We start from the raw sequence: 72,089 nt of genomic DNA on the forward strand, positions 1-72,089 counted from the left end.
TTCAACAACAAGTCAGGATGGTATTTTGACTTCTCTTATAAGGATTAATGTCTAGTTCAACCACAAGTCAGGATGGTATTTTGACTTCTCCTCTTATAAGGATTAATGTCTAGTTCAACAAGTCAGGATGGTATTTTGACTTCTCCTCTTATAAGGATTAATGTATAGTTAAACAACAAGTCAGGATGGTATTTTGACTTCTCCTCTTATAAGGATTAATGTCTAGTTCAACAACAAGTCAGGATGGTATTTTGATTTCTCCTCTTATACATTTACATTTACATCATTTAGCAGACGCTCTTATCCAGAGCGACTTACAAATTGGGATTAATGTGTAGTTCAACAAAAAGTCAGGATGGTATTTTGACTTCTCCTCTTATAGGGATTAATGTCTAGTTCAACAACAAGTCAGGATGGTATTTTGACTTCTCCTCTTATAAGGATTCATGTCTAGTTCAACAACAAGTCAGGATGGTATTTTGACTTCTCTTATAAGGATTAATGTCTAGTTCAACAACAAGTCAGGATGGTATTTTGACTTCTCCTCTTATAGGGATTCATGTCTAGTTCAACAACAAGTCAGGATGGTATTTTGACTTCTCTTATAAGGATTAATGTCTAGTTCAACAACAAGTCTGGATGGTATTTTGACTTCTCTTATAAGGATTAATGTCTAGTTCAACAACAAGTCAGGATGGTATTTTGACTTCTCCTCTTATAGGGATTCATGTCTAGTTCAACAACAAGTCAGGATGGTATTTTGACTTCTCTTCTTATAGGGATTCATGTCTAGTTCAACAACAAGTCAGGATGGTATTTTGACTTCTCTTATAAGGATTAATGTCTAGTTCAACAACAAGTCAGGATGGTATTTTGACTTCTCCTCTTATAAGGATTAATGTCTAGTTCAACCACAAGTCAGGATGGTATTTTGACTTCTCCTCTTATAAGGATTAATGTCTAGTTCAACCACAAGTCAGGATGGTATTTTGACTTCTCCTCTTATAAGGATTAATGTCTAGTTCAACCACAAGTCAGGATGGTATTTTGACTTCTCCTCTTATAAGGATTAATGTCTAGTTCAACAACAAGTCAGGATGGTATTTTGACTTCTCTTATAAGGATTAATGTCTAGTTCAACCACAAGTCAGGATGGTATTTTGACTTCTCCTCTTATAAGGATTAATGTCTAGTTCAACAAGTCAGGATGGTATTTTGACTTCTCCTCTTATAAGGATTAATGTATAGTTAAACAACAAGTCAGGATGGTATTTTGACTTCTCCTCTTATAAGGATTAATGTCTAGTTCAACAACAAGTCAGGATGGTATTTTGATTTCTCCTCTTATACATTTACATTTATATCATTTAGCAGACGCTCTTATCCAGAGCGACTTACAAATTGGGATTAATGTGTAGTTCAACAAAAAGTCAGGATGGTATTTTGACTTCTCCTCTTATAGGGATTAATGTCTAGTTCAACAACAAGTCAGGATGGTATTTTGACTTCTCCTCTTATAAGGATTCATGTCTAGTTCAACAACAAGTCAGGATGGTATTTTGACTTCTCTTATTAGGATTAATGTCTAGTTCAACAACAAGTCAGGATGGTATTTTGACTTCTCCTCTTATAAGGATTAATGTCTAGTTCAACCACAAGTCAGGATGGTATTTTGACTTCTCCTCTTATAAGGATTAATGTCTAGTTCAACCACAAGTCAGGATGGTATTTTGACTTCTCCTCTTATAAGGATTAATGTGTAGTTCAACCACAAGTCAGGATGGTATTTTGACTTCTCCTCTTATAAGGATTAATGTCTAGTTCAACAACAAGTCAGGATGGTATTTTGACTTCTCTTATAAGGATTAATGTCTAGTTCAACCACAAGTCAGGATGGTATTTTGACTTCTCCTCTTATAAGGATTAATGTCTAGTTCAACAAGTCAGGATGGTATTTTGACTTCTCCTCTTATAAGGATTAATGTATAGTTAAACAACAAGTCAGGATGGTATTTTGACTTCTCCTCTTATAAGGATTAATGTCTAGTTCAACAACAAGTCAGGATGGTATTTTGATTTCTCCTCTTATACATTTACATTTACATCATTTAGCAGACGCTCTTATCCAGAGCGACTTACAAATTGTGATTAATGTGTAGTTCAACAAAAAGTCAGGATGGTATTTTGACTTCTCCTCTTATAGGGATTAATGTCTAGTTCAACAACAAGTCAGGATGGTATTTTGACTTCTCCTCTTATAAGGATTCATGTCTAGTTCAACAACAAGTCAGGATGGTATTTTGACTTCTCTTATAAGGATTAATGTCTAGTTCAACAACAAGTCAGGATGGTATTTTGACTTCTCCTCTTATAGGGATTCATGTCTAGTTCAACAACAAGTCAGGATGGTATTTTGACTTCTCTTATAAGGATTAATGTCTAGTTCAACAACAAGTCTGGATGGTATTTTGACTTCTCTTATAAGGATTAATGTCTAGTTCAACAACAAGTCAGGATGGTATTTTGACTTCTCCTCTTATAGGGATTCATGTCTAGTTCAACAACAAGTCAGGATGGTATTTTGACTTCTCTTATAAGGATTAATGTCTAGTTCAACAACAAGTCAGGATGGTATTTTGACTTCTCCTCTTATAAGGATTAATGTCTAGTTCAACAACAAGTCAGGATGGTATTTTGACTTCTCCTCTTATAAGGATTAATGTATAGTTCAACCACAAGTCAGGATGGTATTTTGACTTCTCTTATAAGGATTCATGTCTAGTTCAACAACAAGTCAGGATGGTATTTTGACTTCTCCTCTTATAAGGATTAATGTCTAGTTCAACAACAAGTCTGGATGGTATTTTGACTTCTCCTCTTATAAGGATTAATGTGTAGTTCAACAACAAGTCAGGATGGTATTTTGACTTCTCCTCTTATAAGGATTAATGTCTAGTTCAACCACAAGTCAGGATGTTATTTTGACTTCTCTTATAAGGATTAATGTCTAGTTCAACAACAAGTCTGGATGGTATTTTGACTTCTCCTCTTATAGGGATTCATGTCTAGTTCAACAACAAGTCAGGATGGTATTTTGACTTCTCCTCTTATAGGGATTCATGTCTAGTTCAACAACAAGTCAGGATGGTATATTGACTTCTCTTATAAGGATTAATGTCTAGTTCAACAACAAGTCAGGATGGTATTTTGACTTCTCCTCTTATAAGGATTAATGTCTAGTTCAACAACAAGTCAGGATGGTATTTTGACTTCTCCTCTTATAAGGATTAATGTATAGTTCAACCACAAGTCAGGATGGTATTTTGACTTCTCTTATAAGGATTCATGTCTAGTTCAACAACAAGTCAGGATGGTATTTTGACTTCTCTTATAAGGATTAATGTCTAGTTCAACAACAAGTCAGGATGGTATTTTGACTTTTCCTCTTATAAGGATTAATGTCTAGTTCAACAACAAGTCCGGATGGTATTTTGACTTCTCCTCTTATAAGGATTAATGTCTAGTTCAACAACAAGTCAGGATGGTATTTTGACTTCTCCTCTTATAAAGATTAATGTCTAGTTCAACAAGTCAGGATGGTATTTTGACTTCTAACCTCTACAAATCTGAACCCCCATCAAATAATACGGCTATAGACAACTTTTTAGATAACTTGGATATTCCATCCATTGATATGGACATGAGTAAAGTTCTGGATAACCCTCTGCATCTTGATGAGATAACAGGGTCTAAAGTTAATGCAAAGTGGCAAGGCCGATGGCATGGGGCCAGATCAACTCACCCCACTTGCTATTACATATGTTCAACGACTCGTTTTCACAGGGCTCTCTCCCCCCGACGCTAACTCAAGCCTCCATCTCACTTATACTCAAGAAAAATAAAGATCCGGTGGAATGTGGTGGATAAGCTACTTTGTTCTACTTGTTATTTTAATGACACTGACAATGCCTTGTTCAATGTTCTGTGTGCCGTTTCTCAAAATAATCCCCATAATAAAGGGACAGTCCAATTGACCACTAGGGGGCGTTTATGTCTCACTAAAAGGTAACATGGACCAAAACAGAGAACCTATTTCTTCACTTGATAATAATGTCAGAGAATAACATGATTTATGATATTCGATACATATTCATACATGGTGTTACTATTATATTTTCTATATTCATAACATGACATTAGATTAATCAATGATGACGCCATTAAGCTATGAGCACACGTCTGTGTCTGACCAATATTTTATATTGCCAATCTAACAAAACAACAGATTACCTCATCCCTTGACTGTTTGTTATATTATAACATAGCTAGTAAGACAGGACAAGGCTTGGCTGGAGGTCATCTAACTAGGTGGATGGACCAAAATAGGTGCGTTTGAGTGGTAAGGCGAAAGCAACAGACTGTAGACAAATGTCTAGGAGTGAAGTCAGGTGCATCTGCGACAGCCGAAAGTCGGACACTAATGTGGTTTTCCAAAAGCAAGGCTCCGATCAACATGGCAGTGTTGCCGTTGTTTATAAAAGTTTATCTTTATAATATCGAAATAAAGATGGCTGCAACCCCCATATCACACACTAACAAATTGAAATCATATGTATAATCAATCGGTGAGAAAGAGCATCATATTAATGTTTATATATCCATTGTATACATGAATCTCGGCAAAGTTGGATCCTGTTTCAATCATGTCTTTGATCACATTCCTGTGGGTCAAACAAAAACACCCTAATGATTGGTTGGCAATAGAGCCTCCCACAATGCAGGCGATGGATGCAGGATGCGGTCAAAATTTCATGACCCTTGATCACATGGTTTTTGTCAAGTTCATGGAGTCAACATGTAGGCACAAGTCGGACAATTTGTAAATTATGCAATACACTTTGAAGGCGGTGAACAAGGATGGCCAGACTTGACAAAAATGATCCACTCGAACACTTATAATGGCTCAATGTACAACCTATTGAGTCCTATTGCTCATCACTCCGAGATTGGCGATGACGAGAGGTTGACCAAATCGGCAATTTATAGTCGGAACTAGGAAACGCGGAAATTTCGATTTGCTGATTCGTTGAACGCGGCACTTGTATAACTACAACCACTTAGCAACTCGGACATTTCTGAGATTCCTAGTTCCGACTAGCACATGAACGCGGCATTACTACTGCTCAACCTGAAATAAACATTATATCTCTCAGTGATTCCAGTTTAATATTAGCACATTTGTTAAACATTATTGTTGTTTTGTGATGACAGTGGTTTTGATCACTGGTTTTCTTGCGTACAAAGTGACGCAAAAAAGATTACCACCTTGAAACTCCTCCCAACAGTTCCGATGTGAGCTCTCTCACCCACCTTTGAGAGGAACTAAAAAGATATCTGACAGCAGTTACTGCCCTCCATCCACATTCTCCGGGATAGTCACTGGTTTTCAATGTTCAGCCTGCTCTTTGTAAGTAAGAACGCTTGTTCATATCGTTATACATTATCACAAAAAAAACCCAGATATAACTATTTCGCAATAGCGTCGGTCTTATTGGGAAGAAAGTAACGTTAGCTAGCTAAGGCTAGCCTGCTAACGCGGGGATATGGCAGCTAAATAACATTACGCGAAGCTGCAGAGTTGGAGAACGACGTTATCTACAAATAATGTTGGCAAAACACCAAGGTCCAAGTTAAACGAAACATTAATAGCGAACGAGTAGTAGTTTTAATCGAAAAAGCCTTAACATCGATAACAGCTAGCTAGCTAACGTTAGCCAGTCAGCTGTCCGTTTCCTGCGTAACGCCGGTAGCTAGCTATAGTAAGTTAACGTTAGCTTAGTTAGCACGTTAACCACGGTAATGGACGCGAGCTAACTAACGAATCTACAAGGGGGGATTGTGGTTTCAGCCAACCATCTAAGCCAAAGTAGCCATCGATAATAACTAGGTATTTTTTTCTGTTTATCTACCCAGATAGCTTTGTTAGTGCTAGCTAGCTAGCTACTCGTTTGACCCACACTAACAGTTACAGCCCAGTGTGACCCATTTATTTTCTTAACTGCCTTGCTTGTAGCCGGCTAGTTAGCATAACGACGTTAGCAGGGTAGCTAGTTTCATGGCTTGACAGACGGAGAAGGGGCAAGCCAACGTTGTTGGCTAACATTACAGTTACACACACAGCGACCTATTTTACAAGACATGCGGACCCGTTTCTTGTGTCAATGTTATCTTTTGTCCTCGATATTAATTAGCCGACCAAGAAAGCTTACTAGCCAAATATAATTAGCCTGTTTGCTAATTGCTAGGTAGCTAGATGATGCTTCTACTGTACCCAATGATGTATAGTTATACTCCTTGCTTCTAGCTACCTTACTTGCCCTTGTTCCTGTTCACATGTAGCTAACGTTAGCCTAGCTGCGCAGTGTTGAACTGGAAACGCCGCTGTCTGAATTGGATGTACAGAGTTTCGGTCGGTCCTAAGGTTGGCTACGGACAGGTGTAACACGATATAACGTGTCAACTAAATTCAAAAAAAAAAAATACAAATCGGGATGGAAAAACGCATTAACTGTTAACTTATACGACTAAAACCAGATATAAAGTATGTAGAAAAGATAGTGCTCATATATTTATTTATTTATAATATAGTCTAAGTCATCATAATAAAATCTAGACAATCAGGGAGAATTGAAAATTCCCAAAACAATGAATTTAGCAGAATATGTAAGAATCGCATGAAATTACCTTATACTGCAACATTTTCTCCCAGCTGCATGGCAGAATGTGTAGAATTGTAGGAAATTTGCTTTAAAACTGCAAACATGTCTCATGCTCCCTGCTACCCCCACCACCTAAGCCCCCTTTTCATCCAGAAAAAACCCTGATCATAACATCCACTCCTGCTTCAGTGTATTCTTTGTCAGGGTATTTCAAATCAAATTGTATTTGTCACATGCTTACTTACAAGCCCTTAACCAACAATGAAGTTTTAAGAAAAATAAGTGTTAAGTAAAAAATTGATAAATAATTAAAGAGCAGCAGTATAATAACAGTAGTGAGGCTATGTACTGGGAGTACTGGTACGGAGTCAATGTGCGGGGGCAGAGAGTAGCAGCAGCGTAAAAGAGGGGGTGGGGGGAACAATGCAAATAGTCTGGGTAGCCATTTGATCAGGAGTCTTATGGCTTGGGGGTAGAAGCTGTTAAGAAGCCTTTTGGACCTAGGCTTGGCACTCCGGTACCACTTGCCGTGCGGTAGCAGAGAGAACAGTCTATCACTAGGGTGGCTGGAGTCTTTGACAATTTTTAGGGCCTTCCTCTGACACCGCCTGGTATAGAGGTCCTGAACGGCAAGAAGCTTGGCCCCAGTGATGTACTGGGCCGTATGCACTACCCTCTGTAGTGCCTTGCGGTCGGAGGCCGAGCAGTTGCCATACCAGGCGGTGATGCAACCAGTCAAGATGTTCTCGGGTGCAGCTGTATAACTTTTTGAGGATCTGGGGACCCATGCCAAATCCTTTGTCTCCCGAGGGGGACTAGGCTTTGTCCTGATCGCTCCACGACTGGCTTGGTGTGTTTGGACCATGATAGTTTATTGGTGATGTGGACACCAAGGAACTTGAAGCTCTCAACCTACTCCACTACAGCCCCGTCGATGAGAATGGGGGCGTGCTCGGTCCTCTTTTTCCTGTAGTCCACAATCATCTCCTTTGTCTTGATCACGTTGAGGGAGAGGTTGTTATCCTGGCACCACAGGGCCAGGTCTATGACCTCCTCCTTATAGGCTGTCTTGTCGGTGATCAGGCCTACCACTGCTGTGTCGTCGGCAAACTTAATTATGGTGTTGGAGTCGTGTCTGTGCAGTCATGGGTGAACAGGGAGTACAGGAGGGGACTGAGCACGCATCCATGAGGGGCCCCTGTGTTGAGGATCAGCGTGGCAGATGTGTTGTTACCTACGCTTACCACCTGGGGGTGACCCGTCAGGAAGTTAAGGATCCAGTTGCAGAGAGCGGTGTTTATTCCCAGGGTCCTTAGCTTAGTGATGAGCTTTGAGGGCACTATGGTGCTGAGCTGTAGTCAATTATTAGCATTCTCACTTGGGTGTTCCTGTTGTTCAGGGCAGTGTGGAGTGCAATAGAGGTTGCATCATCTGTGGATCTGTTGGGGCGGTTTGAAATTTGGAGTGGGTCTAGGGTTTCTGGGATAATGGTGTTAATGTGAGCCATGACCAGCCTTTCAAAGCACTTCATGGCTACTAACGTGAGTGCTACGGGTCGGTAGTCATTTAGGCAGGTTACGTAAGTGTTCTTGGGCACAGGGACTATGGTGGTCTGCTTGAAACATGTTGGTATTATAGACTCAGACAGGGACAGGTTGAAAATGTCAGCGAAGACACTTGCCAGTTGGTCAACGCATGCTCGGAGTACACGTCCTGGTAATCCATCTGGCCCTGCGGCCTTGTGAATGTTGACCTGTTTAAAGGTCTTACTCACATTTGCTACAGAGAGCGTGATCACACTGTCGTCCGGAACAGCTGATGCTTTCATGCATGCTTCAGTGTTGCTTGCCTCGAAGCGAGCATAGAAGTAATTTAGCTCATCTGGTAGGCTCGTGTCACTGGGCAGCTTGCGGCTGTGCTTCCCTTTGTAGTCTGTAATAGTATGCAAGCCCTGCCACATCCGACGAGCGTCGGAGCCGGCGTAGTACGATTCAGTCTTAGTCCTATATTGACGCTTTGCCAGTTTGATGGTTCGTCGGAGGGCGTTGCGGGTTTTCTTATAAGCGTTCGGGTTAGAGTCCCGCTCCTTGAATGTGGCAGCTCTACCCTTTAGCTCAATGCGGATGTTGCCTGTAATCCATGGCTTCCGGTTGGGGTATGTACGTACGGTCACTGTGGGGACGACGTCATCGATGCACTTATTGATGAAGCCAGTGACTGATGTGTACTCCTCTATGCCATCGGAAGAATCCCGGAACATATTTGATTTTGTGTTCCTGCTGTTGTTTACAAATATACACAGAGACGGTGGCAGAAACATTATGTACAAAATAAGTTACAAATAACGTGAAAAAACACACACAATAGCACAATTGGTTAGGAGCCCGTAAAACGGCAGCCATCTCCTCTGGTGCCATTCTTTTGAAGGTTCTTTTTTTTTGGTCTATTTGACAGTGAGTGACAACTACAATTTATTTTGGGGTGGAAAGGTTGAATGTGCAAAGGATGTCACACTGCTTGCTTAGTGAGTACCACTTCCTCCTGATTCTGCCTATTCCTGTCTGAACTCGGGACCTCTGCCTCACGCACGTGACCGTACTCCCGCAAGCGTCTTGTCCGATCGCGCCACCTCAAAGGCTAGCTAATGAGGTGACACAGGCACGACACTTAAAGCTGAGGAGTTCACACATCCCCATGTTCTACACAGGCAGTTTACACACACCCAGTGTGGGCGGATCAGTCAGAAGGTAAGCTTAGACGTTCCTACTTAGGAGTCATGGCAAGGTGACCTATTTATTCATGCACTTGTAAAGTAGCTGTAGGTGGATATACATCACTCTAAGGTATCACTGGCTACCAGTGCCTGCTCAGTTTTGATTACTGAGCATTGCTTTGACTAATTAACAAAATAGGCCATACAAATCCTATACATTGCATTCGGAAAGTATTCAGACCCCTTCACTTTTTCTACATTTTGTTACGTTACAGCCGTATTTTAAAATTGATAAAGTTGTTTTTTACCCTCATCAATCTACAGACAATACCCCGTAATGACAAAGCAAAAAACAGGTTTTTATACATTTTTTCAAATTTCTAAAAAATAAAACCAGGAATATTACATTTACATATGTATTCAGACCCTTTACTCAGTACTTTGTTGAAGCACCTTTGGCAGCGATTACAGCCTCAAGTCTTCTTGGGTACGACGCTACAAGCTTGGCACACCTGTATTTGGGGAGTTTCTCCCATTCTTCTCTGCAGATCATCTCAAGCTCTGTCAGGTTGGATGGGGAGCATCGCTGCACAGCTATTTTCAGGTCTCTCCATAGATGTTTGATCGGGTTCAAGTCCGGGCTCTGGCTGGGCCACTCAAGGACATTCAGAGACTTGTCCGGAAGCCACTCATGCATTGTCTTGGTTGTGTGCTTAGGGTCGTTGTCCTGTTGGAAGGTGACCCTTTACCCCAGTCTGAGGTCCTGAACCTGCTCCAGAGCGCTTTCATCAAGGATCTCTCTGTACTTTGCTCTGTTCATCTTTCCCTCGATCCTGACTAGTCTCCCAGTCCATGCCGCTGAAAAACATCCCCACAACATGATGCTGCCACCGTCATGCTTCACTGTAGGGATGGTATTGGCCAGGTGATGAGCGGTGCCTGGTTTCCTCCAGACGTGACACTTGGCATTCAGGCCAAAGAGTTCAATCTTGGTTTCATCAGACCAGAGGATCTTGTTTCTCATGGTCAGAGTCCTTTAGGTGCCTTTTGGCAAACTCAAAGCGGGCTGTCGGTCCTTTTACTGAGGAGTGGCTTCGGTCTGGTCACTCTACCAGAAAGGCCTGATTGGTGGAGTGCTGCAGAGATGGTTGTCCTTCTGGAAGGTTCTCCCATCTCCACAGAGGAGATTTTAGATTGAATACATTTGGAAACGTTTCTAAAAACCTGTTTTCGTTTTGTCATTATGGGGTATTGTGTGTAGATTTATAAAAAATAAATATTGAATCCATTTTAGAATAAGGCTGTAACGTAACAATGTGGAAAAGGTCAAGGGGTCTGCACTTTCCGAATGCACTGTGTATCATAATGATCTGTAACAATTGAACTGTAAATCCATTTCCTGTAGGACATTGTTAGCTTATTTTATTGTTTCAAGTACGGTTGTCACAATCCCAGTGTCCATGTCAGAAAGGAAAACACAAAGCAGACAGCTCTTTTTGGACCTTTAAAAACACAACTGCAATATTGTGTGCTATAGCTTGGAAAATAAAAATGTGATTCTGGGTGACATCAGGCTGTTTGTCTCCAACATCAGGACTGTTTTCTACAGGAAATATAGTCCGTTTCATGTTTTGTTTCCTTGTGACGATACCTCTGAGTATGGCAATGCTAGTATAGTAACAACCCTAGTGGGTCACACTGAACTGCTTTATTAGAAAGCTAATTGACGTACAAGGCTGGAGCTGGGAGCTGCTCTGGAAATAGCTCACTTCAGCCAGCCCACATGTATACAGCCTGACGTCAAGGGCAAGCCTTTGACGGCCAGGCAGGGAGGGCCTCATTCCCCAGATTCCATGCTACACATACCGGTATCACACCCCACTTCCTGTCTGTGTTCTTTTGTACACTATGTGCTCTGGATAGAGGTTGGCCTCATCACCCTTGGCAATTTCCTACTCTACTTTTGATCACCTCCTTTTGAGACACAGCCACAGATCTAGGATCGTCTCACCTCCCCAAAATCCTAGCCTTGCTGTTTTTAAGGAGAAACATTACAAAAGGCTGATCAGTTTGGGCTTGGGAAGTGTTGATCCCTCTCCCTGGGGCTTGGATTGGCAGTAAACATGGTGTGAGTCATTGTGAAAACAAATGTTTGCTCACACTGCAACTGAATTGTCTGCTTTGAACACCGATAGTCAAGTCTTCTCAATGCTGGATGGTACTAGACATTGCTGTGGTCCATTGTCATTTTGTCTACATTACTACTTTACGCTTGTAGACAGAATTGCATATTTTATAGTCAAATAGTGAAGGTGTCTTTTTGTACGGGAACTAGATGGGTGGTGTCTGTGTCACAGCCACCACTTCGCTAGATGGTGTGACATTTGGCACACAGAGGAAGGTTCCCCTCTCTGTATTAGCAGCATAAAGAAAGACGAGCGTGACAACAGTGGAAGTCTTCAGCCTTGGTTACCGTAACTGAGACTAGCTGTGGCAGGTACAGTAACATGAGGCTAGGCAAGGGTCACTACAGGGGGGGCAGGGAGCTGTCTGTGTAGCTGGCACCGGGCCTGGTTTGACCACAGGGTGCCTGTGTCTGTTGAATGGTGGTGTTGATGAGCTTGTAATGTGTTCTAGTCTGCCTGGTGTAACGGATTAGCCCATTAAAACATTTCTTTATGCCCCTGGGGCTCTGGCTGGAGTGATGGAGAGAGGGATCACTAACCTCTGGTTTGGTGCATGTGTTGGGGGGAGGAGGGGGTGCTGTGCACTCGCTGCTCCTGACATCCACTCGGCTCTCTCTCTCCACTATGTCCTCCTGTGGACACTCAAGGTAGGCCCACAGGTCTGGGATCAAATTACACCACACTTAATCATAGAGTAGCCAGCCCTCCTGGTTGACATTTTTTTGCAGAAGACCTCTATTTTGGTGGTCTCTGGTACACTCTAATGCCTTGATTCCATCTGAAATACACATCGAAATTATTGAATACTTTATCGAGTTTACCTCACAGATTGGAAAAAAATGGTAGTGTAGAAAGACATGACTTTACAATTTTAAATGACTGAAAATTGATGAATTCCAATATATTGTTGTTTTGGATATTTTCTAGGCCTATATGATCAGGACTGTTTTCTAAGTAGGAGAACATTTAACCTGTCTTCTCTTGAGATGAAGTCTTATTTACTGTTTTACTGCAAGATACGCCACAATGTTTGTTCTTCAAATTATGCATTTTTATTTAAACTGGAAAATGAAGTAAATAGCCCACATTATCTTGACAAATTAATTAAAGTTAAGTTTTTCCAGGTTTCTGTTCCCCACCCACACAATTTTATTTCTTCTGTCAATCACACTTTTTAAATAGGAAAAAACAACAATTAGATGTTCTAAGTCCGCAAACAATGCTTAAACCACATCAGGAGACCACTTTTAAGGTCTGGGGAAAAATCTGAGAGAGAGAGATTTTTGGGTGTAGTGACCCTTTTAATTCATGTTTTTGTAGTGCACGTGAAGGTGCAGTTTGAAAAACGAATACCCGCTGGATTGATGAAAATAATATCATTCTGCCCGGTAAGCATAGGCTACTTTGTAGTTAACATTTTAATTGAGAAGGATTTTGGGAAATCTTTTCCATCTACCAGAAGTCTGTTTTCATTAGCATCATCGTTATGGCTACACAAAGTGGTACATGTGTGCACTGCACACGGGCGTTCTCATTGCCTCTTCAGAAAGCTGCAGGAAATTCGAAATCACTGATGCATTCTGTTCGTCTTATGATAAACTTGGGCTAATTAGTAAATGTTCAGTACATTTAGTTGATTACCTACAAAGGTCAATACTTTTTTGAATATTGTTGAATTCCATTTTAATGCCTGTATTCCGCGAGGGCCCTAATTATCATATTCGGACCAGAATGAGGCTCTCCACTACCTATTGTTCCTGTAGTGATGATTCACCATCTTCATCTAATGTTTTCATAATTTAACTGCAGATAATTGCCAAAAAGCCTAGGCCTGCTACCAGTAGCCTATGCAAATTAGGGAGCCATATGAATGGCTCTCTGCGATTCGGTAGGCTACACTGACCACGACATCATAGCAAAAAACAAAACCAGGCATTTCTTTGGTGTACTTGTTCCGATGCGATACCATCGACATATAACCACATTGCGTGATTTACAGTGCATTTGGAAAGTATTCAGACCCCTTGACTTTTTCCACATTTTGTTACGTTACAGCCTTATTCTAAAATTGATTTAAATTGTTTTTTTAATCATCAATCTACACACAATACCCCATAATGACAAAGCGAAAACAGATTATTAGACTTTTTTGCAAATCTATTAAAAATAAAAAACATACCTTATTTACCTAAGTATTTAGACCCTTTGCTATGAGACTCGAAATTGAGCTCAGGTGCATCCTGTTTCCATTGATCATCCTTGAGATGTTTCTACGACTTGATTGGAGTCCACCTGTGGTAAATTCAATTGATTGGACATGATTTGGCAAGACACACACCTGTCTATAAAAGGTCCCACAGTTGACAGTGCATGTCAGAGCAAAAACCAAGCCATGAGGTTGAAGGAATTGTCCGTAGAGCTCCGATACAGGATTGTGTCAAGGCACAGATCTGGGGAAGGGTACCAAAACATTTCTGCAGCACTGAAGGTCCCCAAGAACACAGTGGCCTCCATCTTTCTTAAATGGAAGAAGTTTGGAACCACCAAGACTCTTCCTAGAGATGGCCGACCGGCCAAACTGAGCAATCGGGGAGAAGGGCCTTGGTCAGGGAGGTGACCAAGAACCTGATGGTCACTCTGACAGAGCTCCAGAGTTCTTCTGTGGAGATGGGAGAACCTTCCAGAAGGACAACCATCTCTGCAGCTCTCCACCAATCAGGCCTTTATGGTAGAGTGGCCAGACGGAAGCCACTCCTCAGTAAAAGGCACATGACTGCCCGCTTGGAGTTTGCCAAAAGGCACCTAAAGGACTCTGACCATGAGAAAGAAGATTATCTGGTCTGATGAAACCAAGATTGAATTCTGGCCTGAATGCCAAGCGTCATGTCTGGAGGAAACCTGGCACCATCCCTACGGTGAAGCATGGTGGTGGCAGCATCATGCTGTGGGGATGTTTTTCAGCGGGCAGCGGGAGACTAGTCAGGATCGAGGGAAAGATGATCAGAGCACAGTACAGAGAGACCCTTGATGAAAACCTGCTCCAGAGCGCTCAGGACCTCAGACTGGGGAGAAGGTTAATCTTCCAAGAGGACAACGACCCTAAGCACACAGCCAAGACAACGCAGGAGTGGCTTCGGGACAAGTCTCTGAATGTCTTTGAGTGGCCCAGTCAGAGCCCGGACTTGAACCTGATCTAATATCTATGGAGAGACCTGAAAATAGCTGTGCAGCAACGCTCCCCATCCAACCTGACAGAGCTTGAGAGGATCTGCAGAGAAGAATGGGAGAAACTCCCCAAATACAGGTGTGCCAAGCTTGTAGCGTCATACCCAAGGAGACTCAAGGTTGTAATCGCAGCCAAAGGTGCTTCAACAACGTACTGAGTAAAGGGTCTGAATACATATGTAAATGTGATATTTCAGGGTTAAAAAAATAGTACATTTGAGATACATTTAGAAAAAACAGTTTTTGCTTTGTCATTTTGGGGTATTGTTTAGATTGATGAAGGGGGGAAAAAAAACAATTACATCAATTTTAGAATAAGGCTGTAATGTAACAAAATGTGGAAAAAGTCAAGGTGTCTGAATACTTTCCGAACGCGATGTATGAATGGCAAAGGGATATAAGAGATCAAATTTATTCAGTCACCTTTTATAAACTAGTTAACAACTAGTTGTCAATCAACGCAGAGCAGCCTACTATGCGCCAAGACTCTGCGTGGCTATGTGAAACACAAAATTATCAAATGGGCCGAAATGAATGTGTGAAACAATGACAAGCTTTGGTCCAAAATAAGCCCATAGAAACGCGTTGGGCTGATTTTGGACAGATTTTTGCGAGTTAAACCTCTCGCTTCCCCTCTGCTGCGTTTTCCTGTCATCATTCGCTTTGTGACTGACCGATTTCTGTCCTCTCAATAGATTGCTAGAAGATGCTTCTAGTTTATAGCGTGCGACAGCTTGATATACAAGTATACCCCCTGGACAGGATGCTAAGTCCTAGATCTGTGCCTAAGACTTTACCCAGGACTACAGTAGCTTCTCTCTTTTCTCTATCCCTCCTGGTGCTGCACCTCCTGCTTGTCAGTGTTAATATTTAAAGAGGCGCACCGCTGCTCCTTTGTGATCTCTCCTGGAGGGACAGGAGCTGTCCCTTCTGGAACTCCTGTCTGTCGCCTCCCCAGAGATACCCGCCCGTCGTTATGGCAACAGGCATTCCCTGTTGCGTCTGTTTTGAGTGGCATCTGGAGTCTTCGATCCACAGGCTGTGATTGAATGGGCTAGGCCAACCGCTAACCCTTTGCCAGGCCATGGATGAATGACTTGATTAGAGATTTGGCTCAAGGCTACTTTCTCAAGGTGGTCTTATCAAAGGATTATGATGCATGATATAGTTGTGGTGAATCTTGGTGTTGGCTGTCAATCAGAGTACACACACACGACTGCCACAGAAAGTGGCTGTCATGAATTTTATGTCTCCCTCCGTGTTAATATTAAATCCCTTGGTTCTGTCTGGTTATATGACAACTTGTTCTAAGTGCGAAGGGCGAACCATAAGGCCTAATTTGTGCGTGTTTGTATATGCATGTGCAGGCGTGCCTTTGTTCTGAAATGTATTCTCAGTAAAATAAATGAGTTACCCATCTTAAATTAAGTGAAAGTTCAAACAAAACCCTCTAGACACGGAACTTCCCTGTCTCTCCACTTAACATTAGGAAACCCCAGTGTTATTAAAGGCCCAACACTGTCTCTTCCAGCCCGTATAGGACAGGACAGCAGACCTGGTTTCAAATTCTATTGAAATAATTATAAATTCTTCATTTGGGCTTGATTTGAGTTTGCCTTATGCAATTGAATCAATGGAAAAGTTCCCAAAGGGCAAACCCCACCCACCTGGCACTCCATGACAGGCTAAAGCAAACACTGTAGTATTTGAACCCAGGTCTGCAGGACAGGTGGTTAGGTGACCTGCCTTACCCTCTCCACCACTATCTGGCCAGGGCTGGTTAGGCGGCCCGGCCCGGGGTGCTAGCCTTATAGAAGGGACCTGATTAGATTGGTGACAGGAGATTATGACTCATTAAAAAGCTCAGGGGCAGCTGCCTGGTGACTGTCCATCCTAGCCCATTTTCCACCATAATGGCACTTTACCTGACACACTTTTCAAATGTCTAGAAATGTACATGTTTTGTGCTCTTGTAGGAAGCAATCACTCCCATATTGCTGACTATAAGTTATCTATAACTGGGCTAATAACTCACTAACTAGCAAAGGATATGAACAAAATGTGCACACGTGGTTACATGCAGCGCTTGCTTTTGATCTCAAAACAAGTGCATCTACTCAGCACCACAGCGTAAACACAGTCCAGTTCAAGGTAAATGGCACAGATCCATATATGGCAATGGTCTATTTGCATATAGGCCTACTGCAGCTCTGATTGTACTCTACACAGAGCTGTGTAGCATAACCAGTCTGAGGTGTGAGCAATAGAATCCTACTCCGATGCGTTCTGCCTACAACAAAATCTCTCACATAGTTTGTTTTGTTTCGGTATGTTGCATTGAAAGTGGCTAATATTGCGTTGATTTTATCAAAATTGCCACAGTAAAGTGAAAAGTTGATAGTGTTAACTAAGAGGGAAAACTCTAGAAAAGTGAGTGAAGTTCAATCCCGTGCTTCTCTCCGTGGGCTGATATTTATTTTGTGCTCTGCAGAAGGGGGTAGTCTACTGGGGGTAGTCTTGGGCTACTGTGGACTCACGCAGCTTAGCGGTAACATTGGTGGACACCCCTTCAAATTAGTGGGTTCGGCTATTTCAGCCACACCCGTTGCTGACAGGTGTATAAAATCGAGCACAAAGCCATGTAATCTCCATAGAGCTCAGTGACTTTCAACTTGGCACCGTCATAGGATGCCACCTTTCCAACAAGTCAGTTTGTCAAATTTCTGCCCTGCTAGAGCTGCCCCGGTCAACTGTATGTGCTGTTATTGTGAAGTGGAAACGTCTAGGAGCAACAACGGCTCAGCCGCGAAGTGGTAGGCCACACAAGCTCACAGAACGGGACCGGCGAGTGCTGAAGCGCGTAGCGTGTAAAAAATCGTCTGTCCTCGGTTGCAACACTTACTACCGAGTTCCAAACTACCTCTGGAAGCAACATGAGCACAAGAACTGTTCATCAGGAGCTTCATGAAATGGATTTCAATGGCCGAGCAGCCGCACACAAGCCTAAGATCACCATGCGCAATGCCAAGCGTCGGCTGGAGTGGTGTAAAGCTCGCCGCAATTGGACTCTGGAGCAGTGGAAAAGCGTTTTCTGGAGTGAAGAATCACACTTCACCGTCTGATGGACGAATATGGGTATGCCAGGAGAACGCTACCTGCCTGAATGCATAATGCAACATTTGGTGGAGGAGGAATAATGGTCTGGGGCTGTTTTTCATGGTTTGGGCTAGGCCCCTTAGTTCCAGTGAAGGGAAATCTTAACGCTACAGCAAACAATGACATTCTAGATGATTTTGTGCTTCGAACTTTGTGGCAAATTTGGGGAAGGCCCTTTCCTGTTTCAGCATGACAATGCCCCCGTGCACAAAGCAAGGTCCATACAGAAATGGTTTCTCGATCGGTGTGGAAGAACTTGACTGGCCTGCATCAGTCCCTGACCTCACCAATGCTCGTGGCTGAATGGAAGCAAGTCTCCGCAGCAATGTTCCAACATCTATTGGAAAGCCTTCCCAGAAGAGTGGAGGCTGTTATAGCAGCAAAGGGGGGACCAACTCTATATTAATGCCCATAATTTTGGAATGAGATTGTCACGAGGTGTCCAAATACTTTTGGTCATGTAGTGTACTTTGACAAGTGTTGCTTGTTCCTCTTTTTCACTTTCACACCCCCTTTCAGTCATTGGGATGGGATGGTTTTCTCTCCCCCTTTCAGTCACTGGGGGTAGGTGGATTTTCACTAGTGGGTTAGTAAAGAACCTGGGATGAAACTGTGGTTGTTCTGCTTAGGATGTAAGACATCAACAGTGACCTGGTGTTCCATTTGAAAAGCTAACAGGAAGTGGCGCTAACTGGACCTTGCCAAGGAGATTTAAATATATTATGCTATTACCTGTCCGGGAGAGCACAGTACCCCACCCTCTCATCCTGCCCAGAAGGGCCTCTGGCTCAGAGCCTTCTTTGGGTAACATTTAGGATATTTATACCTCTAGACTGACTGGGATAGTGCCTGTCCGCTGTGGTAGTCTGAACCACAATAGTCCCTAGTCTACACAAACACACAGAGCTACAGATCCAGACCCAGACTGAATCTGATCACCCAGTGTTTCTTCTGGTAATATGTAGCAGTGGGGGAAAAGGGGGGGGACAATTGCATTGCAGGTCGGAAACATTTAAAATCAAGAGAATAAACTTTTTTTTTTTAAACAGGAGCTTTTTATGTAGAGTTGTGTTGCGAATTCCGTTCTGTGAGCGGCGAGGCAGACATAAGGCTAGCAGCCACACATTGAGTGTGTGGAGCCAGGAACTGTCCCTTTTTTGTGTGGTGCTAAAACGTTGTAATTTGTCCACGCGCAGAGCTTATGTTCCCTCTCCCCACGTGAGAATACGACACGTTGCCAAGTTTACTTTCCCTGGATAGCCTAGCTCACGCGAAAATGGCTAACATAAAAAGAGAGGTTATGATAAGGGCATAGGCTACAACATCACTGCGGAAACAGGTGTTGCGCGAGTGAAATCCCCAGTTTGGAAGGACAATAACGCGGTAGATGGTTACACAGCCTCCACGAAGTACAAGCAGGTAGGCCTGTGTCTGTTAGCCCATATAGCTAAAGCCCATAGGGTTGAGTCCTGAGGTCCCCGTACCGAGCGGTTCGGTACGAATACGTGTACCGTTACACCCCTTTCAGATACAATTTCTATTCTATAGTCCCTACCAGCCCGACAGTGGCTACTTTGTGTTCTAAGAACCAGCCTACCAACCCGGCAGTGGCTGCTTTGTGTTCTAAGAACCGGCCTACCAACCCGGCAGTGGCTGCTTTGTGTTCTAAGAACCAGCCTACCAGCCCGGCAGTGGCTGCTTTGTGTTCTAAGAACCGGCCTACCAACCCGGCAGTGGCTGCTTTGTGTTCTAAGAACCAGCCTACCAGCCCGGCAGTGGCTGCTTTGTGTTCTAAGAACCGGCCTACCAACCCGGCAGTGGCTGCTTTGTGTTCTAAGAACCGGCCTACCAACCCGGCAGTGGCTGCTTTGTGTTCTAAGAACCAGCCTACCAGCCCGGCAGTGGCTGCTTTGTGTTCTAAGAACCGGCCTACCAGCCCGGCAGTGGCTGCTTTGTGTTCTAAGAACCGGCCTACCAGCCCGGCAATGGCTGCTTTGTGTTCTAAGAACCGGCCTACCAACCCGGCAGTGGCTGCTTTGTGTTCTAAGAACCGGCCTACCAGCCCGGCAATGGCTGCTTTGTGTTCTAAGAACCGGCCTACCAACCCGGCAGTGGCTGCTTTGTGTTCTAAGAACTGGCCTACCAGCCCGGCAGTGGCTGCTTTGTGTTCTAAGAACTGGCCTACCAACCCGACAGTGGCTGCTTTGTGTTCTAAGAACCAGCCTACCAGCCCGGCAGTGGCTGCTTTGTGTTCTAAGAACCGGCCTACCAACCCGGCAGTGGCTGCTTTGTGTTCTAAGAACCAGCCTACCAGCCCAGCAGCGGCTACTTTGTGTTCTAAGAACCAGCCTACCAGCCCAGCAGCGGCTACTTTGTGTTCTAAGAACCAGCCAACATTCTCTGAACCCTCCCCATTACCATTTCAGTTCTTTCACACAGGAATTCAGTAAACAAAACGAGGACCCCTCAAAATCAGTCAGTCACACCAGTATCACTTTCAGCCAGAGACACCTGTATGCAAATCCTCTTCGTCCAATCAGTTGACTTCATTTGGAGGCGTTGCTAGATTAGTGCAGTTAGTTTTTCTCTCTCAGCCTGTGTGCTGCTGCTGCAGGTGTGTTGCGGCAGTCCTGTCCTGCTCATGTCCTGACATGTCTCCTTTTTTATTCCCTCACATGTCATGAGCGGAGCGAGGCAGAAAAGAAACAATGGTGGGAGGGAAAGAAACCGGAGGCTCTGTACTGTCCTTGGTTGTAAACTAAGGTGTGTGTGATCCTAAATGCCTCCAGTAAGGCAGGGGGTGGGGCAGTCAATAGTACAACTTCCTGTAACTGTTTGCATTTCCCCGTGGTGACATGTCAACACGCCCACCTGCTAACGTTCTGCCCCGCTCTGCTCCTCTCTGGACTCTCACCCCAGCCCAGCCGGAACAAAAACCTTCTTGTCTTTTGAAGCGTAGTTATTTTTCCTCTCTTGTGACCCAGTAGTGGCTTCCATTTGTCCCGCACTCGTGATGAGGAGTTTTGACTCTAGTTTACTGACCAAAGACATGACTGAAACAGGAACCAATTTTCTGCAATTTATGTGGCTATATACAAATACAGTGGAGAAAAAAAGTATTTAGTCAGCCACCAATTGTGCACGTTCTCCCACTTAAAAAGATGAGAGGCCTGTAATTTTCATCATAGGTACACGTCAACTATGACAGACAATGAGGAAAAAAAATCCAGAAAATCACATTGTAGGATTTTTTATGAATTTATTTGCAAATTATGGTGGAAAATAAGTATTTGGTCAATAACAAAAGTTTCTCAATACTTTGTTATATACCCTTTGTTGGCAATGACACAGGTCAAACGTTTTCTGTAAGTCTTCACCAGGTTTTCACACACTGTTGCTGGTATTTTGGCCCATTCCTCCATGCAGATCTCCTCTAGAGCAGTGACGTTTTGGGGCTGTCGCTGGGCAACACAGACTTTCAACTCCCTCCAAAGATTTTCTATGGGGTTGAGATCTGGAGACTGGCTAGGCCACTCCAGGACCTTGAAATGCTTCTTACGAAGCCACTCCTTCGTTGCCCGGGCGGTGTGTTTGGGATCATTGTCATGCTGAAAGACCCAGCCACGTTTCATCTTCAATGCCCTTGCTGATGGAAGGAGGTTTTCACTCAAAATCTCACGATACATGGCCCCATTCATTCTTTCCTTTACACGGATCAGTCGTCCTGGTCCCTTTGCAGAAAAGCAATGCAATGCAAATAGTCTGGGTAGCCATTTGGTTAGATGTTCAGGAGTCTTATGGCTTGGGGGTAGAAGTTGTTTAGAAGCCTCTTGGACCTAGACTTGGCACTCCGATACCCAAGCAAGCCAGGATCTGTTCTAACCAGGACAGGGCTCCCTCCCCAGCTAGCCCGCCAGGACTTGTTCTAACCTGGCCAAGGCTCCCTCCCAGGCCAGGCATTCCCCTAGTCCCCTGGCCCAGCTCCCACACTGCCCTCCAGCTGGTCTGAGCCCGAGCCAGCCCCAGAGAACTAGACAGAACCACAGACTCTCTCTTCCCCAGACACTTCCTCAGTCCCCAAGACTGGGCATGGTACATTTCTGACACCTGCCTGCCCAACTGTGGGAGGAAGTGGTCTAAGGCTGGGAGTTGCCAGGGACTTGACGATATCACCATACTTAGGTGCCGATACGTATTGCGATTCGATCTTCCAAACATTTTTCTCACCATATGTCTGCTGCAGAGGGACGAGAGAGCCATGAGAAAACTAGTTTTGATCAGTCACGGGGAGAAAAAAAAGTGCTGAAAACAAATTTGCACGCTATGAATTAAAAATACTGGAGTTTTGGCGCAAAAATATAGCGATATTGTCAAAACTATATGATATATCGTCAAAAATATCCCGACATGTGACTCCATTTTTTTCTTCTCCCCCCAGCACTATCTAGTAGTGCTAGTTTGTATTCATTTGAAAGTCAACAAATGGCTTGTGCTATTTCAGTATCTGAACGCCTTTCCTGTTGCCTTTTGTTTCTGTAAGATTAGTCTCTGCTGACCTACCTAGTTACCCGTGCCAGGTCATCTGTGTTTCCATGTTATATACATTTACATTTTAGTCATTTACAAGACGCTCTTATCCAGAGCGACTTACAGGAGCAATTAGTCAAGTGCCTTGCTCAAGGGCACATCGACAGATTTTTCACCTAGTCGGCTTGGGGATTAGAACCAGCCACCTTTCGGTTACTGCTTAGACCCACAATATTATCGTGACCTAAGCCCATGTTCCAGCAGATTCCTCTAGCCTAAATCTTCAGCACAGCCACCGGGCAAATAAACAACTGACATATCAGCCTATATTTGTGACAAAACCCCTGATGCCAAAACACACTTGTGTGAACCGGTGGTCCTTGCTTGTGTCACAAATGGCACCCTATTCCCTACATAGTGCACTACTTTTGAACAGGGCCCATATGGCTCTGGTCAAAAGTAGTGCACTATGTAGGGAATAGGGTGCCATTTGGGACTCAGCCTGGGTCCGTGCCAGTGGCTCAGCTGGATTTGTAGTAAAGATATGGGGGATCTGAGGAAGGGGATTAGGTCGCTGTGGTGGATATATTAGTTATTCAAACCTCCTGCTGATCCCACGTTTAACCCTGTTCAGGGATGTCGGAGGGGTAGAGAGGAGGGTTGACATGTTATCTCAGGTGGTTTAGGTTTCACTTCTCATGGATGTTAGCTAGGCTATAGCCTAGCATATATTACCTTGAAATCCCACAGCATTTATCCTTTTCACATGGAGAATATGTAAGAGACATAAAACTGGTTGCTTGGATCCTGGATGCTGATTGGATGAGCAGCGTTCCAAGTCGTGCTGTGTTGGCCGTCACAGACACACCTATGCCTGCGAACAGTTCCATCTGAAAATGATCACTGTGCCTCATAAGAATATCATGTTCATGTTGCTGTCCCAATCATCTCTTGTATTTATCTCCCCTTGCTTCCAGCCTAGCATTTAGCCTCGCTGTCTGCCTGTCCGACCTCGGAAACAATGTTTCACTTTTGAATTTCTATCTCTGTAGTACCATACATGGAGTGAACGGTGCCCAGAAGAACTTTTTCCCAGTCAGTCAAAATCGTGCATCAACATCATTATCATGGACATATCCAAATAAATGCCAATAGGAAAAAAACTAAAACAAACGAAAATGCAGCTAGTGTACTGTCATTCCAGGTTCAATGTTTGACGTGACTGAGTTAGCTAGCTACCTGGCTAGCTAGCAATTGACAAGAACGTTATCCAGCCTGCGTAGCAAACATTTAGTTAAGAATGAACAACTATGCAAAAATAATTAATGACTGGGTCGCGTCTGTAGCAACATGACCAAAAGATGACCAGATTTTTGTCTGGACTATATCGCGTCATGGCGATCAACGCCATTTACCTGTGACTGTATTCATGATACAGCACTACCTCTTACCTGTGACTGTATTCATGGTACAGCACTGCCTCTTACCTGTGACTTGTATTCATGGTACAGCACTGCCTCTTACCTGTGACTGTATTCATGGTACAGCACTGCCTCTTACCTGTGACTGTATTCATGGTACAGCACTGCCTCTTACCTGTGACTGTATTCATGATACAGCACTGCCTCTTACCTGTGACTGTATTCATGGTACAGCACTGCCTCTTACCTGTGACTGTATTCATGGTACAGCACTGCCTCTTACCTGTGACTGTATTCATGGTACAGCACTGCCTCTTACCTGTGACTGTATTCATGGTACAGCACTGCCTCTTGTGCCTTATTGCATAGTTGTTAGTCGATTTAAAGTCCCATTGTAGCAGGTCTCTCCTGTGGTTTAGCCGTCCAGGCAGTCTTTCTCACTGGCACACGTCCCACTGCTGATAATACCAGCCTATTAAATGTGACCTGTCAAACACAGAATTCACTCACCGCTGATTCCCTTACTAACATGCAAATAAAGCTCAGTCCCATTATTTCACCATCAGTCACTTGTTTTGTAATTAGTCTAGGACTCTTTTTGTTTTACGCTCTGTCTGAAACGCGCACACACGGCTGCTTTGCCATCAGATCTAACCTAGTTGTTTTCCCGAGCCAAGCTTTACAAGGGAGCCCCTGGCTGCACTCCCAGCCCTGCCATTATCTGTTGGGTTTGTTCTCTCTGTTCTCTGATACTGGGCTCATTCTCACACTCTATACACCACTACTAGTGCTGAGCGATTTGTGCTTTTTGAGGTCTGTACGATTTTGGTTCGATTATGAACAAATGATCACAGGTCTCTGTTTCAATTTATTATTTTTAGACATGAAATGCACTATGCATTGTGGGTTGAATGCTGTAACACAGATTAAAACTGTTAATAAAAGTCCCATGTTGGTAATAACTGCCCATTTTACTGCTTATCACGTATTAACCATATTTTATTCACATTACTTGAATAAAATATTTCAGTTGTGTATTTTACGTTTGTTTTATTTGATGACTTTATTATTTAATTCCAAGTCATCTCTATAGAGCTGCTGCCTATACTGTCTGACAATCACTATTTTAGGTCTTCAAATAAATAAGGCATACTTTTATGACTGCTGAATACCAACTATCAATCACTTAGATCATGTATTTTCAGGTAGAGATACCTCATGATGTAACTGCTCTCTATCCCTCTCAATCATGCTTTCTTCTCCCCTTCTCCGGACAAGTAGGTGCAATGGATTATGGTCATTGTGTAGTTAACATTTCCTATGTAGAATATTGGCCTGTCGGAAACAACTCCCTACTACATCGTACAGTTCGGGCTTGATCTGATTTATCTAGAGAAACTGCAGTGAGAAAATGAACATTGAGCTCACAGAAGAACAAAAAAAACAAAATGGAATTCTAATAATTGAACCTACGTCAAATTACCGAAATGTAGTTTAATCGCTCAGCACTAGCCACTATCCTCCCACAGTTGTATTTTTGTATTTCTTTTTCACTCTCCCTTCCCTCTGTCACAGTGTGTGATATTGCGCTTAGAGTGGCCAGCTGATTGGGGCCGATGGGTCTAATATACTCTCCCTATCAGCTCTCACACGCCCTGCCCGGCAGTGTCGTACAGTACAGGCCCACCATGGGAACACGTGACGAGCAGGGCACCAAGAGGATACTCTCCCTCTGTCTCTGGGCCTAGATGTCGAGCAGGGCACCAAGAGGAGACTCTCCCTCTGTCTCTGGGCCTAGATGTCGAGCAGGGCACCAAGAGGAGACTCTCCCTCTGTCTCTGGGCCTAGATGTCGAGCAGGGCACCAAGAGGAGACTCTCCCTCTGTCTCTGGGCCTAGATGTCGAGCAGGGCACCAAGAGGAGACTCTCCCTCTGTCTCTGGGCCTAGATGTCGAGCAGGGCACCAAGAGGAGACTCTCCCTCTGTCTCTGGGCCTAGATGTCGAGCAGGGCACCAAGAGGAGACTCTCCCTCTCTGTCTCTGGGCCTAGATGTCGAGCAGGGCACCAAGAGGAGACTCTCCCTCTCTGTCTCTGGGCCTAGATGTCGAGCAGGGCACCAAGAGGAGACTCTCCCTCTCTGTCTCTGGGCCTAGATGTCGAGCAGGGCACCAAGAGGAGACTCTCTGTCTCTGGGCCTAGATGTCGAGCAGGGCACCAAGAGGAGACTCTCCCTCTCTGTCTCTGGGCCTAGATGTCGAGCAGGGCACCAAGAGGAGACTCTCCCTCTCTGTCTCTGGGCCTAGATGTCGAGCAGGGCACCAAGAGGAGACTCTCCCTCTCTGTCTCTGGGCCTAGATGTCGAGCAGGGCACCAAGAGGAGACTCTCCCTCTCTGTCTCTGGGCCTAGATGTCGAGCAGGGCACCAAGAGGAGACTCTCCCTCTCTGTCTCTGGGCCTAGATGTCGAGCAGGGCACCAAGAGGAGACTCTCCCTCTCTGTCTCTGGGCCTTGATGTCGAGCAGGGCACCAAGAGGAGACTCTCCCTCTCTCTGGGCCGAGCTGCCTATGTCTCAGAGGCTGCGTCCCAAACGGCTCGCTATTCCCTTTATGCTGCACTACTTCTGACCGATACCACAGGGAATAGGGTACCGTTTGGGACAGAGCCAGGGCCTCGGACCCTCAGCTAGGCCCCAGTACTGCAAGTTTACTCACTCACTGACTTATCTCCTAGTTTAGCTTCCGCAGACAAGGGGGGGTTGATGTGCAACCTAGCTGTCCTTTCTCAGAATATGTGTGGGTAGTTTAGTGGTTGTGTGTGTGTGTGTGTGTGTGGTGACTGACTTGTGTTTTGTAATGTTTTTCCCAGGTTCATATAGGCTAAGCCCACTATGCCTATCTCTAGGCATCAGGTGAAGGAAAATACTTAATGTAGCTAGTTGAACTATTTCTTAGTGCTGAGTGGACACACAATGTGTACCCAACAACATTCAGTCCAGCTGGAAAACAAAGGGAGGTGTTGGTACTCCCAACAGGGAAGTGGTTGTAGGGTATGTGGAACACAGCAGGAGAACTGATTAGCTTGTGACCTTTTGTGTTCTCCTTCATTAGGACTTGTGCAGGAGCTGTGAGGTAATGACGAATAATCATGACACTTTATGCTAATCACATAGCCTAATCATGCAAATCATAAAGTAGCCTAATTTTATAGAAGTTGTAGGTTAGAAAAAAAGAATGAAGCGCTCCTAACTCAGTTGACCTGAATGTGGCCTAGACCTGAATGGGTCCCTTGTTGGCATTTGTTTTGTGTGTAGGCCTAGCTGTGTGTTTGTTGGATAGTTCCGTTATTTATTTTTTTTGGTTGAAATTACTTGACGGAATTTGACCAATATTGACTATTTTATTATATTGGTGTAGGCCTACATCTGTCAATTACTCATGGTTAGGCTACACGATTATGCCTGATAGCAGTCAGTTTCACACTCACACAGACACAGTGTTCATTTCCGTGTTGTATTTCCTGTGTGGTAACGAACACATTGTCTGAGTTGGTGTGTTTACTCAGTCCTCCATCTGGGCTGACAGCTGGCTGTAATTGCAGAAGGACTAGTTTGCAAATATGGCAGAGTTATTTGCATGAGTTCCCTGCAGCGTTGCGGAAGCAGGGCTGGTCTGGCCTTACCACAATGTCCCTGCTGTGGGCTATTCCTTTAGCTAGTGCTACTCACAGAGACAGGCTATAACTGGGGATGTTCCTTTAGCTAGTGCTACTCACAGAGACAGGCTATAACTGGGGATGTTCCTTTAGCTAGTGCTACTCACAGAGACAGGCTATAACTGGGGATGTTCCTTTAGCTAGTGCTACTCACAGAGACAGGCTATAACTGGGGATGTTCCTTTAGCTAGTGCCACTCAGAGAGACAGGCTATAACTGGGGATGTTCCTTTAGCTAGTGCTACTCACAGAGACAGGCTATAACTGGGGATGTTCCTTTAGCTAGTGCTACTCACAGAGACAGGCTATAACTGGGGATGTTCCTTTAGCTAGTGCTACTCACAGAGACAGGCTATAACTGGGGATGTTCCTTTAGCTAGTGCTACTCACAGAGACAGGCTATAACTGGGGATGTTCCTTTAGCTAGTGCCACTCAGAGAGACAGGCTATAACTGGGGATGTTCCTTTAGCTAGTGCCACTCAGAGAGACAGGCTATAACTGGGGATGTTCCTTTAGCTAGTGCCACTCAGAGAGACAGGCTATAACTGGGGATGTTCCTTTAGCTAGTGCTACTCACAGAGACAGGCTATAACTGGGGATGTTCCTTTAGCTAGTGCTACTCACAGAGACAGGCTATAACTGGGGATGTTCCTTTAGCTAGTGCCACTCAGAGAGACAGGCTATAACTGGGGATGTTCCTTTAGCTAGTGCCACTCAGAGAGACAGGCTATAACTGGGGATGTTCCTTTAGCTAGTGCCACTCAGAGAGACAGGCTATAACTGGGGATGTTCCTTTAGCTAGTGCTACTCACAGAGACAGGCTATAACTGGGGATGTTCCTTTAGCTAGTGCTACTCACAGAGACAGGCTATAACTGGGGATGTTCCTTTAGCTAGTGCTACTCACAGAGACAGGCTATAACTGGGGATGTTCCTTTAGCTAGTGCCACTCAGAGAGACAGGCTATAACTGGGGATGTTCCTTTAGCTAGTGCTACTCACAGAGACAGGCTATAACTGGGGATGTTCCTTTAGCTAGTGCCACTCAGAGAGACAGGCTATAACTGGGGATGTTCCTTTAGCTAGTGCTACTCACAGAGACAGGCTATAACTGGGGATGTTCCTTTAGCTAGTGCCACTCAGAGAGACAGGCTATAACTGGGGATGTTCCTTTAGCTAGTGCTACTCACAGAGACAGGCTATAACTGGGGATGTTCCTTTAGCTAGTGCTACTCACAGAGACAGGCTATAACTGGGGATGTTCCTTTAGCTAGTGCCACTCAGAGAGACAGGCTATAACTGGGGATGTTCCTTTAGCTAGTGCCACTCAGAGAGACAGGCTATAACTGGGGATGTTCCTTTAACTAATGCCACTCAGAGAGACAGGCTATAACTGGGGATGTTCCTTTAGCTAGTGCCACTCAGAGAGACAGGCTATAACTGGGGATGTTCCTTTAGCTAGTGCTACTCACAGAGACAGGCTATAACTGGGGATGTTCCTTTAACTAATGCCACTCATAGAGACAGGCTATAACTGGGGATGTTCCTTTAGCTAGTGCCACTCAGAGAGACAGGCTATAACTGGGGATGTTCCTTTAACTAATGCCACTCATAGAGACAGGCTATAACTGGGGATGTTCCTTTAACTAGTGCCACTCAGAGAGACAGGCTATAACTGGGGATGTTCCTTTAGCTAGTGCCACTCAGAGAGACAGGCTATAACTGGGGATGTTCCTTTAACTAATGCCACTCATAGAGACAGGCTATAACTGGGGGGCATCTCAACGATGCGATTGGCTTCCTGTCCTTTCCTCCATGTTCACTGAGATTAATTTGGGACTATTGAGACACAGCTAGGGGACTATTAGGGAGAGAGGACCTTGACACATGTAAGTCTATATGCTGACTGAATGGAAGTTAATGCTAATACCACTTAGCTATGAAGGATGCTACTTAGCTGGCGAGTAGAGCCCAACTCCTGTAGACTCATGTTTGGAGGCACTCCAAGTGGTGGGACATCTTTTATAGGCTGTGTCTAGTCTATAGGCTGTGTGTAGTCTATAGGCTGTGTTTTGAGACGTTGTGCAGTTTCTACTTCCCTTGTCTGTCACTCTCCACACACATTGTCCTGTAGTCATATTTGGTCTGTCTATCTGTGTCGCAGTGCCCTAATGCTTAGTGCTGTTTGGAGCTGGTAATTAAAGGCTAAGGGAGAAATGCACTCACAGAGAACTAGTGGCTCCTTTGAACAGTGGCACTGTTTCTGGCACCAGCTAAAGAAGGTACAGTGAGGGAAAAAAGTATTTGATCCCCTGCTGATTTTGTACGTTTGCCCACTGACAAAGAAATTATCAGTCTATAATTTTAATGGTAGGTTTATTTGAACAGTGAGAGACAGAATAACAACAACAAAATCCAGAAAAATGCATGTCAAAAATTTTATAAATTGATTTGCATTTTAATGAGGGAAATAAGTATTTGACCCCCTCTCAATCAGAAAGATTTCTGGCTCCCAGGTGTCTTTTATACAGGTAACGAGCTGAGATCAGGAGCACACTCTTAAAGGGAGTGCTCCTAATCTCAGCTTGTTACCTGTATAAAAGACACCTGTCCACAGAAGCAATCAATCAATCAGATTCCAAACTCTCCACCATGGCCAAGACCAAAGAGCTCTCCAAGGATGTCAGGGACAAGATTGTAGACCTACACAAGGCTGGAATGGGCTACAAGACCATCGCCAAGCAGCTTGGTGAGAAGGTGACAACAGTTGGTGCGATTATTTGCAAATGGAAGAAACACAAAATAACTGTCAATCTCCCTCGGCCTGGGGCTCCATGCAAGATCTCACCTCGTGGAGTTGCAATGATCATGAGAACGGTGAGGAATCAACCGAGAACTACACGGGAGGATCTTATCAATGATCTCAAGGCAGCTGGGACCATAGTCACCAAAAAAACAATTGGTAACACACTACGCCGTGAAGGACTGAAATCCTGCAGCGCCCGCAAGGTCCCCCTGCTCAAGAAAGCACATATACATGCCCGTCTGAAGTTTGCCAATGAACATCTGAATGATTCAGAGGAGAACTGGGTGAAAGTGTTGTGGTCAGATGAGACCAAAATGGAGCTCTTTGGCATCAACTCAACTCGCCGTGTTTGGAGGAGGATGAATGCTGCCTATGACCCCAAGAACACCATCCCCACCGTCAAACATGGAGGTGGAAACATTATGCTTTGTGGGTGTTTTTCTGATAAGGGGACAGGACAACTTCACCGCATCAAAGGGACGATGGACGGGGCCATGTACCGTCAAATCTTGGGTGAGAACCTCCAGGGCATTGAAAATGGGTCGTGGATGGGTATTCCAGCATGACAATGACCCCAAACACACGGCCAAGGCAACAAAGGAGTGGCTCAAGAAGAAGCACATTAAGGTCATGGAGTGGCCTAGCCAGTCTCCAGACCTTAATCCCATAGAAAATCTGTGGAGGGAGCTGAAGGTTCGAGTTGCCAAACGTCAGCCTCGAAACCTTAATGACTTGGAGAAGATCTGCAAAGAGGAGTGGAACAAAATCCCTCCTGAGATGTGTGCAAACCTGGTGGCCAATTACAAGAAACGTCTGACCTCTGTGATTGCCAACAAGGGTTCTAAGTCATGTTTTGCAGAGGGGTCAAATAATTATTTCCCTCATTAAAATGAAAATCAATTTATAACATTTTTTACATGCGTTTTTCTGGATTTTTTTGTTATTATTCTGTCTCTCACTGTTCAAATAAACCTACCATTAAAATTATAAACTGATCGTGTCTTTGTCAGTGGGCAAACATACAAAATCAGCAGGGGATCAAATACTTTTTTCCCTCACTGTAGATGGAAAATCTAATCAAATTGTGTTTGTCACATGCGCCGGATACAACAGGTGTAGACTTTACCGTGAAATGGTTGCTTACGAGCCCTTAACCAACGTTGCAGAATTAAAAACATTAGAAGAAAATTAATAACGAGGAATAAAATGCACAATCATGGAGCTATATACAGGGAGTACCAGTTCAATGTGCAGGGACACAAGGTATTTCAGCTAGATATGTACATAAAGGCAGGTACCAGAAGGCGAGACCGCGACTGAGGGAGGAGGGGTTGGTGATTTAGATTTTTGTTTTTAAGACTGCCCCTCTTATTGGCACTAGGTGAGAGGAGACGAGAGAGTCATGGAGACAGAGGGCGAGAGAGCCAGTGAAGGACAGATGGGGAAAGAAGGTTGGTTTTAGCCTCAAACGTAGCCCTGTCTTTGGCTCAGAGTGAGAGATTGAGAGGCACCGCTCGCTTCCTCTGTCTGTAGAGAAGGTGAGCAAGGCAAAGTGAGTCGGTTTGTCCTGTTCTTGGCTCAGAGTGAATGAGTGGGCGAGACGACTGCACTACACTGGCGCCACGACAGACTGAGGAAGATATGAGGAGAGCTAGAGTTACAGTTGAAGTTGGAAGTTTACATACACTTAGGTTGGAGACAGTAAAACTTGTTTTTCTACCACTCCACAAATTTCTTGTTAACAAACTATAGTTTTGGCAATTCGGTTAGGACATCTACTTTGTGCATGACACAAGTAATTTTTCCAACAATTGTTTACAAACAGATTATTTCACTTATAATTCACTGTATCACAATTCCAGTGGGTCAGAAGTTTACATACAGTCGTGGTCAAAAGTTTTGAGAATGACACAAATACGAATTTTCACAAAGTCTGCTGCCTCAGTGTTGATGATGGCAATTTGCATATACTCCAGAATGTCATGAAGAGTGATCAAATGAATTGCAAAGTCCCTCTTTGACATGAAAATGAACTTAATCCCCAAAAAACATTTCCACTGCATTTCAGCCCTGCCACAAAAGGACCAGCTGCCATCATGTCAGTGATTCTCTCGTTAACACAGGTGAGAATGTTGACGAGGACAAGGCTGGAGATCACTCTGTCATGCTGATTGAGTTAGAATAACAGACTGGAAGCTTTAAAAGGAGGGTGGTGCTTGAAATCATTGTTCTTCCTCTGTTAACCATGGTTACCTGCAAGGAAACACGTGCCATCATCATTGCTTTGCACAAATAGGGCTTTACAGGCAAGCATATTGCTGCTAGTAAGATTGCACCTAAATCAACCATTTATCTGATCATCAAGAACTTCAAGGAGAGAGGTTCAATTGTTGTGAAGAAGGCATCATGGCGCCCAAGAAAGTCCAGCAAGCGCCAGGACTGTCTCCTAAAGTTGATTCAGCTGCGGGATCTGGGCACCACCAGTGCAGAGCTAGCTCAGGAATGGCAGCAGGCAGGTGTGAGTGCATCTGCACGCACAGTGAGGCGAAGACTTTTGGAGGATGGCCTGGTGTCAAGAAGGGCAGCAAAGAAGCCACTTCTCTCCAGGAAAAACATCAGGGACAGACTGATATTCTGCAAAAGGTACAGGGATTGGACTGCTGAGGACTGGGGTAAAGTCATTTTCTCTGATGAATCCCCTTTCCGATTGTTTGGGGCCATCTGGAAAACACCTTGTCCGGAGAAGACAAGGTGAGCGCTACCATCAGTCCTGTGTCATGCCAACAGTAAAGCATCCTGAGACCATTCATGTGTGGGGTTGCTTCTCAGCCAAGGGAGTGGGTTCACTCACAATTTTGCCTAAGAACACAGCCATGAATAAAGAATGGTACCAACACATCCTCCGAGAGCAACTTCTCCCAACCATCCAAGAACAGTTTGGTGATAACCAATGTCTTTTCCAGCCTGATGGAGCACCTTGCCATAAGGCAAAAGTGATGACTAAGTGGCTCGGGGAACAAAACATCGAAATTTTGGGACCATGGCCAGGAAACTCCCCAGACCTTAATCCCATTGAGAACTTGTGGTCGATCCTCAAGAGGCGGGTGGACAAACAAAAACCCACAAATTCTGACAAACTCCAAGCATTGGTTATGCAAGAATGGGCTGCCATCAGTCAGGATGTGGCCCAGAAGTTAATTGACAGCATGCCAGGGTGGATTGCAGAGGTCTTGAAAAAGAAGGATCAACACTGCAAATATTGACTCTTTGCATAAACTTAATGTAATTTTCAATAAAAGCCTTTGACGCTTGTGGAATGCTTGTAATTATACTTCAGTATACCATAGTAACATCTGATAAAAATATATCATAACACTGAAGCAGCGAACTTTGTGAAGACCAATACTTGTGTCATTCTCAAAACTTTTGACCACGACTACACTAAGTTGACTGTGCCGTTAAACAGCTTGGAAAATTCTAGAAAATGATGTCATGGCTTTAGAAGCTTCTGATAGGCTAATTGACATCATTTGAATCAATTGGATGTGTACCTGTGGATGTATTTCAAGGCCTACCTTCAAACTCAGTGCCTCTTTTCTTGACATCATGGGAAAATCTAAAGAAATCAGCCAAGACCTCCACAATGTGTAGACCTCCACAAGTCTGGTTCATCCTTGGGAGCAATTTCCAAACGCCTGAAGGTACCACGTTCATCTGTACAAACAATAGTACGCAAGTATAAACATCATGGGACCACGCAGCCATCATACCACTCAGGAAGGAGATGCGTTCTGTCTTCTAGAGATGAATGTACTTTGGTGCGAAAAGTGCAAATCAATCCCAGAACAACAGCAAAGGACCTTGTGAAGATGCTGGAGGAAACAGGTACAAAAGTATCTATATCCACAGTAAAACGAGTCCTGTATCGACACAACCTGAAAGGCCGCTCAGCAAGGAAGAAGCCACTGCTCCAAAACCGCCATAAAAAAGCCAGACTACGGTTTGCAACTGCACATGGGGGCAAAGATCATACTTTTTGGAGAAATGTCCTCTGGTCTGATGAAACAAAAATAGAACTGTTTGGGCATAATGACCATCGTTATGTTTGGAGGAAAAATGGAGTGGCTTGCAAGCCGAAGAACACCATCCCAACCGTGAAGCACGGGGGTGGCAGCATCATGCTGTGGGGTTGCTTTGCTGCAGGAGGGACTGGTGCACTTCACATAATAGATGGCATCATGAGGAAGGAAAATTAGGCGGATATATTGAAGCAACATCTCAAGACATCAGTCAGGAATTTAAAGCTTGGTCGCAAATGGGTCTTCCAAATGGACAATGACCCCAAGCATACTTCCAAAGTTGTGGCAAAATGGCTTAAGGACAACAAAGTCAAGGTATTGGAGTGGCCATCACAAAGCCCTGACCTCAATCCTATAGAAAATGTTTGGGCAGAACTGAAAAAGCGTGTGCGAGCAAGGAGGCCTACAAACCTGACTCAGTTACACCAGCTCTGTCAGGAGGAATGGGCCAAAATTCACCCAACTTATTGTGGGAAGCTTGTGGAAGGCTACCCGAACGTTTGACCCAAGTTAAATAATTTAAAGGCAATGCTACCAAATACTAATTGAGTGTATGCAAACTTCTGACCCACTGGGAATGTGATGAAAGAAATAAAAGCTGAAATAAATAATTCTCTCTACTATTATTCTGACATTTCACATTCTTAAAATAAAGTGGTGATCCTACCTGACCTAAAACAGGGAATTTTTACTAGGATTAAATGTCAGGAATTGTGAAACTGAGTTTAAATGTATTTGGCTAAGGTGTATGTAAACTTCTGACTTCAACTTTATCTATTTCATTTACTTTGGCAATGTGAACATATGTTTCCCATGCCAATAAAGCCCACTGAGTTGTATTAGCCCTATGGGGAAAGGAGAAGCTAGATGAATGGTCCCACAGAGAATAGGAGAGAATGAATGCAGTAAAGAGATGGGAGACCTGGAAAGGAGATGGCTGAGTGAGGGATGGAAATAGAAGGAGAAAGACTGAGGGAGAGTCTCAGAGGTGGAAGGGGGAGCGTGGGACTGTGAAAGTTGGCTGGTGTGAAACCCTGCCAACCCATAATCCTCACCTTGTGACTACTGCCTTAGACACTGCTGCCGAGGTCTCCCCCACCCTCTCCCCTCTCTCTCCCCACTGCCCTCTCCCCACTGCCCTCTCCCCCCACCCTCCAACCCCTCTCTCTCCCCACTGCCCTCTCCCCCCACCCTCCAACCCATCTCTCTCCCCCCACCCTCCAACCCATCTCTCTCCCCCCACCCTCCAACCCATCTCTCTCCCCACTGCCCTCTCCCCTCTCCCCCCACCCTCCAACCCCTCTCTCTCCCCTCTCCCCCACCCTCCAACCCATCTCTCTCCCCCCACCCTCCAACCCATCTCTCTCCCCCCACCCTCCAACCCCTCTCTCTCCCCTCTCCCCCCACCCTCCAACCCCTCTCTCTCCCCTCTCCCCTCTCCCCCCACCCTCCAACCCCTCTCTCTCCCCTCTCCCCCCACCCTCCAACCCTCACTCTCCCCACTGCCCTCTCCCCTCTCCCCCCACCCTCCAACCCCTCTCTCTCCCCACTGCCCTCTCCCCTCTCCCCCCACCCTCCAACCCATCTCTCTCCCCACTGCCCTCTCCCCTCTCCCCCCACCCTCCAACCCCTCTCTCTCCCCACTGCCCTCTCCCCCCACCCTCCAACCCATCTCTCTCCCCACTGCCCTCTCCCCTCTCCCCCCACCCTCCAACCCCTCTCTCTCCCCACTGCCCTCTCCCCCCACCCTCCAACCCATCTCTCTCCCCACTGTCCTCTACCCTCACCATCCACCCCCTCTCTCCTCACCCTCCACCCCCTCCCCTCCCCTCCCCTGGACTCGGTCACGTAGTCTGTGTGAGTACACAGCGGTAGCTACTAGCCAGTTTGGTGGCTGGTTTCAGCCGGTTAGAGGTGAGGGCAGGCCTTACATGATTTGTGAGAGGCTCTCTTGAAGCCAAGAGCTCATGGGTGTCTGTCTGTCTTCATTATCAGGCTGTGTGTGTGGCTGGAAACAGAGTAATAAATAATGGGTCATTATAACGCCTTAGTACAAAGCTGATAATGGCTCTGATAATAGGTTTAATAGCCTCAACGTGTGGAGACATATTTCTGCTGTAATGAGTTTTACCATTTTCTCCAACCGGTGCTTTTAGATTTGTCTAACTAGTCTTGCTCTTTAAGAACTTCAATGGTGCCTTGCTAAAGGGTGACTGTGTTGTCTTGTCTATTTGAGTTTACCTAACTACATTTTTCCCCCTCCCTCTCTCCTCTTCTCTCCTGTCTCCCTCCCCCTCTCCTTCTCTCTCTCTCTCCATTCTCGGCAGTGTTTCTGTGTTGATTTGGACCATACATATATGGCGTATGTGAGCGTCAGTGGAGACTTCTGCCAGGCACAGCACCTCGCCTTCGTGGACAAGTGAATCGTCCGCCCCCCTCGGGACTACGCTACCCAGAAGCCCCCCTGAAGCCAGCACACTGGGAACCCCTGTCTCCTCCAACAGTCCCCTAGGATATCGCGTAGTCCAAGGCCAGATTGCCCAGCTCTGTCCCCTGAGCGGCCAATAAGGAAACTGCCTAGTTCTCTTCTACTTGCTGCTTTCTCTCCCAGAAGCCAATCACATACCACTCTCCTGAATGGGGTAAAATCTGAATGTCCGATTGGATGACTGGTGGATAGTCTCTGCATACATTTTTTTGTTTGTTTATTTTTTGTAAAATATTTTTTCCATCCCCCTGTGGAGTCTTGTGGACTAGATCATCCAGTTTTTTGTTACCCCTCTTTTTATGTAAACCTTCCTGTAGCTATCCACCTGTGTTACCCACATCCTCCTCCACCTCTTCCCTTCGTTGACATCTTTTTATTGTTTTTTTTTAACCTACAGAATTCTACTACAAGTCCTTGCTGACATTAGAGCCAAAAGTAGTCATCCTTTTTGTACCTGATATTCTAAGTATTTCATTGTAATTGTTTTCAAAGCCGTCTCGCCAACATGAACCGCCCTGCTGCAGTGGAGATTACCTACGAGGGCATGAGGTTCCTCATCACACACAACCCCACCAACGCCACGCTCAACAAGTTCACTGAGGTGAGGCCGCCACGCTGTGTGTGCGTGTATAACCAATTCAACACTTGAGTTCACTGTGGAGAAACTTGCACATACAGTACCAGTCAAAGGTTTGGACACACCTACTCGTTCAAGGGTTTTTCTTTGTTTTACTATTTTCTAAGTTGTAGAATAATAGTGAAGACATCAACACTATGAAATAACACACATGGAATCATGTAGTAACCAAAAAAGTGTCAAACAAATCAAAATATATTTTTGATTCTTCAAAGTAGCCACCCCTTTGCCTTGATGATAGCTTTGCATTCTCTCAACCAGCTTCACCTGGAATGCTTTTCCAACAGTCTTGAAGGAGTTCCCACATATGCTGAGCACTTGTTGGCTGCTTTTCCTTCACTCTGCGGTCCAACTCATTCCAAACCATCTCAATTGGGTTGAGGTCGGGTGATTGTGGAGGCCAGGTCATCTGATGCAGCACTCCATCACTCTCCTTCTTAGCCAAATAGCCCTTACACAGCATGGAGGTGTGTTTTGGGTCATTGTCCTGTTGAAAAACAAATGATAGTCCCACTAAGCACAAACCAGATGGGATGGCGTATCGCTGCAGAATGCTGTGGTAGCCATGCTGGTTAAGTGTGCCTTGAATTCTAAATAAATCACAGACAGTGTCACCAGCAAAGCACCCCACACACCATAACACCTCCTCCTCCATTCTTTACGGTGGGAACTACACATGCGGAGATCATCCGTTCACCTACTCTGCGTCTCACAAAGACACGGCGGTTGGAACCAAAAATCTCAAATTTAGACTCATCAGACCAAAGGACAGATTTTCACCAGTCTAATGTCCATTGCTCGTGTTCCTTGGCCCAAGCAAGTCTCTTCTTATTGGTGTCCTTTAGTAGTGGTTTCTTTGCAGCAATTCGACCATGAAGGCCTGATTCACGCAGTCTCCTCTGAACAGTTGATGTTGAGATGTGTCTGTTGCTTGAACTCTGAGGTGCAGTTCATTGCCGATTTCTGAGGCTGGTAACTCTAATGTAACTCTGGGTCTTCCTTTCCTGTGGCGGTCCTCAAGAGAGCCAGTTTCATCATAGCACTTGATGGTTTTTGCGACTGCACTTGCAGAAACTTTCAAAGTTCTTGACATTTTCTGGGTTGACTGACCTTCATGACTTAAAGAAATGATGTTGTTCCTCTTTCATTATTTGAGCTGTTCTTGCCATAATATGGATATGTCCTGTATACCACCACTGCCTTGTCACAACACAACGGATTGGTTAAAAATTAACTTTTAACAAGGCACACCTGTCAATTTAAATTCATTCTAGATGACTACCTCATGAAGCTGGTTGAGAAAATGCCAAGAGTGTGCAAAGTTGTGATCAAGGCAAAGGGTGGCTACTTTGAAGAATCTCAAATATAAAATATATTTTGATTTGTTTAACACTTTATTTGGTTACTACATGATTCCATATGTGTTATTTCATAGTTTTGATGTCTTCACTATCATTCTACAATGTAGAAAAAAATAAAGAAAAACCCTGTACATCTGATTACATGCATCAATAACCTCACCAATGTAGCCTATAACAAACTCACCTCAACCTACAATTAAACACATATTTTAGAGTACAAAATTGACCCTCTCTCCATCCCTCTCTCACTACCCCTCTCTCTCCCCTACCTCTTGCTCTCTTTCTCTCTATCTCTCCTACTTCTTGCTCTCTTTCTCTCTCTCTCCCCCACCTCTCTTGCTATCTTTCTCTCTCTCCCCCTACCTCTTGCTATCTTTCTCTCTCTCTCTCCTACCTCTTGCTATCTTTCTCTCTCTCCCCCTACCTCTTGCTATCTTTCTCTCTCTCCCCCCCACCTCTCTCGCTATCTTTCTCTCTCTCCCCCCCACCTCTCTCGCTATCTTTCTCTCTCTCCCCCACCTCTCTTGCTATCTTTCTCTCTATCCCCCTACCTCTTGCTCTCTTTCTCTCTCTCTCCTACCTCTTGCTATCGTTCTCTCTCTCCCCCTACCTCTTGCTATCTCTCTCTCTCTCCCCCACCTCTCTCGCTATCTTTCTCTCTCTCCCCCCCACCTCTCTCGCTATCTTTCTCTCTCTCTCCCCCACCTCTCTTGCTATCTTTATCTCTCTCCCCCTACCTCTTGCTCTCTTTCTCTCTCTCTCTCTCTCCTACCTCTTGCTATCTTTCTCTCTCTCCCCCTACCTCTTGCTATCTTTCTCTCTCCCCCTACCTCTTGCTATCTCTCTCTCTCTCTCTCTCTCTCTCTCTCTCTCCTACCTCTTGCTATCTTTCTCTCTCTCCCCCCTCACCTCTCTTGCTATCTTTCTCTCTCTCTCTCCCCCTACCTCTTGCTATCTTTCTCTCTCTCTCCCCCTACCTCTTGCTATCTTTCTCTCTCTCTCTCCTACCGCTTGCCATCTTTCTCTCTCTCTCTCCCCCCACCTCTCTTGCTATCTCTCTTTGTCGCTATCTTCCTATCTCAGGAGCTGAAGAAGTTTGAGGTGAACACGCTGGTGAGAGTGTGTGACGCCACCTACGACAAGGTCCCAGTGGAGAAGGAGGGAATCCAAGTTGTGGTAAGGATAACAAACGCACACACTCCCAGAGAGGAGAGCAGTCAGAATTTCTACTGAACCAAAACAGGATCCCTTTGTTTCCTTCCGAGGAATTGAGGGTAGTTAGATTCACTTTGCCCCTCTCTGGAGAACTTCTGTTAGTCCGTCTGTTCCACTGTCCTCAACTGTCTGCCTCCCGCTGTGTGCTGAGCTAATGGGTGGAGAATTGGAAGGAATCTCTGGCTCAGATCCAGATGAATGGTGTTCCACCCAGGCCTTCTTGCTCTCTCTGTTGCACTCGTATGTGCACTGTATTGTCTTTCTCACAGCTAAGGCTAGTATTCTTAAAATATTTCTCTACAACATTCTTATTTTTTTCACTTGTCTCACAGGTGATTCAGGAAAACCAGAGACACTTTGGGATAGGAAATGTCTTATCCCCTCTCCTTGATACAGTTTTAATTAAGTGATCACCACCCCTCATCCTGGAGTGTTCCTCTCCCCATTATGCCTGTCACTCTCCAATGTATTGGATTAAATGTTATGCAGACTGTAATCACAATCCTGTTTCATATTGGTTGAGCACCGAGACCGGAAAAGCCATGCGTAGGGTTGCACAATTATGGTAACTTTCCAAACATTTTAGAGACATCCTGATTGGAAAGTTCCCAGAAACATGAGGGAATTGGCAGAAAATATGGGAATCGTCCAACCAGGATTTTTGGGAAAGATAGCAGAATTTTCAAAGCATGGCCAAACGCACGGCTGATTGGCAAACTACAGTGAAAAGCTATTAGTAACAAAACCCTTTCTGTCTGTTCCGGTCTTTGTCACTCTTCAAAAATATGAAACAGGATCTGTGATTGTTGCCTACATAAAACTGGCCCATGGTGTCAAAGGACAGTCACAGACTGGGAGAGAGAAGGCTGCAACAGGGAGAGGATGGTGTGGGAGAGAGAAGGCTGCAACAGGGAGAGGATGGTGTGGGAGAGAGAAGGCTGCAACAGGGAGAGGATGGTGTGGGAGAGAGAAGGCTGCAACAGGGAGAGGATGATGTGGGAGAGAGAAGGCTGCAACAGGGAGAGGATGATGTGGGAGAGAGAAGGCTGCAACAGGGAGAGGATGATGTGGGAGAGTGAAGGCTGCAACAGGGAGAGGATGATGTGGGAGAGAGAAGGCTGCAACAGGGAGAGGATGATGTGGGAGAGTGAGAGATGTGCTGAGACTGAGTCAGCACAAGTGCAGAGGCTCAGATGGTCAGGCTGTCTGCCAGGACACACTCACACACACACACACAGTACTTCAGCATATCAAGCTTCCCAACTTAGACACACATGATACAGCTGCTCTGCTCCAATCAGGCTTTGAGTCCTGTACTGCCTTTGAGCATTGAGCACTGGTTAATCCTCAAGTCTGTTGACGCACCCGTGCTTCAATCTAAGTAACATTTTAAAAATCCCCATCAAAATCCATCAGTTTAAGCTAGAGATATCTATTTTTAGCATGGGCTGCGTCTCAATCTACCGCATCCGCCTATGGCTGGCTTCCGCATCTGCTGTGGAAGGTGGCCGAGTTACAGCAGTGTTTGTCAGACCATGAGACTTCCCGAAAAATCGGCCTTCTCACGACAACGTCTGTAGCATCTGAACAGTTTGGCCTACAAACTATTATGGAAAGGGGAGACTCACGAACACGATGGTTTTCACCGTTTTTGCTCTACGACCCCCACAAGTGTCACGAGACTCGTCTGAAGGTAGCCCATTGATAGAGGAATTATGATTATGACTAAAATTGTTCCACCCCAATACTGATGATGACTGTGTGAACTGTGTTAGGGTTATCATTATAAACCCACTAACAGAGGGGGTGAGTTAGAAACTGCTGAGACAGACATTCCAGGAGAAAGGAGACTTAGAAGATGTCCTATTTAAACATTCTATTAAGGGTGTAACGATCCATCTACTACATCGATGTATCGATTTATATTCCTATGATCCAACTACATCGATCTGTGCTCGGCGAGTTGGCCTTTTGGACAACATATATCAATCTAACATCGTTTTAAAATGTAATAAATCGATTGTATCGATACTAGGAAATAACCCATTGGATTTAAGCACGTCAGACTTTTTATGGATGTTTTTTCTTAGCACTTTTAATGATAAAGGCTTTAAACATTACTCGATTTGGTCTGCCTATCCGTGACGTCATCGCCCCGCGCCAGCAGCAGCGCAAAGGCGCAAAGACAACAAAACATAGCATGGCGGACGACAGAGGAGAAGCCGACGAGCGAGAAATTATCAAGCCACCATTGCGGTCCTTACAAGAAACAGGAATCTAGGAAACTTCACCTGCACTGTCCAGTATCCAGGTATTTATTTCAGTCACACTGGTTGAATTTTTGGCTAAAAGGTTACTGAATCGATTTCAAGTCACTGAATCGTTTCGGATCGTATCGTTCTAAATGAACCAATATCGTCCTTGAATCGTATCGACAACCACGAATCGTGATCCAAATCGAATCGTTGTTAAAACGAATCGTTACACCCCTACATTCTATACTGTGGAAATGTACAGGCCGCCTAAAGGGGGGCGGAGCAAAGTTCCTTTGTGTAAAGGCATATATAAAGGCTGTATATGTGTTTTGGCGGGAGAGCTCTCCATGAATAAATAAAACCAGAGCATTACAACCTCTGGGAATTATTCAAGCTTGAGTTTAATTAGAGATAGAAATACTCGTGACACCCTTACAAACAAATGGCAACAAAAATAAGGGGTTAAATATGCGTAAAAAATATATATATTTCCTTAGCGTTCTTATATCTCCTAGACATAAGACACACTTCAAAACCTTATTCCATATTATTACTTTTTTGACTGTCTTTGCCTTTTTTTAACGTTTATTCAATATGTTTCTGTGGGCTATAGTAGTAAAGGCTGAATTCAATATTTTATCAAATAGTTTAAATATATTTGTTTATACCTAAAGGGTATCAAATAGCTAAATGATCTGTGGTAAGACCATCTTTAAAAACATTATGCTAGCTTAGTACCCCCCCCTAGCCCTTAAATGAACCCCCATCCCCAGCCCTTGGTTTGGTCCATGTTAAATGAACCCCCATCCCCAGCCCTTGGTTTGGTCCATGTTAAATGAACCCCCATCCCCAGCCCTTGGTTTGGTCCATGTTGATGTTTTTGTCCCTCTTCCGCCGTAGGACTGGCCCTTTGATGATGGTGCCCCGCCCCCCACCCAGATAGTGGATGACTGGCTGAACCTGCTGAAGACAAAGTTCAGAAACGAGCCTGGCTGCTGTATCGCCGTGCACTGTGTGGCGGGGCTGGGCCGGTGAGTGTGTTAACCTGTGTGTGTGTGTGTGTGTATATGTGTGTATATATATATATATATATATATATGTGTGTGTGTATATATATGTATATGTGTGTGTGTGTTTGTGTGTGTGTGTGTGTGTAAAGTGGGACATTTGATATGAATGAGTGTATGTGGGCTTGATTGTGTCGCGTGTCAACGACTGAAGCCTGTTCCAATGTTCCATGCTAAGCCTGTTAGCAAGTTAGCGTATGTTTTTATCCTCTTATCAATCTCTCCCTATCTATTAGCCTGCTAGCATTAGCCTGGTGCTTCTGTGGTTCTACCGGCTATTCTCATCCCCTCACTTTATAGCTAGCTTCTCTGCTGTTAGCGCCACTGTCTCTGTTAGGCTATCCAGCTAGTATTTTTCTCCAGAGTGTGCGCTGGACTCCTCATCCTCTCTGTTCAGTTTATTTCCTGTTAGTGTTGGCTTCTCTTTGTCTCTCTGTCATACTTCGTCTGGTCCTTCAGGGTATGCTCTGGACTCCTCATCCTCTCTAGCTTCTGTCCGGTTAGGTTTAGCCTCTCTCGTTCTCGCTCCCTGTTAGCCTGGTTCTCCAGGGTGTGCTGCTGTACACCATTTAGATTTCCCGGCCCTCAAGTTGGCCCCATAGAGCACGTGTCACTCATTCCACGGAGGGCTGAGTGTCTGCGGGTTTTCACTCCTCCCTTGTACTTGATTGATGAATTAAGGTCACTAATTAGTAAAGAACTCTTCTCGCCTGGTTGTCTAGGGCTTAGCAAAAAAACAGAAGACACTAGGCCCTCCATGGAATGAGTGACACCCCTACCATAGAGGCTCCCTCCCGCCGTCTGTGCCAAGACGGGCTCCACACTACTCACGCCTGTCCAGGGTTATAGCCTTCATTGATTCAGCGCATCGCTTAGACCAGTGTTTCCCTCCTCCAGTACCCCAACAGCCCAACTCCAGTCCTCCAGTACACACAACAGTACACATTTTAGTTGTAGCCCCAGACAAGCACACCAGATGCAACTCACCTTAGGGCTTGATGATTAGTTGACAAGTTGAATCAGGTGTGCTTGTTTCCTTGTGGGGACCGGCGAAATGTCCCCACTTGTCCAAATGATCCTTATTTTACTATCCTTGTGAGGACTTCTGGTTCCCACATGGATAGTAAAACCACACACACACACACACACATTGCTGTGGGCTCCCTAAGCAGTGGTGGTCAGACAGACCTGTTTTTCTGCATTCATCTCCTGGTGCTGTGTTTACTGCAGTCCTCAGGGCCGGCAGCATTCTGATGGTCTAAATCACACCAGCCAGCCACAGCCTTTAGAGACTCACAGCGTGGGAGGAGGAGCTAGTGGTGGTTGTTTTTTGCTCTCACACTCTGTTACGCCTTCTCACTTTCTATCTCGTCTCTGCCAGGGTTTCCGTTAGCCGGTAATTGCCGGCTTTCGGCCAATACATTAAAAGCCGATAAATAAAGTTGTTGCCGGCCAAATTAACTGGGAGAAAATACAATCCCGTTGCTAAATAATGCTTTTTATTAATTGATGGAAATATCAGTCGATGTAAATGCATTTGACCATCATGCTTATCGGTCTAGAGGTTAATTAGCAAAAAAAAAATATTTTCGTTAATCGTCATGTTTCTTATTTATCATACGCGCATAGCATATAGCGCTTACTTTGAGCGGAACATCTTGTCAGACAGCGCTGGTGCTACTGCTGCTTTTATAAGCCCAGTCATTGCGCATTCATTCTAAATGCAATTGTGTGTTAACAGTTGATGGCCACAATGTGAAAAGAGCTACTATTTTTATTTCTCAACTGGTAATTGAAGTGCGCATCCGATTCGACTATCAGCACATCACCCACCACTTTGCAATGTGAGCTGGAGGTAGTATGCATTTTGAAAATATATACTTAATTGTTTGAATGTTAAACCTGAACGTTTTACTACATATTATTAGGCATGTCTTGGCTTGCGTCAAGGTAGTGTATGCAAAATCCGTCCATAGAAACGGAAAGGCAATTATTTTACAACTTCCTCATATGCCATTGAAACCAAGTTAATTGCTATTGGTTTTCATATCAACTTTCTTTCCTTGTCCAGAAGTCAAAGGCACAATCCTAGTCATATTAACCAATTCTAGTTGTTGCATCTTTTAGATTTCTAACTGAGATTTTAATATCTGTTACATATGGAACTGCTCGCATCAGGTGCGCTGTTTAGAATGGTGTATTCCCGCAATTTGTTTGAAAATGAAATGTTATTGGCTGATCATTACAGGAGTTGCATGTTCTGTTAAGCTAAATTACCATAATCTAAATGTGATTTCTGTCATTCTGCACACCGTGGGTGGAAGCCCTAATGGTTTGTCATTCTGCGCACCGTGGGTGGAAGCCCTAATGGTTTGTCATTCTGCACACCGTGGGTGGAAGCCCTAATGGTTTGTCATTCTGCGCACCGTGGGTGGAAGCCCTAATGGTTTGACATTCTGCACACCGTGGGTGGAAGCCCTAATAGTTTGTCATTCTGCGCACCGTGGGTGGAAGCCCTAATGGTTTGTCATTCTGCACACCGTGGGTGGAAGCCCTAATGGTTTGTCATTCTGCGCACCGTGGGTGGAAGCCCTAATGGTTTGTCATTCTGCGCACCGTGGGTGGAAGCCCTAATGGTTTGACATTCTGCACACCGTGGGTGGAAGCCCTAATGGTTTGTCATTCTGCGCACCGTGGGTGGAAGCCCTAATGGTTTGTCATTCTGCACACCGTGGGTGGAAGCCCTAATGGTTTGTCATTCTGCGCACCGTGGGTGGAAGCCCTAATGGTTTGTCATTCTGCGCACCGTGGGTGGAAGCCCTAATGGTTTGTCATTCTGCACACCGTGGGTGGAAGCCCTAATGGTTTGTCATTCTGCGCACCGTGGGTGGAAGCCCTAATGGTTTGTCATTCTGCACACCGTGGGTGGAAGCCCTAATGGTTTGTCATTCTGCGCACCGTGGGTGGAAGCCCTAATGGTTTGTCTTTCTGCACACCGTGGGTGGAAGCCCTAATGGTTTGTCATTCTGCACATCGTGGGTGGAAGCCCTAATGGTTTGTCATTCTGCACACCGTGGGTGGAAGCCCTAATGGTTTGTCATTCTGCACACCGTGGGTGGAAGCCCTAATGGTTTGTCTTTCTGCACACCGTGGGTGGAAGCCCTAATGGTTTGTCATTCTGCACACCGTGGGTGGAAGCCCTAATGGTTTGTCATTCTGCGCACCGTGGGTGGAAGCCCTAATGGTTTTATGCACCCAATGCAAATGGGTCCTCATTTCTCAAATGGCCGGTAAATTAAAATCTTCCCGGTCACGTTGTCCAGCTCCACATTTTCCTAACGGAAACCCTGGCAAGCACAAAAGGGTGCTCATTCTGTCAGTCTTTCTCATATTCCCTCTATCGCTCTCCCACTTCTCTCCTCCCCCTCTTCTCTCTGAAAACCCACAAAAGAATGCTCTGTCAGCTTTGAGTTTTGACATTCCGGGCTGTCTGTCTGGGGAATTTTAAAGTTTTGTGGTGCATTTTTTTCCTTCTTGAGAAGTTTGCTTACAGTAACACACTTATCACACCAATTGTGTGTGGGCCAGGTTGTGAACGTGATGCCCCAGCTCATTTGCAGTGAACCCAGGCCACCCCCCTATGGGTTTCCCAGGCCAATGTCTCAGCTTTACAGTACACCCCCACCCTGCTACCCACATAACCTTGACACAGCATGCTTTACACTACATCCCCAGGCTAGTATATGTCGCTCGCGTTCTCTCATTTATTTATTTATATATATATTGTGTCTCTGTGCTGTAGAGCTCCAGTCCTGGTGGCCTTAGCGCTGATTGAAACTGGGATGAAGTATGAGGATGCGGTGCAGTTCATACGACAGTAAGTACCACTAACTTCCACACCAGTGGAGGCTGGTAAGGGAGGTGGGGGGGGGGGGGGGGGGGCTTGTATGGTATCAAACACGTGTTTTGATACTGTTCCATTCCAGCCGTTACTATGAGCCTGTCCTCCGATTTTAAAAGTGCCATCAGCCACCACTGTTCCACACAGGGCACGAAGCCCAAGAACCAATGTTTCTGTGCAGTGGAACCTGTAGTCATGTATTCTCTTCATTGGTTTGTTAGAATATGCCCAGGGCACATATTGATGTTGTTGCAGTTGTGCTGCATGGTCTCTTGTGACCATGAGACCACTTTTTTTTATTTCTCTCACCTCCCTCCCCTCAGGAAGAGACGTGGAGCGTTCAACTCCAAGCAGCTTCTTTACCTGGAGAAATACAGACCCAAGATGCGTCTGCGGTTCAAGGATGCCAACGGCCCCAACTGTTGTGTCCAGTAAAATGTCTGTGTGTGCGGCATCTCATCAAGAACACAGCAGCTAGTGGGAACAACATTATTCCAACCACGGGGAGAGAAAATGAGAGAGAGCTGTCAGTAATTATTGTGATTTGTTAACACTGAGACATGGCTAGTTGATCACAGAATCGATGAATCAACGAGCAAATGATTACATTTGAATTAATGCAAATCTAGGGGTCCAACCAGCCGAACCAATGAACAAGAAGGTCAACGCACACAGATATAGGCCCGCCTCCAAGATACCAGGGTCCAATCATTTTTTTTTCCCAGCGTTGAATCATGGGATAGCTCTTCCTCTTATATATATATATATTATTTTTTTTTACACATGAAAGTTTAACAATGGTGAGAAAAAAAATCAACAAATGTTAAAATGGTATCAATATTGATGATTTGTTTATTTTTCTATTATTAATTATATGAATTATGGATTTGCCCAGGGTTATGTACCTTTTTTTAGTGTTTGTAAACCCTTCAGCACATTAGAAGAAAAACAAAAAATTACTGTCCATTTGGCTATTGATGTATTTTTGTACAACACAAAAAGTTCCACTGAAAATGCAGTAATGTTTTTCTCTCCACCCCACTTGCTTGGATTCACTTTTTAATTACGGGGTTGGCTGGGTTTTAAATATGTCCGCTGTATTTATTCACTGGCTATAACTAGCAAGGCAGTCTGGAGTTGAGTTGGGGCAAGGACACTTCTTTTTTTTCTTTTTTTTTTTATAATTTAAAAAAAATCTTGCGGGAGTGCAATATTCAGTCCACCTCGGAAAAGCCCCCAAACCCCTTATGACCATCTCACTCACTCACTCACACACACACACACACACACACACACACACACACAACAAACAAACAGAGCCAGTTTCACAGGAAGGCACTTGGCTAGTCTTACTGTAGGTACTTTTTTCCATTCACCAAGGCTGCTTACTGGGTTTACAATAGGACTTCCCTACAATGACTGCGCATGCAAACAGATGCGCACACACACAATGATCTCAACTGTTAATCCCTGGTCTCACTCTGAAGGAAAAGAGGTGGAAAAGAAAGCAAATGGTCTGTTTTTTATCATCGTACCCATTTTGAAGACATCCTCAATTCCTATTGGTTTTAAAATAAATAAATAAATGGAAATAAGATTAACCTTGTATGATGTTATTTCATGTGATTATTTTCTCACCTTTTCCATGTTTTAGAGTATTTGAAACGAGCGCCTATTTATAATTGTTTTGGTCTACTTGTCATTCCCGCAGAATGTTTTGTGACATGAGGAATTGCTGAGTCACACGTAATGTTATCATGGCAAATATATCAATCATCTATTTGATTTGGATTGTGTCTCATCACCAGGCAAGCTCTATCCTGGAAGAGCGGCAGGTAACCTAGCGGTTAAGAGCATTGGGCCAGTAACCGAAAGGTCACTGGTTCAAATCCCTGAAATCTGTGCCCTTGAGCAAGGTACTTAACCCTAATTGCTCCTGTAAGTCGCTGTGGATAAGAGCGTCTGCTAAATGACTCAAATGTAACCCACAAGTCAAAAGGAAAAGAGAACACAAGACATACACTTGGAGGCCAGAGCTTGAGGCTAATGCATGGGGTGTAAACAGCTGGGGCCTCTTACCAACTGTGCGTACATTTCTTAAAAAATTCTGGCGTGTGTGGAGATTCTAGGATTTGCGTGCGCAACAAATTATTGGGATTTATCAAACTGTCTCATGCAAAATATGCATGTTTTCATTCACAGAATACTATAACCCCTCCTGGAAAAACCCTGCATTCACATTTTATGGTAACCACAATGCCCTAATTTGCTGTATGTTTTGCAGATGTTGGAACTGGGCCATGATAGTTGCTAAAACAAAGCGCAATGGCAAATGATCACATTTCTGCTGAGGTGTGGGCAGAATGTTTTAATCTTTTGCAGTAACTTTCTTTTAACACAATGCATGCCATTGCAAACACTGGCTGTGCATTCTGCAAGATTGATGTTCTATTGAACAATTTAAAAGTAGGGGAGAGCCAGGACTAAAGTGACACTGGGCGATAGTAATACACCCATTTTCACAAAAGCGAGTGAGTGCATACATAATTGTATTTTTTATACTGGCCCCTCGTGGGAATCGAACCCACAACCCTGGCGTAGCAAACGCCATGCTCTACCAACTGAGCTACATCCCTGCCGGCCATTCCCTACCCTACCCTACCCTACCCTGGACGACGCTGAGCCAATTGTGCGCCGCCCCATGGGTCTCCCGGTCGCGGAAGGCTACGACAGAGCCTGGATTTGAACCAGGATCTCTAGTGGCACAGCTAGCACTGCGATGCAGTGCCTTAGACCACTTCGCCACTCGTGAACCACTGATTTAAGGCTTTTTTATCTCTCTCAGATATAGGGCAGACCATAGACTGTACAACATATGGGCGAAGCCATCGATGACATCACCCCATTGTTTCCTATGAGAATGCTCAGTGGCAAGTTTCATTTCAGCGTGTCGCCATCTTGTTACATGGAGGGGTTAGGTGAAGGGTTAGCTAACATGCTAAGTAGTCGTCCATATTGTGTACAGTCTATGGTCTGTCCTATAGCTGAGAGATAAGAAAGATCAGGAAACTTTCTTTTTTTAAATTGTACACATAAAAAGAAAAAAAATAGGCACTAAACTACTTCCATATATACTTCCATTCATTTTTTAAACTGGTACTGGGCTACCTTCAGGCGAGTCTTGTGAGGCTTGAGGGCGTCCTAGAGAAAAACAACATGTACATGTTCATGAGAGAAACATTGCATGCACAGTTTGGATACTCTAGGAAGTGACGTTGCAGGCTCGGTTAGTGCTGCCCCCTCTCATGGAGTATCTCAATTTGAAGGCCTACCGAGGTACTGCAGACTCATTGGCAACTAAAATGTCCTTATAACTTTGTGTGTGGTTTTAAAGTAATCGGTTCAAGGACATACATCTGGTGAAATAGAAGCAATTATTGGTACCATGATTGTATACAACAACAAAAAAATCCACGAATATTAACAACGAAGATCGCCATTTCCCCATTCACTATAATCAGAGATCCAGTTTTCTGGAAACAATGCCTGCAGTACCGCAGTCGGCCTTCAACTTGAAATCCTCAATGTGAGGGGGCAGTCATCCTCCCCTGGGACAGACACTTCAAAACAAACTTCCTTTATATTAGACAATCCGTTTTCCCATGTATGAATATGTTATTCAATGCGTTTCTATGGGCTAATAGCAGTAAGTCCAAATGCAATGTTTCATCAAATTGTTTTATATTTTTTATATACCTAAAGTGGTCCTAAAATTCTAAATCCAATATCTAAATGGTCCTTAGTTTGACCATCTTAAAACAAATCCATATGTTAGCTTAGTATAGTAGACACGCTTTCCCTTCAAGTTCAACATTTATAAATACCAACCTTTGCAGGAAAACTGCCGCATTCGTCTTTTTTGTGCGCATGCACCTTTGATAAGTATTCCCTAAAGAAGACTGCCCAAAACGGTGTGCTATGGAGAGTTGTCGATGGCCTATTCTCCATGAGAAGCGATGAAACTAATAAGTAAGCTTCACATCAAACACTTCCTATCAAGTAGCCTATTTATTTGCAGGTTAAGTATCTACAGGTTGGACGAGGGTCGGCCATTATCTTGGCCAAATATTGCATACTCCTTATTGGGCTCCCGAGTGGCGCAGTGGTCTAGAATTTGTTCTTAACTGACTTGCCTAGTTAAATAAAAATAAAAGTGCCAGTCTTTCTGTTCAGGTATGTTTTTGTGAAAAGTTAGGGTTATGAGTTGATATATTAATTGATGATTTAAAGAGGTAGGCTAGGTAGTGCTGTTGAACCTCAAGTAGAAGTTACCTGACGTTAGGAATGAGAAGCTAACAAGTGATATTGATGCTTTTCCGTCACGTTCTGATTAGCCTGGCTGAAGCGCGACCCACGTGACTACACAGCGCGCTGGCTTCAGCCAGACTACTTTCTGATATCAATGAGGGCCAAACGCCATCTGGTGTTTGTACAATGAATTATCAACAAAGTCTTCATGGTAAAGCCCATCATATAAAGGCTGAGGCTACTTCATTTAGGATCTCTCAGCTCAATATCCATTAACAAATGCCTGTTTTAATAATGAATTAGCCCTAATGATAAAGGAGACTGTTTGATAGACCTAACAATATTAAAATCTTTAAAGATTTCATACATCATAGCTTTATTCATATTCAAAATGCATTTTCAATGACTTGCAACAACCAAGGGTATGCCCGCCACACCTTGATCAAATCACTTCCAACTAGAATGGCTTGGTAGCACAGGAGGTTGGCAGCACCTTAATTGGGGAGAATGGGCTCGTGGTAATGACTGGAGCGGAATCAATGGAATGGTATTACATTTACGTTTTAGTCATTTAGCAGACACTCTTATCCAGAGCGACTTACAGGAGCAATTAGGGTTAAGTGCCTTGCTCAAGGGCACATCGACATATTTTTCACCTAGTCTGAGATTAGAACCAGCGACCTGTCGGTTACTGGCACAACGCTCTTAACCACTAAGCTACCTGCTGCCCCTGGTATCAAGCACATGGTTTCCAGGTGTTTGATGCCATTCCATTTGCTCCATTCTGGCCATTATTATGAGCCGCTTGGTAGTCCACGTGACTCTCTGACCTCGTTTGCAGTCATCTTCCGTTTCTGATAACAGTAGGCTATCATTAAATGGGCCATTAAACCGCACCTCTCCCGGTATTTCCCGGGCTCTCCCTGTACTCGTTGTTATGGTTGGCACGTGTGACCTTGTCCTCGAGACCGGTGACTCACCACGTGAAGCGATAGGGACACCGGCTGACGCTGACGGGAGAGTGAGTCACCCTATCGGCACTCACTGCGAGCCAAGACCGACAGAGATAGGCCAACGAGCAGAACGCGCGCGCAACCCCCTGCTGCTGTGAGGGTGAAATAATACAATCTATTGAGACTAGATGTATGAATAATAGTATCCTACAATAATAGTGGGCCATGGGCCTCTACAGGTTTTGCAATGAGTTACGCTGTAGGCTACTGAAATCCTAAAACAGCCTATTCTAGCATGGAATTCATGGAATCCCATTCTTGTCACGAAGTTACCTGTGGTTGATTAAAACTACAAGGAACAGTTGCTTTACTTCCGTGTTGTGCCACATATGGGAGAGGCTATAAGGACACTGCTGACCTGCAAAACGACTAACCAAAACTTAAAACCTACCCTTCTTACCTTAACCCTAACCCTAATTGTTACCTTAACCGAATTTTAACCAATTCTGAAATTAAATACTGGTTTGCACATCAGGAGTGTCTGTATAGCCTTTACCCTCACGGATCATTGTGTCGTGTTGGATTCTGAGAATGTGGGTAAGCAAGGCAGGGGCCCTGTTTAAAATGCATCATTCCTTCCTTGGAGTAGCCTTATCACTTATCAGGGGCTGTAGGCTATGTATTAATCATCTCATCTCTCAATGCTCAGTTTCCTCTGTCTGTTTAAAGCAAATCAAATTGTATTGGTCGTGTACACATATTTAGCAGATGTTATCGCAGGTGCAGTGAATGATTATGTTTCTAGCTCCAGTGCAGTATACCAAACAATACACACAAATCCCCAACATTTCAAGAAAGAAATTAAGAAATATCAGAATGAGCAATGTCGGAGTCTGGAATATATATATTAAAAAATATATATTTATATTCCGGACTCTGACATTGCTCGTACTGTGTGTGTGTGTGTGTGTGTGTGTGTGTATATATATATATATATACTGAACAAAAATATAAACGCAACATTCAACAATTTCAACAGTTTTACTGAGTTACAGTTCATATAAGAAAATCAGTAAATTGAAATAAATGCATTGGGCCCTAATCTATGGATTTCACATGACTGGGCAGGGGTGCAGCCATGGGTGGGCCTGGGAGGGTATCGCCCTACCCACTGGGGAGCCAGGCCCAGCCAATCAGAATGAGTTTTTCCCCCACAAAAGGGCTTTACTACAGACAGAAATACAGTTTCATCAGCTGTCCGGGTGGCTGGTCTCAGACGATCCCGCAGGTGAAGAAGCCGGTCTGCGGTTGTGAGGCCGGTTGGACGTATTGCTAAATACTCTAAAACGACGTTGGAGGCGGCTTATGGTAGAGAAATTAACAATAGATTCTCTGGCAACAGCTCTGGTGGACATTCCTGCAGTCAGCATGCCAATTGCACGCTCCCTTAAAACTGGAGACATCTGTGGCATTGTGTTGTGTGACAAAACTGCACATTTTGGGGTGGTCTTTATTGTCCCCAGCACAAGTTGGACCTGTGTAATGATCATGCTGTTTAATCAGCTTCTTGATATGCTACACCTGTCAGTTAGATGGATTATCTTGGCAAAGGAGAAACAAATGTGTGCAAAACATTTGAGAGAAATAAGCTTTTTGTGTGTATGGCATGTTTCTGGGGTCTTTTATTTCAGCTCATGAAACATTGGACCAACACTTTACATGTTGTGTTTATATTTTTGTTCAGTGTATATATATATATATATACATACACTGAGTGTACAAAACATTAGAAACACATGCTCTTTCCATGACATAGACTGACCAGGTGAATCTAGGTAAAAGCTAAGATCTCTTATTTATGTCACTTGTTAAATCCACTTCAATCAGTGTAGATGAAGGGGAGGCGACAGGTTAAATAAGGATTATTAAGCTTTGAGACATGGATTGTGTATATGTGCCATTTAGAGGGTGAATGGGCAAGACAAAATATTTAAGTGCCTTTGAACAGGGTATGGTAGTAGGTGCAAGGCGCACCGGTTTGAGTGTGTCAAGAACTGCAACGCTGCTGGGTTTTTCATGCTCAACAGTTTCCCACGTGTATCAAGAATGGGCCACCACCCAAAGGACTTCCAGACAACATTGCACAGCTGTGGGAAGCATTGGAGTCAACATGGGCCAGCATCCCTGTGGAACGCTTTCAACACCTTGTAGAGTCCATGCCCCAACGAATTGAAGCTGTTCTGAGGGCAAAAGGGGGTGCAACTCAATATTAGGAAGGTTTTCCTAATGTTTTGTACACTCAGTGTATATAATGGTGTGTGTATAGACAGTATGGACAGTATATGAATAGGAAAGGTGAGTACAGCAGTAGTTCTATAGGATGAGCCTTGACTAGAATACAGTGTATACATATGAAGTGGGTAAAACAGTATATAAACATTATTAATGTGACCAGTGTTCAATGACTATGTACAGTACATAGGCTGCAGGGTAGAGTACCAGGTGGTAGCTGGCTAGTAGTGACTAAGTTCAGGGTAGAGGACCAGGTGGTAGCTGGCTAGTAGTGACTAAGTTCAGGGTAGAGTACCAGGTGGTAGCTGGCAAGTAGTGACTAAGTTCAGGGTAGAGTACCAGGTGGTAGCTGGCTAGTAGTGACTAAGTTCAGGGTAGAGTACCAGGTGGTAGCTGGCTAGTAGTGACTAAGTTCAGGGTAGAGGACCAGGTGGTAGCTGGCTAGTAGTGACTAAGTTCAGGGTAGAGTACCAGGTGGTAGCTGGCTAGTAGTGACTAAGTTCAGGGTAGAGTACCAGGTGGTAGCTGGCTAGTAGTGACTAAGTTCAGGGTAGAGTACCAGGTGGTAGCTGGCAAGTAGTGACTAAGTTCAGGGTAGAGTACCAGGTGGTAGCTGGCTAGTAGTGACTAAGTTCAGGGTAGAGTACCAGGTGGTAGCTGGCTAGTAGTGACTAAGTTCAGGGTAGAGGACCAGGTGGTAGCTGGCTAGTAGTGACTAAGTTCAGGGTAGAGTACCAGGTGGTAGCTGGCTAGTAGTGACTAAGTTCAGGGTAGAGTACCAGGTGGTAGCTGGCTAGTAGTGACTAAGTTCAGGGTAGAGTACCAGGTGGTAGCTGGCAAGTAGTGACTAAGTTCAGGGTAGAGTACCAGGTGGTAGCTGGCAAGTAGTGACTAAGTTCAGGGTAGAGTACCAGGTGGTAGCTGGCTAGTAGTGACTAAGTTCAGGGTAGAGTACCAGGTGGTAGCTGGCTAGTAGTGACTAAGTTCAGGGTAGAGGACCAGGTGGTAGCTGGCTAGTAGTGACTAAGTTCAGGGTAGAGTACCAGGTGGTAGCTGGCAAGTAGTGACTAAGTTCAGGGTAGAGTACCAGGTGGTAGCTGGCTAGTAGTGACTAAGTTCAGGGTAGAGTACCAGGTGGTAGCTGGCTAGTAGTGACTAAGTTCAGGGTAGAGGACCAGGTGGTAGCTGGCTAGTAGTGACTAAGTTCAGGGTAGAGTACCAGGTGGTAGCTGGCTAGTAGTGACTAAGTTCAGGGTAGAGTACCAGGTGGTAGCTGGCTAGTAGTGACTAAGGTCAGGGTAGAGTACCAGGTGGTAGCTGACTATAAGTTACTAAGTTCAGGGTAGAGGACCAGGTGGTAGCTGGCTAGTAGTGACTAAGTTCAGGGTAGAGGACCAGGTGGTAGCTGGCTAGTAGTGACTAAGTTCAGGGTAGAGGACCAGGTGGTAGCTGGCTAGTAGTGACTAAGTTCAGGGTAGAGTACCAGGTGGTAGCTGGCAAGTAGTGACTAAGTTCAGGGTAGAGTACCAGGTGGTAGCTGGCTAGTAGTGACTAAGTTCAGGGTAGAGTACCAGGTGGTAGCTGGCTAGTAGTGACTAAGTTCAGGGTAGAGGACCAGGTGGTAGCTGGCTAGTAGTGACTAAGTTCAGGGTAGAGGACCAGGTGGTAGCTGGCTAGTAGTGACTAAGTTCAGGGTAGAGTACCAGGTGGTAGCTGGCTAGTAGTGACTAAGTTCAGGGTAGAGGACCAGGTGGTAGCTGGCTAGTAGTGACTAAGTTCAGGGTAGAGTACCAGGTGGTAGCTGGCTAGTAGTGACTAAGTTCAGGGTAGAGGACCAGGTGGTAGCTGGCTAGTAGTGACTAAGTTCAGGGTAGAGTACCAGGTGGTAGCTGGCTAGTAGTGACTAAGTTCAGGGTAGAGTACCAGGTGGTAGCTGGCTAGTAGTGACTAAGTTCAGGGTAGAGTACCAGGTGGTAGCTGACTAGAAGTTACTAAGTTCAGGGTAGAGGACCAGGTGGTAGCTGGCTAGTAGTGACTAAGTTCAGGGTAGAGTACCAGGTGGTAGCTGGCTAGTAGTGACTAAGTTCAGGGTAGAGTACCAGGTGGTAGCTGGCTAGTAGTGACTAAGTTCAGGGTAGAGTACCAGGTGGTAGCTGGCTAGTAGTGACTAAGTTCAGGGTAGAGTACCAGGTGGTAGCTGGCTAGTAGTGACTAAGTTCAGGGTAGAGGACCAGGTGGTAGCTGGCTAGTAGTGACTAGTCTCTGGGTCCCAGCTTTAATGCACCTGTTCTGTCTCCACCTTCTAAATGGTAGTGAAATGAACAGACCTTGGCTCGGGTGGCTGAGGTCCTTGATGATCTTCTTGGCCTTCCTGTGACACCGGGTGCTGTAGGTGTCCTGGAGGGCAGGCAGTGTGTCCCCAATGATGCGTTGGGCAGACCGAACCACCCTCTGTAGATCCCTGCGGTTGCAGACATTGCAATTGCCATACCAGCCAGTGATACAGCCCAACAGGAGGCTCTCAATGGTGCATCTGTAGAAGTTTGTGAGGGTCATAGGGGTCAAGCCCAATTTCTTCAGCCTCCTGAGGTTGAAGAGGCGCTGTTGTGCCTTCTTCACCACACTGTCTGTGTGGATGGACCATTTCAGAACTTAAAGCTTTTCACACTCTCCACTGCGGTCCCGTCGATGTGGATGGGGGCGTGCTCTCTCTGCTGTCTCCTGAAGTCCACGATCAGCTCCTTGGTTTTGTTGACGTTGAGGGAGAGGTTATTTTCTTGGCAGCACTCTGCCAGGGCCCTAGCATCCTGCCTGTAGGCTGTCTCGTCCCCTGCTATGGGTAAACCCATCATTTCTCTGCCAGGGCCCTAGCATCCTGCCTGTACGCTGTCTCGTCCCCTGCTATGGGTAAACCCATCATTTCTCTGCCAGGGCCCTAGCATCCTGCCTGTAGGCTGTCTCGTCCCCTGCTATGGGTAAACCCAGCAGCACTCTGCCAGGGCCCTAGCATCCTGCCTGTAGGCTGTCTCGTCCCCTGCTATGGGTAAACCCATCATTTCTCTGCCAGGGCCCTAGCATCCTGCCTGTAGGCTGTCTCGTCCCCTGCTATGGGTAAACCCAGCAGCACTCTGCCAGGGGCCTAGCATCCTGCCTGTAGGCTGTCTCGTCCCCTGCTATGGGTAAACCCATCATTTCTCTGCCAGGGCCCTAGCATCCTGCCTGTAGGCTGTCTCGTCCCCTGCTATGGGTAAACCCATCATTTCTCTGCCAGGGCCCTAGCATCCTGCCTGTAGGCTGTCTCGTCCCCTGCTATGGGTAAACCCATCATTTCTCTGCCAGGGCCCTAGCATCCTGCCTGTAGGCTGTCTCGTCCCCTGCTATGGGTAAACCCATCATTTCTCTGCCAGGGCCCTAGCATCCTGCCTGTAGGCTGTCTCGCCCCCTGCTATGGGTAAACCCAGCAGCCCTCTGCCAGGGCCCTAGCATCCTGCCTGTAGGCTGTCTCGTCCCCTGCTATGGGTAAACCCATCATTTCTCTGCCAGGGCCCTAGCATCCTGCCTGTAGGCTGTCTCGTCCCCTGATATGGGTAAACCCATCATTTCTCTGCCAGGGCCCTAGCATCCTGCCTGTAGGCTGTCTCGTCCCCTGCTATGGGTAAACCCATCATTTCTCTGCCAGGGCCCTAGCATCCTGCCTGTAGGCTGTCTCGTCCCCTGCTATGGGTAAACCCAGAAGCCCTCTGCCAGGGCCCTAGCATCCTGCCTGTAGGCTGTCTCGTCCCCTGCTATGGGTAAACCCATCATTTCTCTGCCAGGGCCCTAGCATCCTGCCTGTAGGCTGTCTCGTCCCCTGCTATGGGTAAACCCATAATTTCTCTGCCAGGGCGCTAGCATCCTGCCTGTAGGCTGTCTCGTCCCCTGCTATGGGTAAACCCATCATTTCTCTGCCAGGGCCCTAGCATCCTGCCTGTAGGCTGTCTCGTCCCCTGCTATGGGTAAACCCATCATTTCTCTGCCAGGGCCCTAGCATCCTGCCTGTAGGCTGTCTCGTCCCCTGCTATGGGTAAACCCAGCAGCCCTCTGCCAGGGCCCTAGCATCCTGCCTGTAGGCTGTCTCGTCCCCTGCTATGGGTAAACCCATCATTTCTCTGCCAGGGCCCTAGCATCCTGCCTGTAGGCTGTCTCGTCCCCTGCTATGGGTAAACCCATCATTTCTCTGCCAGGGCCCTAGCATCCTGCCTGTAGGCTGTCTCGTCCCCTGCTATGGGTAAACCCATCATTTCTCTGCCAGGGCCCTAGCATCCTGCCTGTAGGCTGTCTCGTCCCCTGCTATGGGTAAACCCAGCAGCCCTCTGCCAGGGCCCTAGCATCCTGCCTGTAGGCTGTCTCGTCCCCTGCTATGGGTAAACCCATCATTTCTCTGCCAGGGCCCTAGCATCCTGCCTGTAGGCTGTCTCGTCCCCTGCTATGGGTAAACCCATCATTTCTCTGCCAGGGCCCTAGCATCCTGCCTGTAGGCTGTCTCGTCCCCTGCTATGGGTAAACCCAGCAGCCCTCTGCCAGGGCCCTAGCATCCTGCCTGTAGGCTGTCTCGTCCCCTGCTATGGGTAAACCCAGCAGCCCTCTGCCAGGGCCCTAGCATCCTGCCTGTAGGCTGTCTCGTCCCCTGCTATGGGTAAACCCAGCAGCCCTCTGCCAGGGCCCTAGCATCCTGCCTGTAGGCTGTCTCGTCCCCTGCTATGGGTAAACCCAGCAGCTCTCTGCCAGGGCCCTAGCATCCTGCCTGTAGGCTGTCTCGTCCCCTGCTATGGGGAAACCCAGCAGCACTCTGCCAGGGCCCTAGCATCCTGCCTGTAGGCTGTCTCGTCCCCTGCTATGGGTAAACCCAGCAGCACTCTGCCAGGGCCCTAGCATCCTGCCTGTAGGCTGTCTCGTCCCCTGCTATGGGTAAACCCAGCAGCACTCTGCCAGGGCCCTAGCATCCTGCCTGTAGGCTGTCTCGTCCCCTGCTATGGGGAAACCCATCATTTCAATTTTGACTGTGTGGAGTCTTGTAAGATGCTAAAACACGGTTTGAAAATGAAATGGTTTTGCTCCGCAGCGCCAGCGAATGAAACATGCCAGCCGCCTGCCAGCTTAGCCTGCAGGGAGTTATTTTCCAAATGCACTGTATAGTGCAGAAGTACTCAGAGCACATTAGACATAAACAATTGATCAAAACATACTATTTAATCTATGTGTTTTACATATACATTTCCTGCATTAAATATTGATGATAATAAACACTTTTGTTTTTCAAATAAGGGAGAGGCTATCAAATATTTCAGACACACACCTCATTATGGTCTAAAACGCAAAACTGTTCTTAGATCAGCACATGACCTTTATTTCATTGAGGGGAAACTATTAAGTGGAATCCTTCATTCACCACCTTTCCGGTCCTCTTAGGAGTAATGACTTAATTGAAGGGAGGAAGGAGTGATACATTTTCTAAGTATCCCAACAGATCCTATGTACGGGTTTCTTAGCAGGAAGTCCTGATCTTATACAGTTATAAACACACAGTGTTTAGCATTAGCATAATGCTAGCATAGAGCACAATTATAAATGTATGTAGCTATAACAGTTCAATTTTGAATCCATCCTGCCCCTTTAAAAATACATGCTCGCTCTCGGCTTTTTTCCCTTAATGAGGTGTGTGTCTGAAATATTTGATAGCCTCTTCCTCATTTGAAAAATAAATGCGTTTATTGTCATCAATATTTGATGCAAGAAATGAATATATGTAAAACACATAGATTAATTAGTATGTTTTGATCAATTGTTTCTGTCTAATGCGCTCTGACTACTTCTGCAGTATAACTCCCTGCAGGCTAAGCTGGCAGGCTGGCACGTTTCATTCGCTGGCGCTGCGGAGCAAAGCCATTTAATTTTCAAACCGTGTTTTAGCATCTTTAAAGACTCCACACAGTCAAAATTTAAATGATCGGTTTACCCATAACGGGGATAAATATAAATTCTGTTCTGTGAAGTGGATGTTTTCTCATATCGTGGAATTGTTGCTGGAAGGGGGAAAATAATAAATACCCAAATGATGAGACTAGATACTTATGTCTGTTGTCTGTTGTCTGTTGTCTGTTGTCTGGCTTCCATAGACATACAATATGTATATATATACAAAAGTATGTGGACATTCCTTTAAATTAGTGGATTCTGCTATTTCAGCCACCCGGTTGCTGACAGGTTTATAAAATCGAGCGCACAACCATGCAATCTCCATAGACGAACATTGGCAGTAGAATGGCATTACTGAAGAGCTCAGTGACTTTCAACGTGGCACCGTCATAGAATGCCACCTTTCCAACAAGTCAGTTCGTCAAATCTCTGCCCTGCTAGAGCTGCCCCGGTCAACTGTAAGTGCTGTTATTGTGAAGTGGAAATGTCTAGGAGCAACAACGGCTCAGCCGCGAAGTGGTAGGCCACACAAGCTCACAGAACGGGACCGTTGAGTGCTGAAGCGCGTAAAAATCGTCTCTCCTCGGTTGCAACACTCACTACCGAGTTCCAAACTAGCTCTGGAAGCAATGTCAGCACAATAACTGTTTGTCGGGAACTTAATGAAATGGGTTTCCATGGCCGAGCAGCCGCACACAATCTGGCAGTCCGTCGGACGAATCTGGGTTTGGCGGATGCCAGGAGAATGCTACCTGCCCGAATGCTAGTGCCAACTATAAAGTTTGGTGGAGGATGAATAATGGTCTGGGGCTGTTTTTGATGGTTTGGGCTAAGCCCCTTAGTTCCAGTGAAGGGAAATCTTAACGCTACAGCAAACAATGACATTCTAGACAATTCTGTGCTTCCAACTTTGTGGGAACAGTTTGGGGAAGGCCCTTTCCTGTTTCAGCATGTCAATGCCCGCATGCACAAAGCGAGGTCCTTACAGAAATGGTTTGTTGAGTTCGGTGTGGAAGAACTTGACTGGCCTGCACAGAGCCCTGACCTCAACCCCATCGAACACCTTTGGGATGAATTGGAACGCCGACTGGGAGCCAGGCCTTATCGGCCAACATCAGTACCCGACCTCACTAATGCTTTTGTGGCTGAATGGAAGCAAGTCCCAGCAGCAATGTTCCAACATCTAGTGGAAAGCCTTCTCAGAAGAGTGGAGGCTGTTATAGCATCAAAAGGGGGACCAACTCCATATTAATGCCCATGATTTTGGAATGAGATGTTCGACGAGCGGGTGTCCACATATTTTTGGTCATGTAGTGTAAGTTACTATGTGTATCAATAGTTTGTCCTGAGGTAAATTACCATATGTATCAATAGTTTGTCCTGAGGTAAATTACCATATGTATCAATAGTTTGTCCTGAGGTAAATTACCATATGTATCAATAGCTTGTCCTGAGGCCAGGTGGTCAGGGAACACGACTGGCCCTATGAATTGGGGCTGGTGAAAACATAAAGTATTCAGACCTCTTGACTTTTTCCACATTTTCTTACTTACTTTGTTGACGCACCTTTGGCAGCGATTATAGCCTGTTGTCTCCTTGGGTATGACGCTACAAGCTTGGCACACCTGTATTTGGGGAGTTTCTCCCATTTTCCTCTGCAGATCATCTCAAGCTCTGTCAGGTTGGATGGGGAGCATCGCTACACAGCTATTTTCAGGTTTCCCATTCTTCTCTGCAGATCATCTCAAGCTCTGTCAGGTTGGATGGAGAGCATCGATGCACAGCTATTTTCAGGTCTCTCCAGAGTTGTTAGATCGGGTTCAAGTCCGGGCTCTGGCTGGGCCACTCAAGGACATTCAGAGACTTGTCCCGAAGCCACTCCTGCGTAGTCTTGGCTGTGTGCTTAGGGTCGTTGCCCTGTTGGAAGGTGAACCTTCGCCCCAGTCTGAGGTCCTGAGCGTTCTGTAGCAGGTTTTCATCAAGGATCTCTCTGTACTTTGCTCCATTAATCTTTCCCTCGATCCTGACTAGTCTCCCAGTCCCTGCCGCTGAAAAACATCCCCACAGCATGATGCTGCCACCACCATGCTTCACCTTAGGGATGGTGCCTGGATTCCTCCAGTCGTGACGCTTGGGATTCAGGCCAAAGAGAATCTTCGTTTCATTAGACCAGAGAATCTTGTTTTGCATGGTCTGAGAATCCTTTAGGTGCCTTTTGGCCAACTCCAAGACGGCTATCATGTGCCTTTTACTGAGGAGTGGCTTCCGTCTGGCCACTCTACCATAAAGGCCTGATTGGTGGGGTGCTGTAGAGATGGTTGTCCTTCTGGAAGGTTCTCCCATCTCCACAGAGGAACTCTGGAGCTCTGTCAGAGTTACCATCGGGTTCTTGGTCACCTCCCTGACCAAGGCCCTTCTCCCCCGATTGCTCAGTTTGGCCGGTCGGCAAGCTCTAGGAAGAGTCTTGGTGGTTCCAAACTTCTTCCATTTAAGAATGATGGATGCCACTGTGTTCTTGGGGACCTTCAACGCTGCAGACATTTATTGGTACCCTTCCCCAGATCTGTGCCGCAACACAATCCTGTGTCAGAGCTCTACAGACAATTCCTTCCACTTCATTGCTTGGTTTTTGCTCTGACATGCACTGTCAACTGTGGGACCTTATATAGACAGGTGTGTGTGCCTTTCCAAATCATGTCCAATCAATTGAATTTACGAAAGGTGTACACCAATCAAGTACCCTGGCGCCGACGAAGATGGCGGCCTCGCAACTAGCACTTAGGAAACTTTGCGGTATTTTATTTTATTTTTATGTATTATTTTTTACATTAATTGCTCAGAAAGTGTTTTGTATCATTACATACAGTCTGGAAAAACTATTGAATATCAGAGCGGCGGTAACTCACCAGCATTATGACCAGGAATATGACTTTCCCGAAGCAGATCTTTTGTTTGCTCTTCCCAGGGCAATTGAACTGATTCCAGCGGCAGACCTGAAACATCGCCGGTGGAGGAGAGGCACTCGGAGTGGCCTGCTGGTTTGACTTAGGAGGCGCGCACACCACCTACCGCTTCCAAGTATACTACTCGCTAATGTTCAGTCTTTGGATAACAAAGTCGACGAGCTCAGGGCAAGAATTTCTTTCCAGAGAGACATCAGGGCCTGTAACATACTTTGTTTCACGGAAACATGGCTCTCTGGGGATATTCTGTCGAAATCGGTCCAGCCAGATGGGTTCTCAGTTCATCGCGCCGACATAAATAAATATCTCTCCGGGAAGCAGAAGGGTGGAGGTGTGTGTTTCATGATTAACGACTCATGGTGTAATTGTAGTAACATACAGGAACTCAAGTCCTTTTGTTCACCCGACCTGGAATACCTCACAATCAAATGCTGACCATATTATCTCCCAAGATAATTTTCTTTGGTTATAGTCACGGCCGTGTATATCTGCCTGGTACAGCAACTGCACCGCCCACAACCGCTGGGCTCTCCAGAAGGTGGTGCGGTCTGCTGAACACATTACCGGGGGGGCAAACTACCCGCCCTCCTGTACACCTACAACACCCGATGTCACAGGAAGGCCAAAATGATCATCAAGGACATCAACCACTCGAGCCACTGCCTGTTCACTCCACTATCATCCAGAAGTCGAGGTCAGTACAGGTGCATCAAAGCTGGGACCAAGAGAATAAAAAACAGCTTCTATCTCAAGGCCATCAGGCTGTTAAATAGCCATCACTAGCACATTAGTCTGCTGCTTCTTATTGAAATCACTGGCCACTTTAAGAAATGGAACACTAGTCACTTTAATAATGTTTACATATCTTGCATTACTCATCTCATATGTATATACTGTATTCTATAATATTCTACTGTATCTTAGTCCATGCCGCTCTGTCATTGCTTCTCCATATATGTATATATTCTTAAATTCCATTCCTTACTTAGATGTGTGTGTATTGGGTATATGTTGTGAAATTGTTAGATATTACTTGTTAGGTATTACTGCACTGTCGGAGCTAGAAACACAAGCATTTCGCTACACCCGCAATAACATCTGCTAAACACGTGTATGTGACAAATATCATTTCATTTCATTTAATTTTAAGTTGTAGAAACATCTCAAGGATGATCAATGGAAACAGGATGCACCTGGGCTCAATTTCGAGTCTCATAGCAAAGAGTCTGAATGCTGAATACTGAATACTGTTTTTGTTTTTTATATATTTGCAGACATTTCTAAAAACCTGTTTTCGCTTTGTCATTATGGGATATTGTGTGTAGATTGATGAGGATTTTTATTTATTTGATCCATTTTTGAATAAGGCTGTAATGTAACAAAATGTGGAAAAATTCAAGGGGTTTGAATAATTTCCAAATGCACTGAATAGACATAATTCCTATTGAAGATTAAATGAAGATTATTTTAAAACAAAAAAACATGACAATATATGTTGCAAACAACAATCTGTATCTCATGAAAGAGAAAAATACAGAAATATATGTTTTTGAAGCTGATCTTGTATTTTTTTGTCCTAAAAAAAGTAAAATCATAATTAGGGTATTAAATGGCAGTATGCAATCTATCACATAGCCTCTAGATGGCAGTTTGCCACCCATCACATAGCCACTAGATATCAGTTTGCCACGTATCACATAGCCACTAGATGGCAGTATGCAACCTATCACTTAGCCACTAGATGGCAGTATGCAACCCATCACATAGCCACTAGATGGCAGTATGCCACCTATCACATAGCCACTAGATGGCGGAAGCGGCACATGAGAATGAATGAGGGTTCAGGGAAATGCAGGACTCGGGAAGAGGGATGTTGTGTGGAAAACTGTGATTCATTATCCATGGCAGCACCTTGGACAGTGCCAATCTGGCAAGTCATACTTACCACTGTATCCACGGCGATGTTAGCTGTTAGTATTCAGCAGTCAAGCCTGCCTGGTAATCAATTACCACCCATTTAGATTAGTTTACTGCACTGCAACCAGCTTGCAGGCTATCAAACAACCACAGTATTTATTTACAGTAAGATAAGGCACACATAACTGTTGATGGTTGATGGTTCACAGTGAAGCGTCCACAGTTTATACCTTGTGGAATATAATTTCAATAATACATTTAGCTGCTGTTGGAAATGCTTGTCTGTAGCCTATGCACCTGTTATCCATACTAGTAAACAAGGATATTCATTTTTGCTGTCATCTGTAGAATTATTAACCATAACCAAATTTTCTCTCTGTGTATCTCTCTCTCTCTGTGTCTGTCTGTCTCTCGCTGTCTCTCTTTCTCTCTCTGTCTTTCTCTCTCTCTGTGTCTGTCTCTCTCTCTCGCTCCCTCTCTCTCTGTCTTTCTCTCTCTTTGTGTCTGTCTCTCTCGCTCCCTCTCTCTCTGTCTCTCTCTCTCTCTTTGCCATGAGGCTCTAAACCCATCTAAAGCTCTCTCCTCATCTCCTCATCTTCCACACTCCCCTCTTATCTCCATACTCTCTACTACTACTCCTGTTGTCTGAGCCTACATATGTGTTATAATCTGTAAACTATGTATGTATGTAATGTCCTGTGTTGTAATACCCTGGGTTGTAATGCCTTGTGTTGTAATGTCCTGTGTCTGTAATGCCTTGTGTTGTAATGTCCTGTGTTGTAATGCCCTGTGTTGTAATGCCCTGTGTTGTAATGCCCTGTGTTGTAATGCCCTGTGTTGTAATGCCCTGTGTTGTAATGTCCTGGGTTGTAATACCCTGTGTTGTAATGTCCTGGGTTGTAATGCCCTGTGTTGTAATGCCCTGTGTTGTAATGCCCTGTGTTGTAATGTCCTGGGTTGTAATACCCTGTGTTGTAATGTCCTGGGTTGTAATGCCCTGTGTTGTAATGCCCTGTGTTGTAATGCCCTGTGTTGTAATGTCCTGTGTTGTAATGCCCTGTGTTGTAATGCCCTGTGTTGTAATGCCCTGTGTTGTAATGCCCTGTGTTGTAATGCCCTGTGTTGTAATGCCCTGTGTTGTAATGCCCTGTGTTGTAATGCCCTGGGTTGTAATGCCCTGTGTTGTAATGCCCTGTGTTGTAATGCCCTGTGTTGTAATGTCCATTGTTGTAAATCCTTGTGTTGTAATGCCCTGTGTTGTAATGCACTGTGTTGTAATGTCCTGTGTTGTAAATCATTGTGTTGTAATGCCCTGTGTTGTAATACCCTGTGTTGTAATAACCTGTCTTGTAATGCCCTGTGTTGTAATGCCCTGTGTTGCAAAACCCTGTGTTGTAATAACCTGTGTTTTAATAACCTGTGTTGTGTGTTGGTTGGATCTATGTAATATAACATATGGTCTTGTTGCTTTTTGTCATAATGGTATTTAATAACATGTTAGGCATATTATTTCCCAGCTGAGATCCAGTCAACTAAAGTAATCTCACATAGACTGTGTATATATGCATTTTCCTTTAAGGCACTTTAATAGGCAGCCATATTAATAGGTCTGCTGCAGCCATCAGAGGCCAATCCATTGTGACAAGCTTGTTAAATGGCTGACTTAACGAGCACGCTCGCTAATTGGCCGTGTGTTGGCTCTCTATTCATTAGCAGCTGGGGTCAGCCACGCCCAACAGGCAGGTGTCCACTCTACATACCATGTTCTCTCTCTCTTTACACATCTCTCTCTCTTTACACATCTCTCTCTCTCTCTCTCTCTCTCTCTCTCTCTCTCTCTCTCTCTCTCTCTCTCTGTCTCTCTCTCTCTCTCTCTCTCTCTCTCTCTCTCTCTCTCTCTCTCTCTCTCTCTCTCTCTCTCTCTCTCTCTCTCTCTCTCCGTACGGTGGTTCTCAGCACGGCACGTCACCACAAACCTTTCCATTTCAGTATACACTCACACACCTCCTCTCAGCTCTCCCACTGTCTAATTAGCCGCTGTTCCGTCTCTCACTCCCACTGGTGTCTAAATAAAAGAATGCAGGGCACACAGCCTTGGCTGGAAGAGAGAGTGTGTGTTTAAAGGTTAAGATGTAACTTTTATTGGTACAAGATACACATGGTATACACCGTCCAACGAAATGCTTACTTGCAGGTTCCTTGCATTTGTGTGTGTGTGTGAGAGCGAGAGAGTGAGAGAGAGAGAGATGTGGAGGTGTGGCAGGTTGTTTGACTTCCTGTGGACCATTAGCAACAGGTTGGTTACCCAGATCAGATGCTGTGGTTCTTGATGGGTACGCTATATGTGAGACACACACACACACACACACACGTTGTGCCTTACACACACTGTAATAGACCACATATGCAAAATTGAAGGGATGAGTGCTCTCTTGAGTATTTGAATCTGACCATAACTCTATCCTACTGATTCCTTCTTACAAGCAATAACTCAAACAGGAAGTACCAATGACAAGCTCAATACAGAAGTGATCCGATGAAGTGGATGCTAAGCTACAGGACTGTTCCACTAGCACAGACTGGAATATGTTCCGGGATTCATCCGATAACATTGAGAAGTTTACCACATCAGTCACCGGCTTCATTAATAAGTGACTGTACTTACATATCCAAACCAGAAGCCATTGATTACAGAAAATATCCGCACTGAGCTAAAGGCTAGAGCTGCCAGCGGGACACTAATCCGGACGCTTATAAGAAATTCTGCTACGAACTCCAGTGAACCACAAACAGTCAAAACGTCAATACAGGACTAAGATCGAATCCTACTACTCCAGCTCTAATGCTCGATGGATGTGGCAGGGCTTTCAAGCTATCATTGATTACAAAGGGGAACCCAGCCACGAGCTTCCCAGTGATGCGAGCCTACCAGACTAGCTAAATTCCTTCTATGCTCACTTCGAGGCAAGCAAAACTGAACCATGCATGAGTGCACCGGCTGCTCTGGATGACTGTGTGATCTTGCACTCCATACCCGATGTGACTAAGACCTTTAAACAGGTTAACATTCACAAGGCTGCGGGGCCAGACGGATTACCAGGACGTGGACTCAGAGCATGCACTGACCAGCTGGTAAGTGTCTTCACTGACAACCTCTCCCTGACTGAGTCTGTAATACCAACATGTTTCAAGCAGACCACCATAGTCCTTGTGCCCAGGAACGCCAAGGTAACTTGTCTAAATGAAATTTGCCACATAGCACTCACATCTGTAGCCATGACATTCTTTGAAATGCTGGTCATGGCTCACATAAACACCATCTTCCCAGACACCCAGGACCCACTCCAATTCACATTCCGCCCCAACAGATTCACAGATGACACAATCTCTATTGCACTCCACACTTCCCTCTCCCACCTGGACAAGAAGAACACCTATGTGAGAATGCTGTTCATTGACTACAGCTCAGTGTTCAACATCATAGTGCCCTCCAAGCTCATCACTAAGCTCAGGACCCTGGGACTGAACACCTCCCTCTACAACTGGATCCTGGACTTCCTGAAGGTAGGGAACAACACACCCCCCACGCTGACCCTCAACACGGGGGCCCCTCAGTGGTGCATGCTTAGTCCCCTCCTGTACTCCCTATTCACCCACGACTGTGTGGCCACGCACAACTCCAACACCATCATTAAGCTTGCTGACGACATGACGGTGGTTGGCCTGATCAGCGACGACGATAAGACAGCATATAGGGAGGAGGTCAGAGACCTGGCAGTGTGGTGCTAGGACAACAACCCCTCCCTCAACGTCAGCAAGACAAAGGAGCTGATCGTGGACTACTGGAAACGGAGGGCCAAGCACGTTTCAAGTTCCTCTACATCACTAAGGAATTATCCTGGTCCACACACAACAACACAGTCGTGAAGAAGGCACAACAACGCCTCTTCCCCCTCAAGAGGCTGAAAAGACTGAAACGAAGGCCCTGAGATCCTCAAAAAGTTTTACAGCTTCACCATTGAGAGCATCTTGACTGGCTGTATCACCACTTTGTATGGCAACTGCTTGGCATCCGACTGCAAGGCGCTACAGAGGGTAGTGCATACGGCCAAGTACTGGGGTTGAGCTCCCTGCCATCCAGGACCTCTATACCAGGCGGTGTCAGAGGAATGCCCTAAAAATGGTTAAAGACTCCAGCCACACAATTCAAAGACTGTTCTCTCTGCTACCGCACGGCATGCGATACCGATGCACCAAGTCTGGAACCAACAGGACCCTGAACAGTTTCTACCTCCAATCCATAAGACTGTTAAATAGTTAGTCTGGGTAGCTATTGGTTAACTATTTAACTATCTGCATTGACCCTTTTTGCAGTAACTTACTACTGTTTATTATCTATCCTGTTGCCTAGTCACTTTATCTCTACTTATATGTACATATCTACCTTAATTACCACGTACCCCTGCACATCGACTCGGCACTGGTACCTCGTGTATATAGCCAAGTTATCGTTACTCAATGTGGATTTATTCCTTTATTCTTTTTTTCTTTCTGCATTGTTGGGAAGGGCCTGTAAGCACTTCACTGTTAGTCTACATTTGTTGTTTACGAAGCATGTGACAAATAACAGAAGATATTTTGACCTAATAGTACTTTACTCTCCCATGTATTCTCTTCCAATCTCCATTGACTGCTAGGTGATGCGTTGCCCATTGCCAGCCAGCCAGCCAGCCACGGTAAGTGCTGGTGTGTCAAGTGGATGAGAGAGATAGAGGATATCGATAGAGAGGTGATCTCTGCATTGTTCCATTGTGGGCTGATCAATGTGCTGTATTTATGATCCAGCCCTAGAATACACTGACCACCAGGCAGAATGAAAAGCCCCTTAAGCCAGTCCATTATGGGATAAAGGGACGAGGGGAGTAGAGGGTGATGGGAGATCTAAGGTCTAATTACACCTAGATCCTTCGACACATAGCCTTGGACATCCAGAGAATCTGTATTACTACGCTAGCATCTTCCCCTAGTCCTCAAGCTCATTCTTTTGGTCATATCTCATTTGATTTGTCACATGCTTCGTAAACAACAGGTGTAGACTAACAGTTAAAATGCTGACTTACGGCTCCTTTTCCGACAATGCAGAGTTAAAGATAAAAAATAGAAATAGTGACATGGGGAAGAAATACACAGTAAAAAACTAATAATATTAATGAGTCAAAATACTATATACAGTATAGGCAGTAGAACATAACATGGTTATATACAGTATAGGCAGTAGAACATAACATGGTTATATACAGTATAGGCAGTAGAACATAACATGGTTATATACAGTATAGGCAGTAGAACATAACATGGTTATATACAGTATAGGCAGTAGAACATAACATGGTTATATACAGTATAGGCAGTAGAACATAACATGGTTATATACAGTATAGGCAGTAGAACATAACATGGTTATATACAGTATAGGCAGTAGAACATAACATGGTTATATACAGTATAGGCAGTAGAACATAACATGGTTATATACAGTATAGGCAGTAGAACATAACATGGTTATATACAGGTAGCACCAGTAGGGGTATGAGGTAATCGATATGCAGGGGTATGAGGTAATTGAGGTAACTACATGTAGGGGTAAAGTGACCAGGCAACAGGATAGATAATAGACAGTAGCAGCAGCGTATGTGGTGAGTGTGGAAGTGTGTGTGTGGCGTCAGTATGCATGTGTGCACATGTTATGTGTGTGTGGGCAGAGTTCAATGTGTGTGCATAGAGTCAGTGCAAGAGAGTTTGTGCAAAAAGGGTTCAACACAGGAAGTCCGGGTAGCCATTTGATTAGCTATTTAGCAGTCTTGTTTAGCAGTCTTATGGCTTGGGGATAGAATCTGTTCAAGGTCCTGTTGGTTCCAGACTGGTATCGCTTGCCTTGCGGTAGCAGAGAGAACATTCATATCATTCATATTCATATCATATATCATATTCATATAATTCATATCAGAAAAACGTTTAATATAGTCTATCAATGTATAACCCTGGGCGCCATGGTGTGTGTGTCTCTGATGAACCCGTTGTAGGTGTTCCTCAGTGCTGTCTCTGATCAACCCATTCTAGGTATTCCTCAGTGCTCATTCTAGCTTATTCTGTGATCTTCAACGGAACCAGCTTCTTTTAAAGATAAAAGCAGACGCAGGGATGTGTTCAGTAAGTGACAGACAGCCAACATCT

General features: G+C 45.0%; 1 protein-coding gene across 1 annotated transcript; it reads left to right on the forward strand.

Moving 5' to 3' along the window:
* Nucleotides 1-5,378: 5,378 nt before the first annotated feature.
* LOC311116662 (protein tyrosine phosphatase type IVA 2-like) lies at nt 5,379-49,064 on the forward strand. The gene is made up of 7 exons (XM_084191719.1): nt 5,379-5,467; nt 36,871-37,185; nt 37,524-37,632; nt 40,113-40,205; nt 43,400-43,530; nt 47,369-47,443; nt 47,791-49,064. The coding sequence occupies exons 2-7, from the start codon at nt 37,181-37,183 to the stop codon at nt 47,900-47,902; spliced, it is 525 nt and encodes a 174-aa protein (XP_084047845.1). The 5' UTR covers nt 5,379-5,467; nt 36,871-37,180; the 3' UTR covers nt 47,903-49,064.
* Nucleotides 49,065-72,089: the final 23,025 nt, after the last annotated feature.

The sequence above is a fragment of the Coregonus lavaretus genome, assembly GCF_964263955.1.
Source record: "Coregonus lavaretus genome assembly, contig: HAP1_SCAFFOLD_1859, whole genome shotgun sequence".
NCBI classification, from domain to species: domain Eukaryota; kingdom Metazoa; phylum Chordata; class Actinopteri; order Salmoniformes; family Salmonidae; genus Coregonus; species Coregonus lavaretus.

What these genes read in the sequence shown, in the direction of transcription:
- LOC311116662 (XM_084191719.1), top strand. An exon ending in CGCTCAACAAGTTCACTGAG is followed by an intron (nt 37,633 to 40,112) that starts GTGAGGCCGCCA and finishes TTCCTATCTCAG; the next exon opens with GAGCTGAAGAAGTTTGAGGT. An exon ending in GCGGTGCAGTTCATACGACA is followed by an intron (nt 47,444 to 47,790) that starts GTAAGTACCACT and finishes CCCTCCCCTCAG; the next exon opens with GAAGAGACGTGGAGCGTTCA.